The sequence below is a fragment of the Salvelinus fontinalis genome, chromosome 18, assembly GCF_029448725.1.
Source record: "Salvelinus fontinalis isolate EN_2023a chromosome 18, ASM2944872v1, whole genome shotgun sequence".
Classification (NCBI taxonomy): domain Eukaryota; kingdom Metazoa; phylum Chordata; class Actinopteri; order Salmoniformes; family Salmonidae; genus Salvelinus; species Salvelinus fontinalis.
The window spans coordinates 816,517-877,464 of record NC_074682.1 but is presented as its reverse complement, the minus strand read 5'-3'; the positions used below and the strand labels follow the sequence as shown (position 1 = coordinate 877,464).

Sequence of the window (60,948 nt, the reverse complement as noted above, 5' to 3'; positions counted from 1 at the left end):
GGGGGTGTAAACTCTGTGGATTTGGAAATTAAAAGTGCTCTTGAGTAGAATGGACCCTCCCTTTTACAACGGCACAAGGTATAGGTCATTTTGTACAGTGCAATATGTATGTCCAATATGAAGATTTTATTTTATTTAAGTTGATGGGCCACTCTATAAGGGCCGCTAAATGAGCAGCGACACTCCTCTGGGTGTAAACTCTACGGATTTGAAAACCTCAAGTGTTCCTGAGTAGAATGGACCCCCTTTTACTGTGACACAACGTACAGATAATCTTGTACAGTGCAATACGTATGTCCAATATGAAAAAAAACATTGGATTTAAGTTGATGGCCCACTCTATAAGGGCTGCCAAATGAGCAGAGATGCTCCTCTGGGTGTAAACTCTGTGGATTTGGACACTAGAAGTGCTCCTGAGTAGAATGGACCACCCTTTTACTGCAACACAACATACAGATAATTTTGTATGGTGCAATAAGTGATAGAAGTACACACACACAAACATTGTTGACCATTTAGGCTTGGAAAAAATATAAATTAAAAAATAAATTACATAACATAATAGGGAAATATTCTTAATTATTATTTGTATGATAATTAGTATAAATTCTATATATGTCGATAGTTGTGCACATTTTCATTATTAATTTACAAAGTATACAGGACGGAACTTTTACTCTGAATGATTCCACAAATCCGTGACCCGGAAGTACTTATTTGTTCTTGCCTTTTTCGATCACAGCGGTCTTGCCAATAACCGAAGTTAACGTGATTCTGAAAACCCACTGATCGCTGCTCGTGATTAGCTAGTAAGCGAGACACGTATTACACCTCTATAGCTAACTTGTTTAAGATCTTGGCTTTACTAGCTAACATTATTGTCTAGAAGATTTGCGGACGAGTACAGTAGATTATAGCTAGTTACACAACCGGCTTGCCCGGATATCAATATTCATTCAGTCACTGGTAAATTGAGACCTAGCTGGATACACTAATACTATGCTAGTTAGCTACTGTATTTTTAAGGAATTAGCTAAAATTATGCTGGCCAGATTATTCAAGGGAAGTATGTAGAAGCTAACGTTAGTTAGCTGGCTAAATTTAGTAGCTATGAACAATAACTTTTGTTTGCTGTAAAAGTTAGCTTGCTTGCTAGCCAAACGTAAAGCTAACGTTAGCCAACTAACGATATCTTGCAACTGTTTTTGTCATGTGTTACAGCAAAACAAAGATGTCACAGAAGCGTCGTTCCCAGTCTTGGACAGAGTTGAAACAAGCAGGCAACGAGTTCTTTAAAACTGGACAGTATGGGGAGGCTGCTTCTATTTACAGCCAGGCTATCAAAGAAGTGGAGAAGTCAGGTAGGCAGCTAGCTAACAAGTCAGTCACAACTACATTCAACGTTGGTTCTGGTGTTATACTTTGTATTCCATGTTATAGAGAAGCTTCTCAGGAACACATAGCACTATTTCATGAGGATAGGATTTACCATTGCTGAAATCTTATTTTCAAGTTACCGGAGAAGGTCAAGAAGGCACTTTGTATTCCATGTTATAGAGAAGCTTCTCAGGAACACATAGCACTATTTCATGAGGATAGGATTTACCATTGCTGAAATCTTATTTTCAAGTTACCGGAAAAGGTCAAGAAGGCAGTGAACAGGTCAAAGTTAATCCCTAGTCAATAATGGCACCAAAATACCGGGATTCTTAAATTCAACAGATTTTGTCCAATCTTTCAAGATAGGTTGGTCATATTGTTATGCCATTTTATGGGCTGATTTAGAACACAGAGGATTCAGATTAAAGTGAAATGTATTAAATTGAAATGTTATATTATGCAAATGAGGCACTTAATATACAAATCCCTAAGGATCTATCATGGTCCACACACACAATGGTCATGAAGAGGATAGAACCGGCTCCTCCCCATCAGGAGGATGAAAAGATTTGGTATGGGCCCTCAGATCCTCAAAAAGTTATCCAGCTGGGCCATTGAGAGCTTTTTTTTTAACAATGCAAAACATACAAATGACAACGACCTCACCTTCCCAGACCCACCTGCTCTCACCCCCATCTCAAGATTTCACATCACTCAATCAATCAATCAATCAATCAATTTTATTTTATATAGCCCTTCGTACATCAGATAATATCTCGAAGTGCTGTACAGAAACCCAGCCTAAAACCCCAAACAGCTAGAATGCAGGTGTAGAAGCACGGTGGCTAGGAAAAACTCCCTAGAAAGGCCAAAACCTAGGAAGAAACCTAGAGAGGAACCAGGCTATGAGGGGTGGCCAGTCCTCTTCTGGCTGTGCCGGGTGGAGATTATAACAGAACTATGCCAAGATGTTCAAAAATGTTCATAAGTGACAAGCATGGTCAAATAATAATCATGAATAATTTTCAGTTGGCTTTTCATAGCTGATCATTAAGAGTTGAAAAACAACAGGTCTGGGACAGGTGGCGGTTCCATAACCGCAGGCAGAACAGCTGAAACTGGAATAGCAGCAAGGCCAGGCGGACTGGGGACAGCAAGGAGTCACCACGGGTGGCAGTCCCGACGCATGGTCCTAGGGCCCAGGTCCTCCGAGAGAAAGAAAGAGAGAAGGAGAAAATTAGAGAGAGCCAAGATTTTCAAAATGTTCATAAATGACAAGCATGGTCAAATAATAATCAGGAATAAATCTCAGTTGGCTTTTCATAGCCGATCATTAAGAGTTGAAAACAGCAGGTCTGGGACAGGTAGGGGTTCCATAACCGCAGGCAGAAGAGTTGAAACTGGAATAGCAGCAAGGCCAGGCGGACTGAGGGCAGCAAGGAGTCACCACGGCCGGTAGTCCCGACGTATGGTCCTAGGGCTCAGGTCCTCCGAGAGAAAGAAAGAGAGAAGGAGAAAATTAGAGAGAGCCAAGATTTTCAAAATGTTCATAAATGACAAGCATGGTCAAATAATAATCAGGAATAAATCTCAGTTGGCTTTTCATAGCCGATCATTAAGAGTTGAAAACAGCAGGTCTGGGACAGGTGGGGGTTTCGTAACCGCAGGCAGAAACAGTTGAAACTGGAATAGCAGCAAGGCCGGGCGGACTGGGGACAGCAAGGTGTCAGCATGCCCGGTAGTCCTGACGTATGGTCCTAGGGCTCAGGTTCTCAGAGAGAAAGAGAGAACGAGAGAATTAGAGAGAGCATACTTAAATTCACACAGGACACTGGATAAGACAGGAGAAGTACTCCAGGTATAACCAACTGACCCTAGCCCCCCGACACATAAACTACTGCAGCATAAATACTGGAGGCTGAGACAGGAGCGGTCAGGAGACACTGTGGCCCCATCCGAAGAAACCCCCGGACAGGGCCAAACAGGAAGGATATAACCCCACCCACTCTGCCAAAGCACAGCCCCCACACCACTAGAAGGATATCCTCAACCACCAACTTACAATCCTGAGACAAGGCCGAGTATAGCCCACAAAGGTCTCCACCACAGCACAACCAAGGGGGGGCGCCAACCCAGACAGGAAGTTCACGTCAGTAACTCAACCCACTCAAGTGACGCACCCCTCCTAGGGACGGCATGAAAGAGCACCAGCAAGCCAGTGACTCAGCCCCAGTAACAGGGTTAGAGGCAGAGAATCCCAGTGGAGAGAGGGGAAAACTCTCTCCTTCACATCACTCTCCTTCACATGCACCATTTTGTTTCTCAGTCACTGATGCGAGTTCATACAATTCCAAGTCTGGAAGGTAAAAAAAACACCCTCAGACGTGATGTAAAACTTTCCTTTTTATTCCGTTTTATTTGCCCATATAAAGTCTTATGACCAGAGTATACTTTCAGTATACTTTTTAAAAGAATATCTTGGTATTACTGAAAATTAATATAAAAACTTTGGGAGCCATGCCATTCTGAAGAGGTTTATTCTACCTGTAAGATTTATGGGAAGATTGTTCCATTTAATTAGATCTGCTTTCATATTTTTGAGGAATGGGATAAAGTTATCTTTATACACTGTGTACAAAACCTTGGAAACACCTTACTAATATTGAGTTGCACCCCCTTTTGCCCTCAGAACAGCCTCAATTCGTCAGGGCATGTGCTCTACAAGTTGTCAAAAGCTTTACATAGGGATGCTGGCCCATGTTCACTCCCAATGCTTCCCACAGTTGTGTCAAGTTGGCTGGATGTCCTTTGCATAGCGGGTCATTCTTGATACACATGGGAAACTGTTGAGCGTGAAAAATCCAGCAGCGTTGCAGTTCTTGATGCGCTCAAACCGGTGTGCCTGGAACCTACTACCATACCTTGTCAAAAGTACTTAAATCTTTTGTCCTGCCCATTCATCCTCTGAATGGCACACACACAATCCATGTCTCAAGGTTTAAAAATACTTCTTTAAACTGTCTCCTCCCCTTCATCTACACTGATTTGAAGTGGATTTAACAAGTGACATCAATAAGGGATCATAGCTTTCACCCGATTCACCTGGTCAGTCTGTCATGGAAAGAGCACTTGTTTAATGTTTTTTACACTCAGCGTATATTTGTTGTTTGTGGTCACTAATAAGCATCCTAAGTATTTGATATTGTTTGTGGTTAACTTAATAGATTGCTGTAGATCATTAGTCTTCCTATTGACATTATTTTGTTTTTCCTCCCGGTGAATTTTATTAGTATTTTGAAAATAATTTTAGCAAGGGGGGCATTGTTTTTCAATATTGGTTACGTATAGCAGGACATAATCTGCAAATGCGTTTAGTTTATATTAATGTTTGCCAATACTGATACTTGTTACGCTTGGGTCCTGTTCTTTCTTTCAATTCTTTCAGCAAGAGATTCAGTTGCCAGTGCAAACAGGAGGGAGAGAGAGAAGACATGCCTTTCTTTTGCCCCTTTCTTAAGCAATTTAATCAGATAATGTGTTATTTGTGTGTATTTTTGCATCAGCACATTTATTATTTCAGCTGGAATAGCCATTCCAAAAATAGCAATTTTTGATGAATCTATACTCTATATACAGTGCATTTGGAAAGATTTCCAGACATTTTGTTAAGTTACAGGCTTATTCTAAAATTGATTAAATAGTTTCCCCCGCTCATCAATCTACACACAAGACCTCATAATGACAAAGCAAAAACAGGTTTTTAGAAATGTTTGCAAATTTATTAAAAATAAACTGATATCACATTTACCTAAGTATTCACACCCTATACTCAGTACTTTGTTGAAGCACGTTTGTCAGTGATTACAGCCTTGAGTCTTCTTGGGTATGATGCTACAAGCTTGGCACAACTGTATTTGGGGAGTTTATCCCATTCTTCTCTGCAGATCCTCTCAAGCTCTGTGAGGTTGGATGGGGAGTGTCGCGGCACAGCTATTTTTAGGTCTCTCCAGAGATGTTCGATCAGGTTCAAGTCCAGGCTCTGGCTGTGCCACTCAAGGACATTCAGAGACTTGTCCCGAAGCCACTCCTGCATTGTCTTGGCTGTGTGTTTAGGGTCCTTGTCCTGTTGTAAGGGGAACCTTCACCCCAGTCTGAGGTCCTGAGCACTCTGGAGCAGGTTTTCATCAAGGATCTCTCTGTACTTTGCTCCATTCATCTTTCCCTCGATCCTGACTAGTCTCTTAGTCCCTGTCGCTGGAAAACATCCCCACAGCATGATGCTACCACCACCATGCCTCAAAGTATAAATGGTGCCAGGTTTCCTCCAGACGTGACGCTTGGCATTGAGGCCAAAGAGTTCAATATTGGTTTCATCAGACCCGAGAATCTTGTTTCTCATGGTCGGAGAGTCCTTTAGGTGCTTTTTGGTGAACCAAGCGGGCTGTCGTGCCTTTTACTGAAGAGTGGCTTCTGTCTGGCCACTCTACCATAATGGTATGATTGGTAGAGTGCTGCAGAGATGGTTGTCCTTCTGGAATGTTCTTCCATCTCCACAGAGGAACTCTGGAGCTCTGTCAGAGGGACCGTTGCGTTCTTGGTCACCTCCCTGACCAAGGCCTCCCCTGATTGCTCAGTTTGACCGGGCGGCCAGCTCTAGGAAGAGTCTTGGTGGTTACCCTTCTCCAGATCTGTGCCTCGTCACAATCCTGACTCGGAGCTCTACTGACAATTCCTTTGACCTCATGGCTTGGTTTTTGCTCTGACATGCGCTGTGGGACCTTATATAGAGACGTGTGTGCCTTTCCAAATCATGTCCAATCAATTGAGTGTACCAGAGTGGCACCTGAGCTCAATTTCGAGTCTTAGCAAAGGCTCTTAATACTTATGTAAATAAGGTATTTCTGTTTTTTATTTGTAATAAATTTGCTAACATTTCTAACAACCTGTTTTTCGCTTTGTCATTATGGAGTAGTGTGTGTAGATTGAGTTTTTTTATATATTTTTATCCATTTTAGAATAAGACTAACGTAACAAAATGTAGAAAAAGTCTGTCTGAACACTTTCCCAATGTACTGTATACAAAGTATGTGGACACCCCTTCAAATTAGTGGATTTGGCTAGTTCAGCCACACCCCTTGCTGACAGGTGTATAAAATCGAGCACACCGCCATGCAAGCTCACAGAACGGGATTGCTGAAGTGTGTCGCGTTTTTTTTAAAGTCTGTCTTTGGGAAGCAACGTCAGCACAAGAACTGTTCGTCGGGAGCTTCATGAAATGGATTTCCATGGCTGATCAGCCGCACACAAGCCTAAGATCACCATGCGCAATCGGCTGGAGTGGTGTAAAGCTCGCCGCCATTGGACTCTGGAGTAGTGGAAACGCATTCTTCGCTTCACAAATCTGGGTTTGGCAGATGCCAGGAGAACGCTACCTGCCTTGAATGCATAGTGCCAACTGTGTTGGAAGAGCAATAATGGTCTGGGGCTGTTTTTCATGGTTTGAGCTAGGCCCCTTAGTTCCAGTGAAGGGGAATCTTAAACAGTGACATTCTGTACGATTCTGTGCTTCCAACTTTGTGGCATGCCCTTTCCTGTTTCAGAATGACAATGCCCTCGTGCACAAAGCAAGGTCCAGACAGAAATGGTTTGTTGAGATCGGTGTGGAATAACTTGACTGGCATGCAAAGCCCTGACCTCAACCTATTGAACACCTTTGGGATAAATTGGAACGCTGACTGCGAGCCAGGCCTAATCGCCCAATATCAGTGCCCAGCCTCACTAATGCTCTTGTGGCTGAATGGAAGCAAGTCCATGCAGCAATATTCTAACATCTAGTTGGAACCAACGGGGAACCAACTCCATATTAATGCCCATGATTTTGGAATGCGGTGTTCGATGAGCAGGCGATTAGGCTATTGTGGATTGTGGCTTGTGGAATCCCAGTCCACAATCCCAGTGTGAAGTTGCTGGATATTAGCGGGAACTGGAACACTGTCGATCCAGAGCATCCCAAACCTGCTCAATGGGTGACATATCTGATGAGTATGCAGGCCATGGAAGAACTGGGACATTTTCAGCTTCCGGGAATTGTATACCGATCCTTGCCACATGGGGCCATGCATTATCACGCTGAAACAGGAAGTGATGGCGGCGGATGAATGGCACGACAATGGCCATCATGATCTCGTCACGGTGTTTCAGCATTCAAATTGCCATCGATAAAATGCTACAGTGTTCGTTGTCCGTAGTTTATGCCTCCCAATACCATAACCCCACCGCCACCATGGAGCACTCTGTTTGCAACGTTGATATCGGCGAACCACTCACCCATCTGCCCAGTACAGTTGAAACCGGGATTCACCCATGAAAAGCACACTTCTCCAGCGTGCCATTGGCCATCGAAGGTGAGCATTTTCCCACTGAAGTCGGTTACTGCAGTAAGGTTAAGACCCTGGTGAGGACGAGGAGCACGCAGATGAGCTTCCCGGAGACGGTTTCTGACAGTTTGTGCAGAAAATCTTCGGTTTTGCAAACCCACAGCTGCCCGTGTGGCTGGTCTCAGATGATATCACATGTGATGAAGTCGGATGTGGAGGTCCTGGGCTGGAGTGGTTTTACGTGGTCTGCGGTTGTGAGGCCGGTTGGGACGTACTACCATGGTAGAAATTAACATTCAATTATTTGGCAACAGCTCTGGTGGACATTCCTGCAGTCAGCATGCCAATTTGCACACTCCCTCAACTTGAGACATCTGTGGCATTGTGTTGTGTGACACAACTGCACATTTTAGTGGACTTTTATTTTTTTACTTTTATTTTTATTATTACATTTTACTTTTTTATTATTTATCTGCATTGTTGGGAAGCATTTCACTATTAGTCTACACCTGTAGTTTACTAAGCATGTGACAAATAACATTTGATTTGAAATTAAGCATTACTGAATACATAATTTAAGCCCAATAATTGAAGGTAACCTAGTCATATTATTAACAAGACTTTATGCAAAGCTGAGAGTTGAACAATTTATGAAATTAGAATAAAACTTTATGTACTATCTTATGCAAATTAGATATTTAATATGCTAATGAATCTGTAAGAAAAGAAAAGAGAACAAATAAAGCCCATTCGTCATTGTATCTTTCAGTGCATCTAGCCAGTGTATGGATTGGGGGTAGAAACTGTTCAGTGTCCTGTTGGTTCCAGACTTGGTACATCGGTACCGCTTGCTGTGCAGTTGCAGAGAGAACAGTCTATGACTTGGGTGGCAGGAGCTAGCCAGCTGCACAGAAAGATAGATGGGACACATGTTCAATTAACTGCTATTTAGCAATGTTTATATCGATTGTAGGGCTGTAGCCACTGATTTCTGGTAGTTTTGACTTGAAATAATAAAACCATCAATCACAAAATTCGCAGCTGGCAAAATACAGTCAATGCCTCGCAGTGCTGCCGCTCGCCCAGCTCGTTGCCTCAGCAAACAGGCACTACCACGAACTGCGTCAGACACTCGCACTCCCACAAAACACGTTCCATATCCCACAGCTAACAAGCTAGCGCTCATCATTGAAATGGGAATGGCGACACGTGAATTCGGACCAATCCCCGACGACCTATACATAAACATAGCAACGAAACTCTACTTTGTAACATGATGTTTTTTTCGTGTCTCTGAAAACATAAATGACAGAAGCGAAGGAAAAACATTTCACTATATATTTCAGACAAAAGACGTCTGATGACAGTGAAACACCCCCTACTTTCCCCTATTGATCTTGCTCTGATGTGTTGAGGAATAGCCATCGCAAATATACATACACAGAATTCGTGGGTTTCACAAAAAGGTTCTTAGCACGGGACTTTACATTTGTGCTCATATCGCGTAAATATAATATCGCACAGTATTGGGATTTTTAGACGTGGGTAACAACTGCCACATGAACGTTTTCAAGTTATTTATTTTGTATTTTGACGACCACATTATTGAACAGATGTGTTTATTGCGTTCCTTTTGGTACAAGTCTCGCATAGCGTCCATTGTTTGTCGCGTCACCTAACACCATATACATGTGTTTTATATTGTGCGTAATTGAAGTCTTCTAAAACCAGAACAAGCGCTCCATGTTCTGATACATTGTTACCACTGTCAATTCATTTGCAGGAAAGAAGAATCCAGAGGATCTTAGTATCCTGTATTCTAACCGTGCAGCCAGTTATCTGAAGGGTGGAAATTGTTGGGAGTGTGTGAAGGACTGTACAGTGTAAGTAGCCTACATTATGGACATATGTTTTGTGGTAGGCCATGAAGGCCTATTTCTTCGGCTCTACAGTTGGTTCATACTGCTGCAGTAACACTCCTACCTAAAACATATTGGAATGAAACTGGGCGCGCTTATAAACCCAGGGTCGTTACAATATCAACATAATCTTTTCCCAATATACTGTAGCTCATTACTTTGTCCGGTGTTGCTTAGATTGTCTTTCTTTGTCCATACTACTGCAATAACACTCCTACCCTAAAACTTATCAACATAACATTTTCCCAATTTACTGTAACTCATTACTTTGAAACTCATTACTTTGTCCAGTGTTGCTTAGGTTCTGTTCTGTCATTCCTTGTCCATACTACTGCAGAAACACTCATACCTAAAACATATCACGATAATCTTTTTCCAATATACTCGAGTAGCACATTACTTCGTCTGTTGTATAGGTTCTCCGGTTTTCTTTGTCCATACTACTGCAACAACACTGCTACCTAAAAATGTTTTATTTTATAGATCTCTTGACCTAGTTCCGTTTGGCATCAAGCCTCTCCTTCGCCGGGCTGCAGCGTATGAAGCATTGGAGAGATACAGATTAGCCTATGTGGACTACAAGACGGCCTTACAGATCGACTGTAACATACCTGCAGCCCATGATGGTACCAGCAGGTATAACATGTTGCACAAATCCATTTTCACTTACAAAAACCCTTTAAAGTCCTTTAACTTCTGAGAACTTCTGTCATATATAGGGGACGTAATCAAGATAGTGGAATGTACAACTTGTTCACCCTCTTTCCTTCTAGAATGACGAAGTGTCTGACAGAGGTGGATGGACTCTCATGGCGAGAGAAGCTCCCACTTATTCCCACTGTTCCGATGGCCGTCAAAGAAAAATTGTCTCTGGCAACAAGCCAACAAACAACGCAACACAATGGCACCAGAGAAAATAAGAAATCTGGTTGGTCTTTCATAGGATTCAGTCTCTCAAATATGAGTAGAAACACAAAATGCTGTTAATAATTTGGCTATTACTATTGGATTCTCATCTTTGTACAACCTGGAACAGATGTACAGTCAATAATAAGATGTATCATTTATTTTTTTCAGTCCCAGGAGAGGTTTCCATTAAAAAAGCCCTAACCCTGAAAGAGGAAGGCAATGCGCAGGTGAAAAAAGGAGAGTACAAGAAAGCCATAGAGAAATACACTCAGAGCCTCAAACACAATTCCTCAGAAATCACAACTTACACAAATAGGTGAGACTAATAATGTCTATCTGGTGTGTAGACAAATGCCAACAAACCCTTGGGCGTGGTATTCCCAACTCTGCATTGTTATATAGTTCTGTGAAATGTTATTGCCCAGCTCCTGTTGTACAAGGGATGTGCATAATTCCTATATGGGACTAATTTGTGCCTTTTGTACTAAATAGGGCACTTTGCTACCTCTCTGTGAAGATGTACAAGGAGGCACTGCAAGATTGTGAAGAGGCCCTGCGACTCGACTCCGCTAATATCAAGGCACTGTACAGACGAGCACAGGCACACAAGGAGCTGAAAGTGAGAGCCTTGCTGATGAACAAAAAATTGTTAGTACATTGTATGGAGTTTTTGCATTTTGTTTGATGTGTTCATTTTGCCTTTCAGGACTACAAAGCTTGCATTGAAGATCTAAACAGCTTGCTGAAAGTTGAGCCAAAGAACACAGCCGGACAGAATTTACTGCTGGAAGTGCAAAAGAAGAAATGAGCTTGTGATTCGGATGGTTGCCTGTGGATGTGAAGGAGCCTACGCTGACCTGGTGTACATGCCTGAAGTGCCTGTATTCACTCACAGAAGCAGGTTTTCCAATCTATTTCCTGGCCTGTTTAACTTAAATCCACTCAAGATGGAGTATTGCTTTGACTACTACAGAGGAAGCACAGTCAATGCAGTGCATATTTAGCCTTCATATACATCATGCAATCACTGCATGAAACTGAAAATATAGCATTCAACCATTGTTTCACAAGGACTATGCATTTGTATGTATTTCCACTAGCATAAGAGATTTTCACGATCAAATACTGTTGTAGTTGGGTGTAATTCACCCAAATTACAAAATTACATTGGTTTACTTACAGACTTACTCTGTAAGCATTCTATGGACGAGGTAGGACAGCAATTCATGCATTGTTTTTTGTTTAGCTGGTCACTATTTCAAATGCTAACTTTTTAGCATTTATGGCACAAATCCAATGCAAGTCAATCGTACCTATATTAGCATTCTCGCACTTAATGTCCAAATCATTTTAAGTAACTTATTTGAGTTACACAATCAATATTTAGATACTTTAGGATGATTTGGACATAAAGCATGAAAATTCTAATATAAGCACCTATTTATATTATCTTTAATACATCTATAGGTAAACTATCCCTTTAAGATCGTAGTTATCTTGGGCTTCCGAGTGGCACAGAGGTCTAAGGCACTGCATCTAAGGCACTGCGTGATTGGGAGTCCCATAGGGCGGCGCACAATTGGCCCAGCGTCGTCCGGGTTTGGCCGGTGTAGGCCGTCATTGTAAGTAAGAATTTGTTCTTAACTGACTTGCCTAGTTTAAATAAAGGTTAAATAAAAAAAAAAATCTTAACATTTTATGGGTATTTTCATTGAGTCGAGGAAAGTAACACTATACCAGAGAAAGAGATAGTTACCGTATTATTGTGATTTTAAGACCATATTGAAACATCATTACCACCTGTATCACCGAACATGCTGACAATTCTATCAGTAATGCATAATCTTTAGATGTCATTTTTTTCGCTGATTAGGATTCAGGAAACAAACGGAACAAATCAAACTCTCATCCTCCCTGATGGGGGCTGAATTGGATGATACCAGTTGTGAAACTAGTTGTTTTCCATTGTCTAGTTGTTGCTTCAATTACCTAATGTTTGAACATCTTTTTCCAAATGCAAGTATCCTACATGGTCAAAGTATGTGGACACCTGCTCGTCTAACATCTCTTTCCAAAATCATAAGCATTAATATGAATTTGGTCCCCCCTTTGCTTCTATAACAGCCATTCATCTTCTGGGAAGGCTTTCCACTAGATGTTGGAACATTGCTGCAGGGACTTGCTTCCATTCATCCACACAAGCATTAGTGAGGTCGGGTAGTGATGTTGGGCGATTAGGCCTGTCTCACTGTTGGTGTTGCAATCCATTCCAAAGGTGTTCGATGGGGTTGACATCAGTGCTCTGTGTAGGCCAGTCAAGTTCTTCCACACTGATCTTGACAAACCATTTCTGTGTGGACATCGCATTATACTCAGGGGCATTGTCATACTGAAACAGGAAAGAGCCTTCCCCAAACTGTCACAAAGTTGGAAGCACAGAATTGTCTTGAATGTCATTGTATGCTGTAGCGTTAAGATTCCCCTTCACTGGAATTAAGGGGGCTAGCCCGAACCATGAAAAACAGCCCCAGACCATTATTCCTCCTCCACCAAACTTTGCAGTTGGCACTATGCATTCGGGCAGGTAGTGTTCTCCTGGCATCCACCAAACCCAGATTCTTTCATCCGACTACCAGATGGTGAAGCGTGATTAATCATTCCATAGAACGCGTTTCCACTTCTCCAGAGTCCAATGGTGGCGAGCTTTACACCACTCCAGCCGACGCTTGACATTGCGCAGGGTGATCATAGGCTTGTGTGCGGCTGCTCGGCCATGGAAACCCATTTCATGAAGCTCCCGGTGAACAGTTCTTGTTCTTCTTGACGTTGCTTCCAGAGGCAGTTTGGAACTCTGTAGTGAGTGTTGCAACCGAGAACATATGATTTTTACGTGCTTTAGCATTCGGCTGTCCTGTTCTGTGAGTTTGTGAGGCCTACCACTTCGCGGCTGTGCCATTGTTGCACCTAAATGTTTCCACTTTACAATAACAGCACTTACAGTTGACCAGGGCAGCTCTAGCAGGGTAGAAATTTGAGGAACTGACTTGTTTGAAAGGTGGCATCCTATGGCGGTGCCACGTTGGTCACAGAGTTCTTCAATACAGGCCATTCTACTACCAATGTGTCTTAATTTTTTTAATTTCACCTTTATTTAACCAGGTAGGCCAGTTGAGAACAAGTTCTCATTTACAACTGCGAACTGGCCAAGATAAAGCAAAGCAGTGCGACACAAACAACACAGCTACACATGGAATAAACAAACGTACAGTCAATAACACAATAGAAAAGTCTATATACAGTGTGTGCAAATGAAGTAAGATTAGGGAGGTAAGGCAATAAATAGGCCATAGTGGTGAAATAATTACAATTTAGCAATTAAACATGGGAGTGATAGATGAGCAGAAGATGAATGTGCAAGTAGAGATACTGGGGTGCAAAGGCGCAACAACAAAAATAATAACAATATGGGGATGAGGTAGTTGGGTGGGCTATTTACAAATGGGCTATGTACAGGTGCAATGGTCTGTAAGCTGCTCTGACAGCTGATGCTTAAAGTTAGTGAGGGAGATATGAGTCTCCAGCTTCAGTGATTTTTGCAATTCGTTCCAGTCATTGGCAGCAGAGAACTGGAAGGAAAGGCTTTGGGAGTTGGTTTTGGGGGTGACCAGTGAAATAAACCTGCTGGAGCGTGTGCTACGGGTGGGTGCTGCTATGGTGACCAGTGAGCTGAGATAAGACAGGGCTTTACCTAGCAATATGAGTCTCCAGCTTCAGTGATTTTTGCAATTTGTTCCAGTCATTGGCAGCAGAGAACTGGAAGGAAAGGCTTTGGGAGTTGGTTTTGGGGGTGACCAGTGAAATAAACCTGCTGGAGCGCGTGCTACGGGTGGGTGCTGCTATGGTGACCAGTGAGCTGAGATAAGACAGGGCTTTACCTAGCAAAGACTTATAGATGACCTGGAGTCAGGGGGTTTGGCGACGAATATGAAGCGAGGGCCAGCCAACGAGAGCATACAGGTCGCAGTGGTGGGTAGTATATGGGGCTTTGGTGACAAAATGGATGGCACTTTGATAGACTGCATCCAATTTGCTGAGTAGAGTGTTGGAGGCTATTTTGTAAATGACATCGCCGAAGTCAAGGATCGGAGGGATAGTCAGTTTTACGAGGGTATGCTTGGCAGCATCAAATCAAATTTATTTATATAGCCCTTCTTACATCAGCTGATATCTCAAAGTGCTGTACAGAAACCCAGCCTAAAACCCCAAACAGCAAGCAATGCAGGTGTAGAAGCACGGTGGCTAGGAAACATTCCCTAGAAAGGCCAAAACCTAGGAAGAAACCTAGAGAGGAACCAGGCTATGAGGGCTGGCCAGCCCTCTTCTGGCTGTGCCGGGTGGAGATTATAACAACATGGCCAAGATGTTCAAATGTTCATAAATGACCAGCATGGTCAAATAATAATAATCACAGTAGTTGTCGAGGGTGCAGCAAGTCAGCACCTCAGGAGTAAATGTCAGTTGGCTTTTCATAGCCGATCATTAAGAGTATCTCTACCGCTCCTGCTGTCTCTAGAGAGTTGAAAACAGCAGGTCTGGGACAGGTAGCACGTCCGGTGAACAGGTCAGGGTTCCATAGCCGCAGGCAGAACAGTTGAAACTGGAGCAGCAGCATGAGTGAAGGATGCTTTGTTGCGACATTGGAAGCCGATTCTAGATTTAATTTTGGATTGGAGATGCTTGATGTGAGTCTGGAAGGAGAGTTTGCAGTCTAACCAGACACCTAGGTGTTTGTAATTGTCCACATATTCTAAGTCAGAACCGTCCAGAGTAGTGATGCTACTCGGGTGGGAGGATGCGGGAAGCAGTCGGTTGAAAAGCATGCACTTAGTTTTACTTGCATTTAAGAGCAGTTGGAGGCCACGGAAGTAGAGTTGTATGGCATTGAAGCTTGTCTGGAGATTTGTTAACACAGTGTCCAAAGAAGGGCCAGAAGTATACAGAATGGTGTCGTCTGCGTAGAGGTGGATCAGAGAATCACCAGCAGCAAGAGCGACATCATTGATGTATACAGAGAAAAAAGTGGTCCCGAAAATTGAACCCTGGGGCACCCCCATAGAGACTGCCAGAGGTCCGGACAACAGGCCCTCCGATTTGACACACTGAACTCTCTGAACCAGGCGAGGCAGTCATTTGAGAAACCAAGGCTGTTGAGGCTGCCGATAAGAATGCGGTGATTGACAGAGTCGAAAGCCTTGGCCAGGTCGATGAAGACGGCTGCACAGTATTGTCTTTTGTCGATGGTGGTTATGATATTGTTTAGTACCTTGAGCTTGGTGGCCTTCCTAAGCCAGGATTCAGACACGGCTAGGACATCAGGGTTGGCGGACTTTGCTAAAGCAGTGAATAGAACAAACTTAGGGAGGAGGCTTCTGATGTTAACATGCAAGAAACCAAGGCTTTTACGGTTACAGAAGTCAACAAATGATAGCGCCTGGGGAGTAGGTGTAGTACTAGGGGCTACAGGGCCTGGGTTTACCTCTACATCACCAGAGGAACAGAGGAGTCGGATAAGGGTATGGCTAAAGGCTATAATAACTGCTTGTCTAGTGCATTCGGAACAGAGAATTAAATGAGCAGATTTCTGGGCATGGTAGAATAGATTCAAGGCATAATGTACTGTACAGGGGTATGGTAGGATGTGAGTACAGTGGAGGTAAACCTATGCGTTGGGTGACGATAAGAGAGGTTGTCTCTGGAGGCGTCAGTTAACCTAGGTGAGGTTTCCGCATGAGTGTGGGGTGGGACAAAAGAGCCATCTAAGGCATTTTTAGCGGGACTGAGGGCTCTACAGTGAAATAAAACAATGAAGATTGCATGGCTGTCTATGGAGATTGCATGGCTGTGTGCTCGATTTTATACACCTGTCAGCAACGGGTGTGGCTGAAATAGCTGAATCCACTAATTTGAAGGGGTGTCCACATACTTTTGTATATAGCTGAATCCACCAATTTGAAGGGGTGTCCACATACTTCTGTATATAGGGTGTATGTATATGCTGGAGATAACTAATATAAATGCTGAAAAGTTGTGGAGTTGCACTTTAAGGTTTAATCATAGGCTGGCTATTTCACCCAATTCCAGGTCACTAAGGGTATACGCCATAACATTTCTACATGCATGCTAATGTGAATAATGTTTGAGATGTATCAAATAGGCTATGTAGTAGTAGGAATTAAATTGAGAGAAAATACATTATTTATTTGAAGCTATCCATTTGAAGTTGCTCGATAGTGTAACTGTCAAGAGTGGTCAGCCAAGCCACTTTATGCTGATTGGTTCTTGTTCTCAGAAGTTGAACATCTATATAATAATACTGTAAGCCACTTAACTGCGGGGAAACTATGCAGATTTTCCTAATTTTCGGTTCGCTGACTAAATTGTTTTCAGCTGTGTTTTGTATTTTTGTTTATTTTATCTTCAACTGCATATCTCATGACCCACTGCCCTGTTTTCCACAACTAACCCCTCAAACCTTTAAAAAAAAAAATGCTGTCAAATAATGCAAGGTACATACTATACTGGGTTCATGGTTGGCCTATCACAACATTTAATTTTAAAGAGAAAGCAAGTGCCATGATGATCCCATAGGAAATAAGCAGTGTTGGGGAGTTGAACGGTAAAACTCCCTAAATAGGAAAAATCCATGAGAGTAACCAGACTTCAAAGAGGGAGCCCCACAGAAATGACTCAATCTCAAGGGGAAGCCCATCCTCAGAACTGCTGGTCCATTCCTGGGGCTATTCAATCAATTTTGATATTTGGCAATCTTTTGTTGGTATAGCAAAATAACAATTTCCCCCATATATCTTCATTGTGGTCAATGACTGCACTTCAGGATGTATCTAGTGCCCTGATGCTTCATTTCAATTTCTAGGTTGTGTGCAATACTACGTAGCCTAATTCAAGAGCCCATTATAGAAAGGACCAAATGAAAATAGAACGCCTGAGGAATAGATTAAGTGCCCTATTCAATCAGATCCGCTTTCAGACATCAGCATAGCGGTTGTTTTGTCAGTGTCAAAGGTGAGCTGCGCTAGAGCTGTCAAATCCAAAAGCAGCTCCTGGCATTATACCTAAAGTGGACATTGCCATTGGCTGCACGGAGTCGCATTAAGAGCAATCCCATGCAGCCTTGTTCACAAGTTCCAACAGTGAAATGCTACTTGTAGGCCTAATCTACTCCTCAATTAGGTTGATAGAAATCCTCGTTCATCATTTCAAATTTAAGCGTCATTTCTACACTGCTCAAAAAAATAAAGGGAACACTTAAACAAAACAATGTAACTCCACGTCAATCACACTTCTGTGAAATCGAACTGTCCACTTAGAAGCAACACTGATTGACAATAAATTTCACGTGCTGTTGTGCAAATGGAATAGACAAAAGGTGGAAATTATAGGCAATTAGCAAGACACCCCCAATAAAGGAGTGGTTTGCAGGTAGTGACCACAGACCACTTCTCAGTTCCTATGCTTCCTGGCTGATGTTTTGGTCACTTTTGAATGCTGGCGGTGCTTTCACTCTAGTGGTAGCATGAGACGGAGTCTACAACCCACACAAGTGGCTCAGATAGTGCAGCTCATCCAGGATGGCACATCAATGTGAGCTGTGGCAAGAAGGTTTGCTGTGTCTGTCAGCGTAGTGTCCAGAGCATGGAGGCGCTACCAGGAGACAGGCCAGTACATCAGGAGACGTGGATGAGGCCGTAGGAGGACAACAACCCAGCAGCAGGACCGCTACCTCCGCCTTTGTGCAAGGAGCACTGCCAGAGCCCTGCAAAATGACCTCCAGCAGGCCACAAATGTGCATCGCCGCCGCCATGCTACCACTAGAGTGAAAGCACCGCCAGCATTCAAAAGTGACCAAAACATCAGCCAGGAAGCATAGGAACTGAGAAGTGGTCTGTGGTCACCACCTGCAGAACCACTCCTTTATTGGGGGTGTCTTGCTAATTGCTATTTGTAAGTCGCTCTGGATAAGAGCGTCTGCTAAATGACTTAAATGTAAATGTAAATGCCTATAATTTCCACCTGTTGTCTATTCCATTTGCACAACAGCATGTGAAATTTATTGTCAATCGGTGTTGCTTCCTAAGTGGACAGTTTGATTTCACAGAAGTGTGATTGACTTGGAGTTACATTGTGTTGTTTAAGTGTTCCCTTTATTTTTTTGAGCAGTGTATATAGCCTAAACTTTCTCATTATGAACATCTAATGCGAGCAGGAAGGTGTGGCTTAATGACAAGGATCAAGAGCAGCTTCTCACCAATTTGACAGCTCCAATGCAGTTACACATTCGACACTGCCAAAACATCAGCTATGTGGGTGTTGGCTATCCGGTTAATGCTTGATCTGATTGAATCTTCTTTGGCTGCATTTACACAGGCAGCCCATTTGACATTTTTTCCACTAATTGTTCTTTTGACCAATCAGTGAAAATAATATCAGAATTGAGCTGTAAGTGCCAGTGAAAATGCAGCCTTTGAGGTGTCGTGCAATTTCTGTCAACTAAATAAGCAGCCTGTTTTAATTGAACATTAAATAATGCTTATCAGACTAAGTAAAAATGTAAAAATGTATGCGGGAGTGTTTAACTCTGTCAGACAAACCACTCGTTACAAAAACAAAACAGGACAATTTGGAACTGATAAAACTTTTATTTCACTTTAAATTGTCTTTTACACTTTCCTGATAACATGTAGGGTGAAACTAGAACTGTTTTAAAAGACATACAAATATAGTATTACGTCAATAACCAGGGGTTGTTTTTTTGTGTATTTTTGTTTTAATGCTATTCTAAATTTTCACAACCACGTGCGCGCTAAGCAATATAAACCATCACAGAAGCAAACTTTAGGCAGAATACTGGTCAGTAAAAACAAAGCAATTGGAGATACCAGATATACAGACAGGCTCGGTTCCACATTCACTACTGCATTTTTTAAATTAAGCGTAGAATAACTGCCATTTATTCAGCTAACGGGGAGATTTTTCTTCAGTGCATGAAACATTGTCTTCAGCAAGACTGAACCAGATGAATTCAACACCTAAGTGGAATGTTATGGTGATGACAAAGTATTGTGACACTGAGTGAATTCAGCTACTTCTTCAAGTTCCTTGCACTACTCCAGAATCTAACCCATCCACTGACCGCATTCCACTACAATATGGTCTCCTCTGATAGACTCCAGACTTAAGTCTGGAGATACACGAAACTAAAGCATCAATGCCATCTCCGACTGACACAACTTACATAAGGGGACTTGCTTACACACTCTTTGTGGGCAAGAGCATGAATTCTCTTAGATATCGTTTCCTTTATGAAATGATATCTAACTTTTGACTGGTCAGTTGGGACTGTCAGCATAAGGCCTTCAAGATAGGCTTTAATAACCAATATATAAAAGTTCAACGTAAAACAGCTTTAAGGTGTTTCTTTGCAAGCAGGTTAACACAATTTAAGAGATTTAAATGTACTTTAAAAGGGTTTACAATTTACAGTTTTGAACCAATGTGCGAGTCACTATTACGCAAAGCAAAAAAGTAACATTTAAGAACAAAAGTATCATTATACCAATGTCAAACAGCACCTTTATGTCAAATGTTCTAGTACATAACATTAGGAGAATGCTCCGGTTTGTTCAACAAAAATGTATAACATCTTGAAGGTAGACTCAGCGAAATGACATCGATGCAGAAAGTTAACAGCATAGTGGGTCTATTTCTGCAACTAAGAGCGCTGAAGTGGGAGCTCAACTTTCACTCTGTTTTGGTCTCGTACCTACCACACTAACAATGTGAAGCAAACCTGTGCGCATGCACAGATACTGTGTGACCGTGTAAGACCAAAGTCTTGCTCATCTCAATATCCGCAGTGCTGCGTGTGGCAACGTTATTTCGCTGAGTCTACCTTTAATGTTAGGTTCTAATGGAATGTTTTTTTCCTTTTCAGCTGGACATACATTGAATGGCAAAACCTAGAGTCCCTTGTATTCATTTTAGTTCCAGATCCAAAATAGAATTTACAATACACAGCAATATGCATGTTAGTCAGTGTCACAATACAACCTCTTCTACCATTCTCTATGAGGCCACAGCAGAATTGCACTGCTACATACAGTACTGAATTTTAGCGACCAGAATTTGTGATTATGTGGAGAAAAACTAAGCATCACAGTGTTTGTTGAAAATAAACGGACAGTTTAATGACCCTTTTGAATAAAAACCAGCAATCGCCAGTACACTAGCAAAGCAAAAAAGGATACTATCAATGCATATCTTGCTAGGTGAAAGAACATATCTTTATGAGATGTTAGGAGAGAATCAAAGGGGGGGGGGGGGGGCGCGAATGGCCTTGCCACTCAACCAGGTAAATGTATTTTTCTTTTATCCTCACAAAACAATACTCTGCTTGTTAACAACTGAGCATATCTGAGAAAGGGCACAACTGGTAGGTCAGGTACAATTCATGCTGCTTGTCATACAGAAAGGGAGGGGGCTGGATGGAGCAGGGATGTATGGGCTGTATATGTGTAAAATAAAGAAAGAAGAGTGTGGGTGGATTAACAGTGATGTGCAACGCCTTTAGTTCTCCCCTTCGCCGCCATCCCCCTCGTCACCCTGGTTTTCTGATGTCCACAGCTGCAGAGGGAAAAAAACATTAGATTCATACACTCGAGGCATTCAGTTCCAAGTCTATCGAACGATAATGCATTTGAATGGCATGACATTGGCAAGGCGCATATTGGCTGTAAGTACTTACAGTGAGATTGTCCCTTAGTAGCTGCATGATCAAGGTGCTGTCTTTGTAAGAGTCCTCGTTCAAGGTGTCAAGCTCGGCGATCGCTTCGTCGAAAGCCTATAGGGAAAACAGGTATATGGAAGGGGGTAAAAAAAAACATGTTTTATAAGGCCCAGAATACCACAAAATAAAATGCCTCCAAAACACTACCAATTGACAAAGCTTGGTACTCCAGATGACACAGCACCATCACAATAGTCTATTTTTTCATTTAAATATTTGGCAAACGCCAACAGCACAAGCACCGGTGTTAAAGAGCAGGTTTGTGTAAAAAATCTGAGCAGGAGGGGCGTGTCTGTATCACGCAGGCACTGCAGTGTGATGGTGGAACGTGTGTGAGAGTATAACGGTGCCCCACCGCCTTCGCCAAACTGCAGGCCTGCTCGGGGGAGTTGAGGATCTCATAATAGAAGACGGAAAAGTTGAGAGCGAGGCCCAGCCTGATGGGGTGTGTCGGCTGCATGTCCTTCTTGCTGATGTCAAATGCCTCCTGGTAGGCCTGCTGGGAGTTCTCCACTGTGGCTGTGATGGTGAGAGAAGAGGCCCAATGAATTAACACCATTCACTCATCATGCTTTTGTTGAAGAGAATTAATGTTTCATTTCACAGAGCATCTCCTGTATAATGGATACTGATTGAACATTGTCTAGATATTATGTACTGTGGACATCAAATCAGGCCAGTGATGATACCACTTAAGCCTTAAAAAGCACTGCAAGCAGCAGATTACAAAAATATAGGTTTTGCTTATTTCCATGATAATCAGAGGCTGAGGAAAAGTGGCCAATTAACGATCATGGGTTCTTGGCAACAGTGTGACTCGGAAGCTTCCTCAGAACAGAGATCTACTTACTCTTCTTTGAGTCTCCAGATGCCACCTCAGACAGATATCTGTAGTAGTCACCTTTCATTTTAAGGTAGAACACCTTGCTTTCTGCCTGAGTCGCATTGGCAATGAGGTAATTGTCGAGGAGTGCCTAAAACCAAGAAAAGGGGTTGATTGGGTGTCAGTCAACTCCACTCTTTCAACACACAGGACCAAACAAAAGATTAACCAAAAGTAGATGCTCTGCAACCTTGCTTTGGTGTCCAATTCATTCCAGCTCACATTCACGCTAAATGAAAAATGCTTGTTGTGTAAATAGGGCATTTTCCCTGTACAATTTCCACTTCCAACCACATTCCCAAATTCCCTGGACTCTAAATGAATCTAACTCTAGCCCCAGTGTCACATTATATCACCCCGTCCCCATAGCATCAAGGGACTCCTTTAAAAGCGATGGCCAAACGAGCAAGCTCTCGCTCTCTCACCAGCACATCCTTGCAGATGTCCTGCAGCTCGGCCTCAATCTTCTCGCGGTATTCACGGGCCATCTGCTGCTTCTTCTCGTTGCCCTCGGTCTTCTGCTCGATGCTGGAGATGACGCGCCAGGAGGAGCGACGCGCCCCCACCACATTCTTGTAGGCCACCGACAGCAGGTTGCGCTCCTCGTTGGAGAGCTCGCCGCCCTGCTCCGTCACCGCTTTCATCGCCGCCGCCATGTCGTCATAGCGTTCGGCCTGCTCGGCCAGCTTAGCCTTCTGTACCAGGTCGTTCTTGTCCATGTCGAGGCTGTGAAATGGCACAGAGTTATTGTGGTCATAGTCACACCAAGCAACAGTTATTAGTAGTGTTAGAAAGTATGAGGTTACCCATTCTACAATCATAGTACTGTGGACCCAAGGGGATGAACATTTTTGATCTAGTCATATACTAACAGACCCGATTAGATGCATCTGGTGTGCTTGTGCTGGGCTAGAACATTAATGTGCACCTCTGTGGGTCCTGAAAAGTTTTTTAATGTTCTGATTTTATTAATCCGTTTTATCATGTAGCCTATTGAATACTCAGTAATTAGGCGTAATAAAATGTCTAACAAACCAATAGCTTATTAGCACAGATGTCTCTCTCAGCTAAGGGAGCGCCTCATTTCTGACTGATAATGATTAGGATTTTTAAATATGCATTAATATACGGATATAAAGAAAACCCGATAGCATGTCCAGAGATGTCTGTGTGTCCGGGTTGGGGTCAATTCCATTTCAATTCAGTTAATTCTGGAAGTAAACTGAAAAGCAAGCAAGACTGAATTTAAATGGAACTGACCCAAAACCTGCAAGTGTTCTTCAAATGGAAAATCACTGAGTATTCAATAGGCTACATGATCAAATTGATTAATAAGCATCATAAAACTTTTCAGATACCAGTCAGGAACTATTCCCTTACATGCAAACCACAGCGGCCACATTCCGTGCACGGGCGTTGCAAAATAAATGTACCAGTCAAAAGTTTGGACTGCTCAAACGGTCAGAAACAGACTCCATGAGGGTGGTATGAGGGCCCGACGTCCACAGGTGGGGGTTGTACTTACAGCCCAATACCGTGCAGGACGTTTGGCATTTGCCAGAGAACACCAAGATTGGCAAATTCGCCACTGGCGACCTGTGCTCTTCACAGGTGAAAGCAGGTTTACACTGAGCACATGTGACAGACGTGACAGAGTCTGGAGACGCCGTGGAGAACTTTCTGCTGCCTGCAACATCCTCCAGCATGACCGGTTTGGCGGTGGGTCAGTCATGGTGTGGGGTGGCATTTCTTTGTGGGGCCGCACAGCCCTCCATGTGCTCGCCAGAGGTAGCCTGACTGCCATTAGGTACCGAGATGAGATCCTCAGAGCCCTTGTGAGACCATATGCTGAGACATGCACATTTGTGGCCTTCTGGAGGTCATTTTGCAGGGCTCTGGCAGTGTTCCTCCTTGCACAAAGGCGGAGGTAGCGGTCCTGCTGCTGGGTTGTTGCCCTCCTACAGTCTCCTCCACATCTCCTGATGTACTGGCCTGTCTCCTGGTAGCGCCTCCATGCTCTGGACACTACGCTGACAGACACAGCAAACCTTCTTGCCACAGCCCGCATTGATGTGCCATCCTGGATGAGCTGCACTACCTGAGCCACTTGTGTGGGTTGTAGACTCCGTCTTATGCTACCACTAGAATGAGAGCACCGCCAGCATTCAAAAGTGACCAAAACATCAGCCAGGAAGCATAGGAACTGAGAAGTGGTCTGTGGTCACCACCTGCAGAATCACTCCTTTATTGGGGGTGTCTTGCTAATTGCCTATAATTTCCACCTTTTGTCTATTCCATTTGCACAACAGCATGTGAAATTTATTGTCAATCAGTGTTGCTTCCTAAGTGGACAGTTTGATTTCACAGAAGTGTGATTGACTTGGAGTTACATTGTGTTGTTTAAGTGTTCCCTTTATTTTTTTGAGCAGTGGATATTAACTACAACCTAAAACCTCTTTTACCTTGGAATATTGAAGTCTCATGTTAAAAGGAACCACCAGCTTTCATATGTTCTCATGTTCTGAACAAGGAACTTAACGGTTAGCTTTTTTACATGGCACATATTGCACTTTTACTTTCTTCTCCAACACTTTGTTTTTGCATTATTTAAACCAAATTGAACATGTTTCATTATGTATTTGAGGCTAAATTGATTTTTATTGATGTATTATATTAAGTTAAAATAAGTGTTCATTCAGTATTGTCATTCAGTCCCCGCTGTTCCATAAGGTGTTTTTTTTTTTTAAATCAAATTTTACTGCTTGCGTCAGTTGCTTGATGTGGAAAAGAGTTCCATGTAGTACTGTGTGCCTCCTATAGTCTGTTCTGGACTTGGGGACTGTGAAGAGACTCAAAGTCTCGTGTGGCTCAGTTGGTAGAGCATGGCGCTTGCAACGCCAGGGTTGTGGGTTCATTTCCCACGGGGGGACCAGGGTTCAATTCCCATGGGGGGACCAGGATGAATATGTATGAACTTTCCAATTTGTAAGTCGCTCTGGATAAGAGCGTCTGCTAAATGACTTAAATGTAAAAGTCGACCGATTATTGGAGGACCAATTTTAACTTAATATAATCGTTTTAATCCTGTGTTGAACACATATCATCCCGTCTTCAATTGTATCGATTATTAACGTTAAAAAATACCCAAAGTTGTATTACAAAAGTAGTTTGACATTTTTTGGCAACGTTTACAGGTAACCTTTAAGATATTTTGTCGTCACGTTTGAGCAAGTTGGAACCGGTGTTTTTCTGGATCAAACGCGCCAGATAAATGAACATTTTGGATATATGTCGACGGAATTAATCGAACAAAAAGGACCATTTGTGATGTTTATGGGACATATTGGAGTGCCAAGAGAAGCTCGTCAAAGGTAAGGCATGAATTATAATTTTATTTCTGCTGTGTCGCGCCTGCTGGGTTGAAATGTTCTCTCTTGTTTACTATAATTGCTATGCTCAGATAATAGCATCGTATGCTTTCGCTGAAAAGCCTATTTGAATTCTGACATGTTGGCTGGATTCACAACCAGTGTAGCTTTAATTTGGTATCTTTCAAGTGTGATTTTATAGTAATTTTCATAATTAATTTTAATTTGGCGCTCTGCATTTTCTCAGACTTTTTGCCAAGTGATACAGTAGCGCCTTGCCTAAACTCAGATTTCTGGATATAAATATGAACTTTACCGAACAAAAAATACATATATTGTGTAACATTAAGTCCTATGAGTGTCATCTGATGAAGATTATCAAAGGTTAGTGATACATTTTATCTCCATTTTGTTACTGCGCTCTTTAGCTGGGAAAATGGTTGTCTTTTTCTGTGACTTGGCTCATACCTAACATAATCGTTTGGTGTGCCTTTGTCGTAAAACCTTTTTGAAATCGGACAATTTGGCTGGATTTACAACAAGTGTATCTTTAAAATGGTGTAAAATACTTGTATGCTTGAGGAATTAAAATTATGGGATTTCTGTTGTTTTGAATTTGGCGCCCTGCAGTTTCACTGGCTGTTGACGAGGTGGGACGCTACCGTCCCACATACCCTAGAGAGGTTAAGGCAGAGCATCACTTTATTACAGACAGACTTCTCCCCATCTTAGCTACTACTGCATCAATATGTTTTGACCATGACAGTTTACAATATAGTGTTACTCCAAGCAGTTTAGTCACCTCAATTTGCTAAATTTCCACATTAATTATTACAAGATTTAGTTGAGGTTTAGTTAACGATTTGACACAAATACAATGCTTTTAGTTTTAGAAATACCCACTCAAACTAACTGCAGCTCTTTGTTGAGTGTTGCAGTCATTTCAGTCGCTGTAGTAACTGACATGTATCATGTTGAGTCATCCGCATACATAGAAACTCTGGCTTTACTTCAAGTCAGTGGCATGTCGTAAGTAAAAATTGAAAAAACAAGGGGCCTAAACAGCTACCCTGAGGAATTCCTATTATATTTGATAGGCTTCCAATAAAGAACACCCTCTGTGTTCTGTTAGACAAGTAACTCTTTATCCACATTATAGCAAGGGGTGTAAAGCCATAACACATACATTTTTCCAGCAGTAGACTATGATCAATAATGTCAAAATATGCACGGAGTCTAGCAAGACAGCCCCCACAATCTTATCAATTTATCAACAATTTTATCATAAATGTCTCTCAGCCAATTCAGTCATTTGTGTAAGTGCTGTGCTTGTTGAGTGTCCTTCCCTATAAGCATGCTGTGTCCTTCCCTAAATTCTGTTGTTAATTTGTTTACTGTAAAACAGCATTATATCTGGTCAACAAAAAATATCCCGAGGTTTACTAAGGGTTGGTAACTGGCTGATTGGTTGGTTATTTGAGCCAGTAAAGGGGGCTTTACTATTCTAGGGTAGCGGAATGACTTTAGCTTCCCCCCAGGCCTGAGGGCACACACTCCCTAGTAAGCTTAAAATGAAGATGTGGCAAATAGGAGTGGCAATATCGTCAGTAATTTTCCATCTAGATTGTCAGACCCTGGTGGCTTGTCATTGTTGATAGACAAAAAAGTCACCTCTTCCACTCTGACTTTACGGAATTCAAAAGTACAATTCTTGTCTTTCATAGTATGGTCCGATATACTTGGTTGTGTAGTGTCAGCGTTTTTTGCTGGCATGTCATTCCTAAGTTTGCTTATCTTGCCAATGAAAGTCATTAAAGTAGTTTGCAATATCATTGGGCTTCGTGATGAGTGAGCCATCTGTTTCAATAAATGGAGCCACGTTGGCTTTTCCCCCCAAAATTGAATTTAAGGTGATCCAAAGCTTTTTACTGTCATTTTTTATATAATTTATCTTTGTTTCATACTTAATTGCCATACCTTTTGCCTCATCCCTCTCAACCATACAAATGTTTAATTCCTCATCAATCCACAGGGATTTAACAGTTTTAACAGTCATTTCCTTAATGGGTGCGTGCTTATTAGTAACTGGAATAAGTAGTTTCATAAATGCGTCAAGTGCAGTGTCTGGTTTCTCATTACATGCCACAGACCAGCAAATATTCTTTACATCAACATATAAAACTACAAAAGTAATTGTATGACCTCTTATACACTATATTAGGCCCAGCCTTTGGAACTTTGGTTTCCCTAGATATGGCTACTATATTGTGATCACTACATCCTATAGATTTGGATACTGCTTTAAAGCAAATATCTGCAGTGTTAGTAAAAATGTGATCAACACATGTTGATGATTTAATTCCTGTGCTGTTTGTAACTACCCTGGTAGGTTGACTGACTGATGCAAGTTGCAGGCACCGGTTACAGTTTTAAGTTTTTTCCTGAGTGGTTAGCTTGATGAGAGCCAGTCAATATTTAAAATCACCCAGAAAATACATTTCTCTGTTCATATCACAAACTCAGCAAAAAACCAAACGTCCCTTTTTCAGGACCCTGTCTTTCAAAGATAATTCGCAAAAATCCAAATATCTTCACAGATCTTCACTGTAAAGGTTTTAAACACTGTGCTTGTTCAATGAACCATAAACAATTCATGAATATGCACCTGTGGAATGGTCGTTAACCTGTCTAGGACTGGGGTTCCGCTACCGGAACAGTAGGTCAGTAATCCAGAGCAGAGTCCGAAAAGTATAGAACGACAGGCAGGCAGAGGTCAGTAATCCAGGGTGGTGTGACAAGGCACAGAATGGTGTGGGGGTGCTTTGCTGGTGACACTGTCAGTGATTTATTTAGAATTCAAGGAACACTTAACCCCGTTCCCAGACAGGTTTCGCTAGAACGGGGACCAGTTGGATCGGAGGGTGAGGGCTAGGGCGATTCCCCCCAGAAATGTCCGGGAACATGCAGGTGCCTTGGTGGAAGAGTGGGGTAACATCTCACAGCAAGAACTGGCCAATCTGGTGCAGTCCATGAGGAGGAGATGCACTGCAGTATATAATGCAGCTGGTGGCCACACCAGATACTGACTGTTACTTTTGACCCCCCCTTTGTTCAGGGACACATTATTTCATTTCTGTTAATCACATACCTGTGGAACTTGTTCTGTTTATGTCGCAGTTGTTGAATCTTATGTTCATACAAATATTTACATATGTTTAGTTTGCTGAAAATAAACAGTTGACAGTGAGGACATTTCTTTTTTTGCTGAGTTTACATTATCATGCATTTCACACATATTATCCAGATACTGACTGTTAGCACTTGGTGGTCTATAGCAGCTTCCCACAAGAATGGGCTTTAGGTGAGGCAGAGGAATTGTAGCCATATTACTTCAACAGTATTTAACATTAGATCCTCTAAGGTTTACAGGAATGTGGTTCTGAATATAGACAGCAACACCACCTCCGTTGGCATTTCTGTCTTTTCGGTAGATGTTATAACCATGCATTGCTACCACTGTATCATCAAATATATTATCTAAGTGAACAGAATATGACTGTCATCTATTACAGATGAATTCTAAATAAATCACCAACAGTGTCACCAGCAAAGCACCCCCGCACCACCTCCTCCATGCTTCACGGTGGTAACCACACATGCGGAGATCATCCGTTCACCCACTCTGCGTCTCACAAAGCCACAGCAGTTGGAACCAAAATTCTCACATTTGGACTCAGATCAGAACAAAAGGACAGATTTCCACCGGTGTAATGTCCGTTACTCGTGTTTCTTGGCCCAAGCAAGTCTCTTCTTCTTATTGGTTTCCTTTAGTAGTGGTTTCTTCAACCATTAAGGTCTGATTCACGCAGTCTCCTCTGAACAGTTGATGTTGAGATGTGTCTGTTACTTGAACCCTGAAGCATTTATTTGGGCTGCAATTTCTGAAGCTGGTAACTCCAATGAACTTATCCTCTGCAGCAGAAGTAACTCCGGGTCTTCTGTCGCTGTCCTCATGAAAGCCAGCTTAATCATATCGCTTGATGGTTCTTGCGATTGCACTTGAATAAACTTTCAAAGTTCTTGAAATGTTCTGTATTGACGACCTTCACGTCTTAAAGAAAGGAGAGAAAGAAGTGATCTCATCTTTGTGGTTGGGAGTGGCAAGGGGGAGGGCTTGGTGTATGTGTGTAAATGGGAAGGTGCACAGCACACAAGGAGCCAAGACACAAAACGACAACATGAGAACAAACGCTCATAAAAAAATACAAAAATAAAGTGATTCTTGTGATACAGGCATTGATTGAATTAATTTGATATATTGCCTAGCCCTAATTTTAAGATTCTAGGAATGCCATACAGGCCATCATTGTAAATAAGAATTTGTTCTTAACTGACTTGCCTAGCTAAATAAAGGTAATTAAAAATAAAACAAAAACACAGTATAAATATACCTTTAAACACTTTCAGCATTTTTCTATGGTGAGAGGCAAGGAACCCCTTTCTCTGGGACAGTAACACAAATTCAATGTTATAAAGAAAATCTTGTCCACATCTGAGCGGCTAAATAATGCTGACATAGGACAATATAAGATCAGCTTGGTAAATGTTAGGTATTATATTTGAGAAAATTGGCCATTATGATTGGCCACAACTAAACAAATTCCAATATTGTGGTTTTCTGATAATTTATCTTGAAAACACAACATTCTTAGAAATATCGATTTGTCCCCATTGGGGCTCGAGAAAGTTTAAGCCATAATTAGAAGACTTTCTTATTCTAAACAACCATTATAGGAAATTAACCATATAGCTTTTACGTGAAACCAGCTCTAGACGCAAGGCATGTTTTCAAAGGACATACATCCCTAAAAAATAACGTGAAGTAGTGACAACGCAGCAGGTGATCTTAGCTTTATTGTTTAACCAATGTATTATTATTATGGCCATGTATAGTTATACGGCTCGTGGCCATGTTATCTCAAGTCAATTTCGACTATGATAAAGTCAGATTTGCTCACAATGGCTGTGTCACTTGCGCCAGTTGAGATCAGTTTATTTTAAAAACATGGTATACTATGACAGTATGGTATCCTACATTACCAAGGCTATGTCTTAATTGTCATTGTGTTTTACTATCGATACAATTTCCTCCAACATAACCATCTTTCAACCGTTAGCAAATACTCGCCAACTAGTTATGATCACGAATGTCAAATTTAACGTCCATGGCGGAAATACTGCAGCATTGCGCTATAAAATCGGTAGCCAACCTAATCGCTAAAGCGTTAGCTTGCTAGATTCCAGTCCGGCATTGAAGATGGAGCTGGAGAGCTAGTAACGCCCTCTCTGTCGCATTCCCTTGCGGAATTTTAATATGAAAGCTGCCGTTAGCAAACCAGCTAACGTTATCTAGCAACAGTTATAGTAATTGAATGCTAGTTGGATACGAAAATATCATTTAATTCATAGCTATTAAACACCAGTGTCATCGCAAAAACCTGTGCGTTGCAGTCCATTCACTTGTAAAATTAGCTGGAGATAGCGTCATGTTAGCATTAGCTTGCTAGCGCTGGTAAGGTAGCTACTGTAAGTCTTGATTTCACGACGACCAGGCAAGGAACATTAGCCTTGCAAAAAAATTATCATAGTCTAGTGTGGATATATACATCAGCATTACGGTACAATTTTGGATTTTGATTCATATTTCCTAGGGCAGATCTGAGATCTCCCCTACGTGGTTTACAATAACCTAATTCCTAGCTAGCTTGTGAGCTCTAGCTCGCTATTCAATCACACGTCTTGGCCTAAATCCTTGTACCCAGCCCCAAACCACCTTCCGCCACAGATAGCGATTGGAGACATTGTTGGGTTATTATGAACCCACAATTACCGCTCTTACCCAGGAGATAATAATATAATCAAACTTATGCAAGTGAACTCACATTTAGCTTGTATTTTGAATCCTGCTTTTTCTCTAAACGATGGGAGTACCAAGCTGTCCTCCGTTCGCTGCTCGGGATTTTCAGGGCAGTACCACTTCCGCCTGCGCTAACACTTCCGCTTCCTCTAAACTCCCCCCTCCCCCCGCCAGTATCTATGGTAACAGCACTCCGGGGTTTCCTAAGCATTTTGCAGGGTAGTTGACGTCATAAAGAGTATGCAAGCCACTATGCGATGACGTAGGTGGTCACCATAGTTACCGTCTCCAAGCAAATGCTTACAGTCCCATGTAAAGTGTAAATCATAGACCACAAATGTTGAGACAGGATAGTCTGGCTGTACCGTTTATATAAAGTTGCAGGAGCGTCACAATACTTTTGAGCTAATATTATATAAGAGGAACAAGCAGTAGAACATTTACCAGTAATCAGCTCCTGTGAGCTCCTGTCCAAGTCAAGCACTGATCATGTCTTATGAAATGACTGCTTCCATGAATATGATTGCATGCATATGATTAAAAAAAAATATTGCTACCATAATACTAACAACACTGCTCTTAAAAAAAGTTACTCCAGCAGAAGAACCCATTATGGGACTTGGTAGAATAACTCTTTCACCCACAAAAGAGTTCCATGTATACTGAACAAAAACATAAAGGCAATGTCTAAAGTGTTGGTCCCATGTTCCATGAGCTGAAATAAAAGATCCCAGAAATGTTCCACATGTACAAAAAGCCTATTTCTCTAAAATGTGTGCACAAATTTGTTTACATCCCTGTTAGTGAGCATTTCTCATTTTCCAAGTTAATCTTTCGACTTGACAGGTGTGGCATATCAAGAAGCTGATTAAACAGCATGATCATTACACAGGTGTAAGTTGTGCTGGGGACAATAAAAGGCCACTCTAAAATGTGCAGTTTTGTCACACAACACAATGGCACAGGTGTCTCATGTTTTGAGGGAGCGTGCAAATGGCATGCTGACTGCAGGAATGTCCACCATATCTGTTGCCAGAGAATTTAATGTTAATTTCTCTACCATAAGCTGCCTCCAACATCGTTTTATAGAATTTGGCAGTACGTCCAACCGGCCTTACAACCACAGACCATGTGTAACCACGCCAGCCCAGGACTTCCTCATCCGGCTTCTTCACCTGCGGGATCCGGCTTCTTCACCTGCGGGATTGTCTGAGACCAGCCAGCCGGACAGCTGATGAAACTGAGGAGTATTCTGTCTGCAATAAAACCCTTATAAGGGGAAAAATTCCTAGCTCCCCAGTTTCGTTTTAGGTTACATACCAGCATAAAGCATACTCTTTCACTACTGCCTCTAGAAATTGTGTTTGACCAAGGCGTTATTACTGCTGAACTTTGGTCACTAACTGAAGAGTGCGTCTGCACTGCAGCTCAAGGCAGTACCACAAACGCCCAAAGAAAATCTCAGAAACAAGCTGAACCCCATCTTGAACTTTAACTAAGCACCCCTGAAGTGGTGTCACCAGATTGCATCATATTCAGGTTTGTTATTTAAGCAAGAAGACCAAATCAATTACTGTTGGTATTATCGAATTATGGAAAAATGTATGCATTTATGTAAAAAAGAAAATAAGAAAAATAAGAGAGAGACGGAGAAATAAAACAAAAGTAAATCTAGGCCTCTCTTAATCATTCACAGGAGTCAAGAATAGTACGTCTCAAGTCATGGGTACAAAATATTTAACACCAGTGTTTGCAATGTACTCGTATCCATGACCTATGAGGGGTTCCCACTACATGGCCAAGCTGCGAAGTCAAAATTGTCTACAGTGGCTTGCGAAAGTATTCACCCACCTTGGCATTTTTCCTATTTTGTTGCTTTACAAACTGGATTTTGTTGGGGGGGGGGGGTTTGTATCATTTGATTTACACAACATGCCTATCACTTTGAAGATGCAAAATATGTTTTATTGTGAAACAAGAAATGACACAAAAAAACTGAAAACGTGCGTAAATATTCACCCCCCCAAAGTCAATAGTTTGTAGAGCCACCTTTTGCAGCAAATACAGCTGCACGTCTCTTTGGGTATGTCTCTATAAGCTTGGCACATCTAGCCACTGGGATTTTTGCCCATTCTTCAAGGTGAAAATGCTCCAGTTCCTTAAAGTTGGATGGGTTCCGCTGGTGTACAGCAATCTTTAACTCTTACCACAGATTCTCAATTGGATTGAGGCCTGGGCTTTGACTAGCAAATTCCAAGACATTTAAATGTTTCCTCTTAAACCACTCGAGTGTTACTTTAGCAGTAGGCTTTGGGTCATTGTCCTGCTGGAAGGTGAATCTCCATCCCAATCTCAAATTTCTGGAAGAGTGAAAGGTTTCCCTCAAGAATTTCCCTGTATTTAGCGCCATCCATCATTCCTTCAATTTTGACCAGTTTCCCAGTCCCTGTCGATGAAAAACATCCCCACATCATGATGCTGCCACCACCATGCTTCACTGTGGGGATGGTGTTCTCGGGTGATGAAAGGTGTTGGATTTGCGCCAGACATAACGTTTTCTTTGATGGCCAAAAATATCAGTTTTAGTCTCATCTGACCAGAGTACCTTTTTCTATATGTTTGGGGAGTCTCCCACATGCCTTTTGGCGAACACCAAACGTGTTTGCTTATTTCTGTCTTTTAAACCTCTCTCCCGCCTGTCCAACATCACTACTCTGGACGGCTCTGACTTAGAATATGTGGACAACTACAAATACCTAGGTGTCTGGTTAGACTGTAAACTCTCCTTCCAGACTCACATCAAACATCTCCAATCCAAAGTTAAATCTAGAATTGGCTTCCTATTCCGCAACAAAGCATCCTTCACTCATGCTGCCAAACATACCCTTGTAAAACTGACCATCCTACCAATCCTCGACTTCGGTGATGTCATTTACAAAATAGCCTCCAAAACCCTACTCAATAAATTGGATGCAGTCTATCACAGTGCCATCCGTTTTGTCACCAAAGCCCCATATACTACCCACCACTGCGACCTGTACACTCTCGTTGGCTGGCCCTCGCTTCATACTCGTCGCCAAACCCACTGGCTCCAGGTCATCTACAAGACCCTGCTAGGTAAAGTTCCCCCTTATCTCAGCTCGCTGGTCACCATAGCAGCACCTACCTGTAGCACGCGCTCCAGCAGGTATATCTCTCTGGTCACCCCCAAAACCAATTCTTCCTTTGGCCGCCTCTCCTTCCAGTTCTCTGCTGCCAATGACTGGAACGAACTACAAAAATCTCTGAAACTGGAAACACTTATCTCCCCCACTAGCTTTAAGCACCAGCTGTCAGAGCAGCTCATAGATTACTGCACCTGTACATAGCCCATCTATAATTTAGCTCAAACAACTACCTCTTTACCTACTGTATTTATTTATTTTGTTCCTTTGCACCCCATTATTTCTATCTCTACTTTGCACCTTCTTCCACTGCAAACCAACCATTCCAGTGTTTTTTTATTTTTTACTTGCTATATTGTATTTACTTTGCCACCATGGCCTTTTTATATATTTTTATTTATATATATATTTTATTTGCCTTCACCTCCCATCTCACCTCACTTGCTCACATTGTATATAGACTTATTTTTCACTGTATTATTGACTGTATGTTTGTTTTACTCCATGTGTAACTATGTGTTGTTGTATGTGTCGAACTGCTTTGCTTTATCTTGGCCAGGTCGCAATTGTAAATGAGAACGTGTTCTCAATTTGCCTACCTGGTTAAATAAAGGTGAAATAAATAAATAAAATAAATAAATAAAAGGATAGGGTCTAGTTTCCTGAATTTCCGCCTGACTGACGTGCCTAAAGTAAACTGCTTGTTACTCAGGCCCAGAAGCCAGGATATGCATATAATTGGGTAACATTGGATAGAAAACACTTTGAAGTTTCTAAAACTGTTAAAATTACGTCTGAGACTATAACAGAATTGATATGGCAGGCAAAAATCCAAAGAAAATCCAACCAGAATGTTTTTGTTTTTTTAGCTCCCAGGCTCTTATTATGGAAACTTATTGTTTCTATGTAAATCCGTCTCCCAGATTGCAATTCTTATGGCTTCCGCTAGATCTCAACAGTCTTTATTCAAGGTTTCAGGCTTCTTTTTTGAAAAACATACAATTATTTGGAGTTTTTGTTAGGAGACCACCTGAAGAAAATCAGTCTTTCGGCTCCCGAGGGAGAGGTCGCGCACTTACGAATTTTCCTTTCCTATTGAACATACTACTTTCCATATGAAATATTATAGTTTATTTACATTTTCGAGTACCTGAGTATTAAATAGAAACGTTGTTTGACTTGTTTGGACAAAGTTTAGCGGTAGCTTTTTGGACTCCTTTGTCTGCATGGTGAATGAGTGGAGTACTAAAATCGATGGCGCCAACTAAACTGACTTTTTGGGATAAAAATAAGGATTTTATCAAACAAAACGACCAATCATGTTGTAGCTGGGACCCTTGGGATTGCTAACAGAGGTAGATCTTCAAAAGTAAGTGATTTATTTAATCACGATTTGTGATTTTGTGAAGCCTGTGCTGGTTGAAAAATAGGTGTGGGGCGCCATCCTCAGACAATCGTATGGTATACTTTCACCATAGAGCCTTTTTGAAATCGGACAATGCAGTTAGATTAACAAGAAGTTAAGCTTTTAAATGATATAAGACACTTGTTTGTTCATGAATGTTAAATATTAGGAATATTTATTTGAATTAGGCGCCCTCCAATTTCATCGGATGTTGTCGGCTTGTGTCCTCACCTATCCCCAATTAAGCAATAACTTTTTATGACCACTCTTCCGTAAAGCCCAACTCTGTGTAGTGTTCGGATAAAAGTGGTCCAATGGACAGATACTCCAATCTCCGCTGTGGAGCTTTGCAGCTCCTTCAGGGTTATCTTTGGTCTCATTGTTGCCTCTCTAATTAATGCCCTCCTTGCTGGTCCGTGAGTTTTGGTGGGCGGCCCTCTCTTGGCAGGTTTGTTGTGGTGCCATATTATTTCCATTCTTTTATAATGGATTTAATGTTGCTCCGTGGAATGTTCAAAGATTCCTTCTTTTTTTTTTATACAACCCAACCCTGATCTGTACTTCTCCACAACTTTGTCCTTGACCTGTTTGGAGAGCTCCTTGGTCTTCATGGTGCCGCTTGCTTGGTGATGTTGCAGAATCTGGGGCCGTTCGGAACAGGTGTGTATATACTGAGATCATGTGACACTTAGATTGCACACAGGTGGACTTTATTTAACTCATTATGTGACTTCTGAAGGTAATTGGTCGCACCAGAACTTATTTAGGGGCTTCATAGCAAAGGGGATGAATACATATGCACGTACCACTTTTCCGTTGTATTTTTTAAACAAGTTATTTTTTTCATTTCACTTCACCAATTTGGCCTATTTTGTGTATGTCCATTAAATGAAATCCAAATAAAAATCTATTTAAATTACAGGTTGTAATGCAACATAATAGGAAAAAGCCAAGGGGGATGAATACTTTTGCATGGCACTGTATATCGTAAAAAAAAAAAAAAAGCTTTTTCCTCTTCATTTAAGGTTAGGGTTAGACACAAGGTTAGCAGTGTGGTTAATGTTAGGGTTAAGATGACCCCTATAAGGCTAGTCCTCAGAGGTATTTTATAAGGGTGCACCTGACTGTGGTGAAGTGATGCTTTGAAGCAGCCAGCAGGGTGTAGTGGAGACTATGCTATTGGATGGATAGTCCTACATATGTTTTTTTTTCATGATTAACTTTGGCCTGCCTTACAAAATGCTGCTAATAAGATCATTTTTCAAGACGATAACTTTCACATTTTGATATTGTTCAAAAAATAAAAACCAACCTTATAATGAGGATATCAGTATCACTGATATAGAATTGGGGGCATTATGAGCACAATGTCAACTGTTATTATATGCTAAATGAAGAGTTATAAATCAAATACCATATTGATCTGTTCTATGGTTTGCATTTAATCGACATCTTCAATAATCGATTGAAAGAGTGATTAGTCTTTACCATTCTTTCAATAAGTAATCAGTACATAATGTAATAACTCAGTCTTTACAGTCGCCTAACATTTTTACTATTGACAATCAATTAAGTGTCCTTCACAATATTGTAATTTGGCAGAGCGGTTTGACAGACATAGGTTTGACTGGGGTCAGCCCTAACTAATGCCAGTCAAGACAGGACAGTCTAAACAAAAAACACAACAAATTGTCTCTATAGACCTATCTATTGAGTTTTATGTTTTTTAATATTTAATTATCTTCAACTTTTTTCTTCAGTCATCTGCTTCTGTTACTGAGGAGAAGCAGTTGCCAGCATGGAGGCATTCAAAGACTCTTGGCCTTGGCCATGGACAGCAGGCTGTTGCAGGGGGGATTATGGCACGGCAGTCATATGATATGGTGTGTTGTGTGCACTGCCTGTGTACTTGCACTGCAAGGCTGAGGAGAAGATATTCACCATTTTTTTTATTTCACCTTTATTAAAAATGTGATTACAGCCCATCATCACTAACGCATTTTTCCAACTACAGTTTAAGGTAAATGTTATGGGATCATTAATGTTTTGGGGGCTGCATCATCAGATATACCCACTCATCCGTTGAGACAAAGACTAAGTCCTTGCTGCGGCCGACCTCTGTCATCATCATTATTGCACTCGTGATTGTTCCAAAACAGGAAAACTCCTTGCGAAGATGGTCATCTTCCCAGTGATCATCCAGATTTTTCACATGTAGATCGACGCCCTGGTATATGGTCATGCTGTCCTGCTTCGTCTGCTCCAACTTGTGTATCGGCTCCGTCTGGCGCTCTCCTTCTGGGCTAGGCCCAAATTACATTCAGATCCTTCCCATTCATTTCATCCACAGCCTGAGGAGGTCAGATACACTCCATTGAAACACTGGACTCATATACACTGAACTCTATTCCATATCTAGACAGTGAGAATACTATAGGGCATCACTCACCTTCTATGACTCTGTAAAGTCATTGGATCATCTGATTAATTTTGCATCGATGCAATTTCATCTTTATTGACTCATAGTGGAGTAACCACCACAGAAGCTTCATTTAAGTTACCCCCTCCCACTGCATAGCAAAAATGTATCTCTGCTAAGATTGGTGCTTCAACCCTGGAGACAGGGCAAATAAGCTACCACTTGTGCCACAGATGTCCAGACTTCTTGGCAGGGGGTTTCATCTTACACTATGTTCAAAGAATGTTGCATTGATCCTATCCTGCAATTGGAACAGTGTTCTAGTTCTTCCTCTGTTTGGCAACACATATACATTTTTCAAGCATGACAAAATAGGGATTATTATATTTCCGCTTTATTTTGGATGCTACTTTTAGGACTTGGTGTAATGTAGCAGTGCACGTATGTCACGTTCTGACCTTTATTTCCTTTGTTTTGTCTTTATTTAGTATGGTCAGGGTGTGAGTTGGGGTGGGCAGTCTATGTTTGTATTTCTATGTTTTCCTATTTCTGTGTTTGGCCTGATATGGTTCTCAATCAGAGGCAGGTGTTTTGTGTTGTCTCTGATTGGGAACCATATTTAGGTAGCCTGTTTTGTGTTGGGTTTTGTGGGTGGTTGTCTTCAGTCTTTGTGTGTCTGCACCAGATAGAACTGTTTCGGTTTTCACGTTTGTTGTTTTGTATTTTGGAAGTGTTCAGTTTATTGTCTTTTATTAAACATGATGAACACTAATCACGCTGCGCTTTGGTCCTCTCCTTCTTCCACAGAAGAAAACTGTTACAACGTAGCAGTGTTGCTAAGGTGATTATCGCTCTTCTGTGATACACTGTTATGCATGACTCAATGCACAATGGGTTTAGGTCATTTTGACACATCAAGACATCCGAAAGAAGGTGGATGTCGATGTGCTCCGGAAAGGAGAGGAATATAATAATCCTAAAGAAGGAGTATGGAAAGAAGACAAATTTACAAATGCAAGAGACAGCCATATAAAAGCTGAAGTGCTGGTCATACATCAACAATGCTTTATCACTGAAAAGGTATGCATGAGCATTTTGATTCCATATTCTGTATCAAGGCAGCACAAAAAATTATTGATACTGCATTGACACTAACCTGTAAGCTGATTTCAGATTTCAGTTGTTGCAGTCTTCATTTAACAAAGTCATTTGCTTCTTGGTCTTACTGATCTACAGAAGAGGCTTGTTAACATAGAAGTTAATTAAGGCTCTTTAGCTTTATTGAAAGCACCGTTAGATTTCATGGAAGCACTGTCAAGAGTGTGGGAATGACAACAGTTCTAAACTGTCATCTATCAGCAGAAAACAATTCCCTCATCCTATTGAGCAACATTTCGAGAAAGGATGTTGAACTACAATCGCTCTATTTTGTTTGTCTCTTTTGATATTGTATACTTTATTGATTAAAAAGTTATTAATCTTGCACTCGAGACACACAGGAGTCATTATCCCCTGGGAAGGGTTAGTAATCACTGTACAATCAATGGGCCGCCTGGGAAATTTATGGGGACATGGTTTGACAAAGTGTTAAAACCTTTTCTCAATAGGGGGTGCTGTTTTCACTTTGTAAAAATTTCGTACCCAAATTAAACTGCCTCGTACTCAATTCTTGCTCGTACAATATGCATATTATTATTACTATTGGATAGAAAACACTCTCTAGTTTCTAAAACCGTTTGAATTATATCTGTGAGTAAAACAGAACTTAAGTTGGAGCAATTTTCCTGTGAGGAAGTGAGAAATCTGAAATCAGACAGGCTGTTCTGAGGTCAGTTTACTAATTTGCATGTCTTCTATTGGTCGAGATGCACTGCATACGCCTTCCCCTAGATGTCAGCAAATAGTGAGAATTTAAATAGAGTTGCTAGGCAGATCTGAGGGCATGTAAAGGGTCTGGGAACGTGGGGTCCAGTCTTTTCATCTTTCGCCATGACGCAAGACAGACCTCAGGATTGCGTTCTGGAAAGCTGGCGTTATAGGCCTTATATATCCGGCTCTGATTTTATTCGATATAGGTGTTAAAGACATCATAATGTTGTTATTTTAAACCGAGTTATATCAGTTTATGTCAGTATATTGCGATTTTCGGGATTTTCTTTGCTCCTCGTTATGCTGAGTTGGGCACGTCTTCGCCACATGGCTAATGTTTACTGCTAATTCCAAAGTTGAAGGCGACAATCTACAACGAGCAACGATTCCTCTGGACAAAGGACAACTTGCCCAAGATTCTGATGGGAGCTCATCAAAAAGTAACAAGTCTGTATGATGTTAATTCGTTGTTCTGTTGGAAAATGTAAATCTACTATTCCGCCATTAATTTCTGTGCGGTCTCGCTTTAACCTCTACCGAGCACCTACCCCGGGTCCGGGAGCAGCCCCCACACCCCCACACTGATTAGCATCGCTAGCATAGCATCACAATTAAATAGTAGCATCTAAATATCATTAAATCACAAGTCCAAGACACCTAATGAAAGATACAGATCCTGTGAATAAAGCCACCATTTCATATTTTTATAATGTTTTACAGGGAAGACACAATATGTAAATCTATTAGCTAAACACGTTAGCAAAAGACACAATTTTTTTACTCCAACAGTTTTTTCCTGCGTCAGTAGCTATCACTAAAACGACTAAATAAAAATATATATAGCCACTAACCAAGAAACAACTAAATAAGATGACAGTCTGTGTCACGCCCTGGCCTTAGTATTATTTGTTTTATTTATTATTTTAGTTAGGTCAGGGTGTGACATGGGGTATGTGTGTATTTTGGGGTATTATATGGTAGAGGGGGTGTTTGGTGTAGTTTATGGTTTGGTGTTGAGTGTATGTGTCTAGCTGTGTCTATGTTGGGTGTAGTTCTAGGAAAGTCTATGGTGGCCGGAATGGGTTCTCAATTAGAGACAGCTGATTTCGGTTGTCTCTAATTGGGAGCCATATTTAAGGCTGCCATGGGCTTTAGCTGTTTGTGGGTCATTGTTTGTGTATATGTATAGTTCGACGTAAGTAGTTTGTGTGTGCACTTACGTTTGAAGTTTTCACGATCGTTTGTTGTTTTCGTTAGTGTTGTATAAGTGTGTAGTGTTCATCTTCGTCGTTGCTATTAAAAAAGAAGATGTATTCAAATCATGTTGCGCCTTGGTCCGTCAATCCACCAAACGATCGAGACAGAATGACCCACCTGTATACGACCAAGCAACATGACCAGCGGCAACAGGAGCAATGCAAGGATTCATGGACATGGGAGGAAATTTTAGACCGGGAGGTACCAGGAGGATATAACCGCCCCAAAGCTGAGCTGGAGGCAGCGAAAGCAGAGAGGCGGCGATATGAGGAACTAGCTAGGAGGCAGGAAAAGGAACCTACAAAGGATCTGGGCTACACTACGTGGGAGGAGATCGACAGGTGGGCGATCAACCCAGGGAGAGTGCCGGAGCCCGCCTGGGATTCTCTGGCGCAGTGCGAGGAGGGATACCGGCGAATGGAGGCAGCACGACGAAGCGGTAGGAAGCCTGTGGGAAAACCCCAAAAATTTCTTGGGAAGGGGCTTAAAGGGAGAGTGGCGAAGTCAGGTAGGAAACCTGCGCCTACTCCCTGTAATTACCGTGGAGAGCGAGAGTACGGGCAGACACCGTGTTACGCAGTAGAGCGCACGGTGTCTCCTGTACGTGTGCATAGCCCGGTGCGGGTTATTCCACCTCCCCGCACTGGCAGGGCTAGATTGAGTATTGAGCCGGATGTCATGAAGCCGGTCCTACATATCTGGCCACCAGTGCGTCTCCTCGGGCCGGTTTACATGGCACCAGCCTTACGCATGGTGTCCCCGGTTCGCCTACATAGCCCGGTGCGGGTTATTCCACCTCCCCGCACTGGTCGGGCAACGGGGAGCATTCAACCAGGTAAGGTTGGTCAGGCTCAATGCTCAAGGGAGCCAATACGCCTGCACGGTCCGGTATTTCCGGCGCCACCTCCCCGCCCCAGTTCAGTTCCACCAGTGCCTACACCACGTAACAGGCTTCCAGTGTGTCTCCAGAGCCCTGTTCCTCCTCCACGCACTCGTCCTATGGTGCGTGTCTCCAGCCCGGTACCACCAATTCCGGCACCACGCACTAAGCCTCTTGTGCGTTTCCAGAGTCCTGTGCATCCTGTTGCTGCTCCCAGCATTAGCCCTGAGATGCGTGTCCCCAGTCCGGTACCACCAGTTCCGGCCCCACGCACTAGGCCTAATGTGCGTCCCCAGGGTCCAGTATGCCCTGTTCCTTCTCCCCGCACTAGCCTGAAAGCGCGTGCCTTTAGCCCGGTGCCACCAGTCCCGGCACCACGCACCAGGCCTACAGTGCGCCTCAGCCGGCAGGAGTCTGCCGTCTGCACAGCGATGCCTGAACTGCCCGTCTGCCAAGCGTCATCTGAGCCATCCTTCTCCCCAGCGCCATCTGAGCCATCCGTCTCCCCAGCGCCATCTGAGCCATCCGTCTCCCCAGCGCCATCTGAGCCATCCGTCTGCAATGAGCCTGCAAAGCCGCCCGTCTGCCATGAGCCTGCAAAGCCGCCCGTCTGCCATGAGCCTACTGAGCCGTCCGCCAGACAGGAGCCGCTAGAGCCGCCAGCCAGACAGGAGCCGCTAGAGCCGTACGTCAGACAGGATCTGCCAGAGCCGCCAACCAGACAGGATCTGCCAGAGCCGCCAACCAGACAGGATCTGCCAGAGCCGCCAACCAGACAGGATCTGCCAGAGCCGCCAATCAGACAGGATCTGCCAGAGCCGCCAATCAGACAGGATCTGCCAGATCCGTCAGCCAGCCATGAGCAGCCAGATCCGTCAGCTAGCCATGAGCAGCCAGATCCGTCAGCTAGCCATGAGCAGCCAGATCCGTCAGCTAGCCTTGAGCAGCCAGATCCGTCAGCTAGCCATGAGCAGCCAGATCCGTCAGCCAGCCATGAGCAGCCAGATCCGTCAGCCAGCCATGAGCAGCCAGATCCGTCAGCTAGCCATGAGCAGCCAGATCCGTCAGCCAGCCATGAGCAGCCAGATCCGTCAGCCAGCCATGAGCAGCCAGGCCCGTCAGCCAGCCATGAGCAGCCAGATCCGTCAGCCAGCCATGAGCAGCCAGATCCGTCAGCCAGCCATGAGCAGCCAGATCTGTCAGCCAGCCATGAGCCGTCCAGCCAGGATCTGCCCATTATCCTGGTGTTGCCCCTTATCCTGGTGCTGCCCCTTATCCTGGTGCTGCCCCTTATCCTGGTGCTGCCCCTTATCCTGGTGCTGCCCCTTATCCCAGTGCTACCCCTTATCCCGGTGCTGGCCCTTATCCCGGTGCTGCCCTTTATCCCGGTGCTGCCCCTTATGACTATGGTGGGGTGGGGACCACGACCAGTGCCGGAGCCGCCGCCGTGGAAGGAAGCCCACCCAGACCCTCCCCTAGACTATGTGTTGGTGCGTCCTGAGTTCGCGCCTTAAGGGGGGGGTTATGTCACGCCCTGGCCTTAGTATTATTTGTTTTATTTATTATTTTAGTTAGGTCAGGGTGTGACATGGGGTATGTGTGTATTTTGGGGTATTATATGGTAGAGGGGGTGTTTGGTGTAGTTTATGGTTTGGTGTTGAGTGTATGTGTCTAGCTGTGTCTATGTTGGGTGTAGTTCTAGGAAAGTCTATGGTGGCCGGAATGGGTTCTCAATTAGAGACAGCTGATTTCGGTTGTCTCTAATTGGGAGCCATATTTAAGGCTGCCATGGGCTTTAGCTGTTTGTGGGTCATTGTTTGTGTATATGTATAGTTCGACGTAAGTAGTTTGTGTGTGCACTTACGTTTGAAGTTTTCACGATCGTTTGTTGTTTTCGTTAGTGTTGTATAAGTGTGTAGTGTTCATCTTTGTCGTTGCTATTAAAAAAGAAGATGTATTCAAATCATGTTGCGCCTTGGTCCGTCAATCCACCAAACGATCGTGACAGTCTGATAACATATTTATTGTATAGCATAGTTTTTTTTTGAAAAATTTGCATTTTTCAGGTATAAATCACAGTTCTACATTGCAGCTGCAATCTGAAATAGTGCCGACGCAGCCAGAACAATTACAGAGACCAACGTCATATAACTAATTACTTGTCTTAAAACATTTCAGAAAAAATACACAGCGTACAGATATTGAAAGCCCAACATCTGGTGAATCCAAACAATATTTCAGATTTATTAAATGTTTTATAGCGAAAACAAAATGTAGCACTAAATTAGCATAGCCACGCCAGCCAGAACCAGCTGGGCGCACCCGACCAGTTCACATGCACGACAGATATATGAAATAACATCGTAAATTGGGTCTTACTATTGCTGATCTTTCATCAGAATGTTGATCAAGGTGTCCTTAGTCCTGATGAGTTGTTCAATCCATTCATAATGGCAACTTTCCCTCTTCATTTAGCATAGGTACTGGTCGACTGGCCAAAGTAAAAAAACTCACAGAACGGAACACGGCAAAACTCCCGAAAAAATTCTAATAATCTGATTAAACTATATTGAAAAAACATACATTAAGATGATATGGTCACATGTATCAAACAAACTTCGTGACGGAGATAGTTTTCATCCGTAACGGCAGCATAACAAAAGACAATCGCACCTCTAAAACGCGCGATTCAGAGAACCGGAAGTTGTCGGTCACGCTAAAGAAATAGGTCTTATTTCACGTCAGTACAAGATAAACAAAAAAATTCTCCTCTGACGTCCTCTTGACACCCAGAGGAAGACGAATGAAGTGTGTTTCGGGTCATAGGTGGCGTGACCATATATAGGCAGAGCGTTGAAGCGAGCATACACATCTTGCATTCTTCTTCTTGGTCAGGGAAAGTGCTGTCAAATGACTTATGTTTCACTCAGAGACAAAATTGAAACGGTTTTAGAAACTATAGATTGTTTTCTATCCAATGGTATTAATTATATGCATATGGTAAGAGCAATAATTGAATAAGAGGCAGTTTAATCTGTAGAGGAAATTATGCTAATGCGAAAACAGCACCCCCTGTATTCTCAAGAAGTTAACGCACGCTGTATGTCGTACTAACAATAATTTTAAAAATCTAACACAGCGGTTGCATTATGAACTAATGTATCTTTCATTTGCTGTCCAACCTGTATTTTTTAGTCAAGTTTATGATTAGTTACTGATTAGATTAGGCCTCTCCCAAGATTTCTCCCAACATTTGTTTGCATTTTGGCTACTATTCATATTGTATAACCACAATTTGTGCCGCTAAATATGCACATTTTCGAACAAACTCTATATGTATTGTGTAATATGATGTTATAGGACTGTCATCTGAAGAAGTTTGAGAAGGTTAGTGAAAAAATTAATATCTTTTGCTGGTTTATTCGTTATCGCTATTGTTGGCTTGAATCAATGCTGTTGTGTGGTTGGTTGTAGTAAGCTAATATAATGCTATATTGTGTTTTCGCTGTAAAACACTTAAACAATCTGAAATATTGGCTGGATTCACAAGATCTTTGTCTTTCATTTGCTGTACTCTGTGTATTTTTAAGAAATGTTTTATGATGAGTATTTAGGTAATTCACGTTGGTCTCTGTAGTTATTCTAGTTGCTTTGGTGAGAGTTGTGATGGTGGCTGCAATGTAAAACTATGATTTATACCTGAAATATGCACATTTTTCTAACAAAACATATGCTATACAATAAATATGTTATCAGACTGTCATCTGATGAAGTTGTTTCTTGGTTAGTGACTATTTATATCTTTATTTGGTCGAAATTGTGACAGCTACCTATGCAGGAAAAAAATTGTGGGAAAAAAAAGTTGTGTCTTTTGGTATGGTGGTTAGCTAATAGAAATACATATTGTGTCTTTCCTGTAAAACATTTTAAAAATCAGAAATGATGGCTGGATTCACAAGATGTTTATCTTTCATCTGGTGTCTTGGACTTGTGATTTAATGATATTTAGATGCTAGTATTTACTTGTGACGCTATGCTAGGCTATGCTAGTCAGCTTTTTTACTGATGGGGGTGCTCCCGGATCCGGGATTGTGACCAAGTAGAAGTTTTAAGGCACTATTTTGTTTACTCAGCATTAAAGGAGAGTGTCTTTGCGGGAACTAAGCATTGCTTAGTTTCACCATTTCTTTCTTTCTCGTCCTGACAAAAGAAGAAAAACTGTTGGGGTAGGTTCTCTTCAGCATTATTGAGCTAATCCAGTAATTGTGGAGGAGGAGTTAAGATGGAGTGTCGCCTTGTTAATGTCGAAAAGAGGAAGTCGTGTCACAGACTCTTTTTCCATTTCTCCTGAAAACCGGATGCATCCAGTTCCTTTCAACCCCACTGAGGGTTTTAAAACGGCAACATAATCTACAGATGGCACAACAATTCACAATTAAAAAGGCAAGAAACGTAATATCTATGTTACCTGCAGTTATGGCAAATGTCTCCATTTGCTTAGGAGGTTGTATAAATGCATTTTAAGAATTCATTTTATTTGGCATTGCAGAGTGCATTAGTCTTTGTCAATTTCAGGGGAGTGGGAAAAAAAGTCCTCAAACTAATGCAAAACAAATGGAGGGTATAGGAATGTAGGAATATCAAGACAAGAATCAGGGTCAAAACTTTAGTGTAAAGTTAATTATATGGCTAATTAGGTGTCGGCATGTAAAATGACCATGTGTATCACTGTACCTAAACTAAAGTTCCTCCAAACTGAAATTTGCAGGTGTGTTTTTGAGAGGAAAATGTTGCTTTCAGCGTTAGTATTTGGTCACCTTAACAACGTAAGGAAGCCCTCTAACAAACCCACCACAGATTACTGTGGACTGAAGATAGCGGTGCAGAATGCCTTGTGAAAGAACATAAAAATAAATGTCCTTAAAACTAACCAAATAATAGTACTTTTACGCTGATCTGCTCACTCGTGGGCAACAACATTGGATAATAACTCAAAACAACTTGTAAGGCTAGATAATTTTATAGACAAACACTAGCAACACGTTCAAAACAAAAACATAGCAGAGAGTAAACACGGAAAGAATGGAGAACCACACTCTAAAACAAAAGTAAGATACTCTTCGACTGACACGGATGAACTATTTTCACCTCCCTGTACGGTAAGCGTGGAAACCGAACTGCTAACATCTATAAATGATACATTAGGCATGCTTGAGATGAAGGCGAGCCTTGAAATGAATTTTGAGAAAGCTGCAACACTGGAAAAATAAACTAAAAAGCTGAAGGGTACAGTCAATGTTATTGAATCTGACGTTAAATGAACTTAAAAGAGAGAAGAAGTTGTTAAGAGAATCCCTACTTGATATACAGACGAGATAAAATATTGGTTAAAATCCTGGGCAAAAGACTTGTATGCTTTAAAATAGGCATGAACGATCAGTTCCCAAAGGAAATTGCAGAACAATACAAAGTACTGTATCCACTCTTCAAAGACCATAGACTAAAAAGTAGACGTGTAGCTCTCGTAGTCGACAAGCTATATATTGATCACCAACTGTTCCGAGACACCAAGACCACTCCATAGCTATTCTAAATAGAATGGAACATCCAACACTATTAATGGTAGGCATTGTGATAATAATAAAAAATAAATAATAAAATACATCAATTAATAAAGAAACTTTAAATAGTTAGGGAATGTTGTAAAATAATTTGTATTCTATTTTCTATGTATAGTATATATAAATAGATAAAATAATGAAATAATACATTCCCAAATACTAGGGGGGAAAAAGAAAAAAAATTAGGCCCGAAATTAGGTAGGAATCAACAAGGTAGAAATAAAAACACGGCAAACAGACGACATAAAAGACAGTATGTGTTTATGTACAGGTGTATATCTGAGGGGAGTGCGGGTGTGTAGGAAGATGGTGTGCCTGTGTGTTTTGTGTGATTGGAAAAGTGTGATGAGTTAAGTGAGGAAAAAAGTTGCAAATGCCAGAGCCCATGTGTGTCTGCGAGCAGGAGTTGTGACAGAGTGAGAGTCTCAATTTTTGCACATATATGGGATATACATTATAAAATTACAATAATGGTGCCAACCCTATATCATAGACACCCACTTGAGCAACCCACCCACTACGGAGAAGTCCTTTCCGTTTTATAGGTCTACTGCAGGTAGCCTACGCAGCCATGACAGAAAGGTGAATGTGGTCAGAGACCCACTAAAGCAGCACCGCCCCCTCAAGAGTCTGAACCTGTAGGTCCAAAAGCCAAAGCCTAAATACACAAGAATTTTCTCAAAGCTGCTAATGAGAACCTTGACGACCTCATACCAAGCATGTTGGAATTCCGGTGGAGTACCCCACCCAGGTAGTGGCAGTGTTGGCAACACTGGCTGTAGTAACCCACGGGGAGGGAGTCTCACTCGGACAATCAGAGGGAGGGTATATTATTGTGGCCCTGGCGGCACAGAATAATCAAACAGTCTGACTCCAGTCTCCTCCAGGTGCTTCGGAAGATGGGTCAAAATGGAGGACCAGCGTGTATGGGTGTTAAAGAGCCAAACTGTATATGCATACACACATCAAGTGTTCTCTTGAGTTGGGTTAAGGGATGGAACAATTGTTGAACATTTGATTTTGTGGTTGTGTGTGGTTGTGTGTGTGAGGGGGTGTTATATGTAACAATCCTTTGTAGAATGCTTATATTATTCTGCATATTATTTCTCAATTGTGGGAATAAATTAAGATATGAAAGATTTTGTTATATACACAGTATATATATATTTTTTTATATAAACTAGATGCAGTACGACTGAGGTGAAGGCGTTCAAAATTATGTTGGCTGCGGATCTGGTTCTGTACTGTAGGTGGAATGGCCCCTATCTCTTAGGCCTTAGGATCTATGTGTACAGGGATGGTCAGCCAGTCACTGGGAAGACAACACAACTTGGGACGGGGGGAGGTTCTAGCGGGTGGAATATTGGAAGAGAAGGAATATATAGGTATATACAGTGGGGCAAGAAAGTATTTAGTCAGCCACCAATTGTGCAAGTTCTCCCACTTAAAAAGACGAGAGAGGCCTGTAATTTTCATCATAGGTACACTTCAACTATGACAGACAAAATGAGAAAAGAAAATCCAGAAAATCACATTGTAGGATTTTTTATGAATTTATTTGCAAATTATGGTGGAAAATAAGTATTTGGTCAATAACAAAAGTTTATCTCAATACTTTGTTATATACCCTTTGTTGGCAATGACAGAGGTCAAACGTTTTCTGTAAGTCTTCACAAGGTTTTCACACACTGTTGCTGGTATTTTGGCCCATTCCTCCATGCAGATCTCCTCTAGAGCAGGGATGTTTTGGGGCTGTTGCTGGGCAACACGGACTTTCAACTCCCTCCAAAGATTTTCTATGGGGTTGAGATCTGGAGACTGGCTAGGCCACTCCAGGACCTTGAAATGCTTCTTACGAAGCCACTCCTTCGTTACCCGGGCGGTGTGTTTGGGATCATTGTCATGCTGAAAGACCCAGCCACGTTTCATCTTCAATGCCCTTGCTCATGGAAGGAGGTTTTCACTCAAAATCTCACGATACATGGCCCCATTCATTCTTTCCTTTACACGGATCAGTCGTCCTGGTCCGTTTGCAGAAAAACAGCCCCAAAGCATGATGTTTCCACCCCCATGCTTCACAGTAGGTATGGTGTTCTTTGGATGCAACTCAGCATTCTTTGTCCTCCAAACATGACGAGTTGAGTTTTTACCAAAAGGTTATATTCTGGTTTCATCTGACCATATGACATTCTCCCAATCTTCTTCTGGATCATCCAAATGCTCTCTAGCAAACTTCAGACGGGCCTGGACATATACTGGCTTAAGCAGGGGGACACGTCTGGCACTGCAGGATTTGAGTCCCTGGCAGCGTAGTGTGTTACTGACGGTAGGCTTTGTTACTTTGGTCCCAGCTCTCTGCAGGTCATTCACTAGGTCCCCCCGTGTGGTTCTGGGATTTTTGCTCACCGTTCTTGTGATCATTTTGACCCCACGGGGTGAGATCTTGCGTGGAGCCCCAGATCGAGGGAGATTATCAGTGGTCTTGTATGTCTTCCATTTCCTAATAATTCCTCCCACAGTTGATTTCTTCAAACCAAGCTGCTTACCTATTGCACATTCAGTCTTCCCAGCCTGGTGCAGGTCTACAATTTTGTTTCTGGTGTCCTTTGACAGCTCTTTGGTCTTGGCCATAGTGGAGTTTGGAGTGTGACTGTTTGAGGTTGTGGACAGGTGTCTTTTATACTGATAACAAGTTCAAACAGGTGCCATTAATACAGGTAACGAGTGGAGGACAGAGGAGCCTCTTAAAGAAGAAGTTACAGGTCTGTGAGAGCCAGAAATCTTGCTTGTTTGTAGGTGACCAAATACTTATTTTCCACCATAATTTGCAAATAAATAAATTAAAAATCCTACAATGTGATATTCTGGAATTTTTTTTCTCATTTTGTCTGTCATAGTTGAAGTGTACCTATGATGAAAATTACAGGCATCTCTCATCTTTTCAAGTGGGAGAACTTGCACAATTGGTGGCTGACTAAATACTTTTTTGCCCCACTGCATGTATAATGTTAGAATCAGTAAAGGCCGCTTCACCACTCTTGGGTAGCGAACTAACTTTGGCTTCCATCCAGGCCTGAGTACAAAGACTTTCCTCTAGGCTCAGATGAAAGATATTACATATATGATTGACTATAGAGTCAGCTACCATCCTCAGTAGCTTTCCATCTAAATATTCAATGCCAGGAGGTTTGTCATTATTGATCAATAACAATCATTTGTCCAACTCTCCCACACTTACTTTACAAAATTCAAACTTGCAATGCTTTTCTTTCATTATTTGTTATTTTATGCATGAATACGATGGCTCACTGTTCTAATGAAGGAGTTATGTCACACATGCAGCTAACAAAAATATATGGAAATGTCTGCTCTATCCAAAATTACAAGCAACTAATTACAGCATTACCACAAACATGGAAGAGGCAAGTGGAAGGGGTAGAAAGTAAGGAACTTGTCTTTCGGCCTTGCATTAAAGACCAAAATTGGTTAATGAAAATTGTGTTAAATAAAAAACTTTACAAGTTGACAGCCAAAAAATTGTCAGCTGTGCCATATAGATTATAAAATAGTTGGGAAGAGATTTTCGATGTACCGATTCCATGGCACATGGTTTATGAACTGATACAGAAAACGACACTTGTATTCACAACTTGAGTTTTTCAATTTAAATTATTATACACAATTTCTGCAACCAATAGAATGTTATATATATGGGGTATACAACCATCCCAGCTCTGCAGATTCTGCTGCGAATCGACAGAATTATTAGATAATTTTTGTATTCACAACTTGAGTTTTTCAATTTAAATTATTATACACAATTTCTGCAACCAATAGAATGTTATATATATGGGGGATACAACCATCCCAGCTCTGCAGATTCTGCTGCGAAGAGACAGAATTATTAGATCATTTGTTCTGGTATTGTCCATATGTAGCTTGTTTTTGGTTGCAGGTTAAGGAATGGATGAAGAATTGCAACATTTACCTGGACTAAAAACAAACACAATGTAACTATTGTAAAATATACTGTGTCCTTAAAATGAAACCTAAGTGTTGTTGTCAATTCGTTTTCTCCAATCAGGGGTGGTAGTAAGGTGAAAATATATTTATAAATAACATATGGGGTATAGGAAATGATACAGACAATTACGTTGATGGAAGCCACAATGTGTCTGCAATATTAAACCCTATCTAAATAGAAACATTTTATAAAAATTCAGACCCCTTGACTTTTTCAAACATTTTGTTACATTACAGCCTTATTAAAAAAAAAGGTTCTCATCAATCTACACAAAATAACCCATAATGACAAAGCGAAAACAGGTTTGTAATCGCTGCCAAAGGTGTTTCAACAAAGTACTGAGTAAAGTGTCTGAACACTTATGTAAATGTAATATTTTAGTTTCTTTATATATGAGCAAAAATAAATAAAAATCTGTTTTTTCTTTGTTATTATGGGGTATTGTGTGTAGACTGATGAGGGAAAAAAAATGTTTAATACATGTTTGAATAAGGCTGTAATGTCGGAAAATGTGGAGAAAGTCAAGGGGGCTGAATATATATACAGTCAGGTCCATTAGTATTTGGACAGTGACACAATTGGCATCATTTTGGCTCTGTAAGCCACCACAATGGATTTGAAAGGAAACAATCAAGATGTGCTTTAAGTGTAGACTTTCATCTTTAAGTTAACGGTTTTGTCAAAATTATTGTATGAACCGTGTAGGCATTACAACCATTTTTATACATAGCCCCCCAATTTTAGTGGCTCAAATGTTTAAAAAAAAACTTGGTTGCAATAACCTTTGCAAATGCTTGTGTTTGAAGGTACCGAACCTCCTGTTCAAGCAGTTGGCACACAGTTCGGACACTCATCTGTACAACATAAGACATGCAACCAGAGGTCTCTTCACAGTTCCCAGGTCCAGAACAGAGCCTGGGAAAGGCATAGTATAAAATAGGGTCATGACTATATGGAATTCTGCCACCCCAGGTATCTCAAGCTAGCAATAAAACCAGTTTAAAAAAAAACAGATAACACCTTACTGCACAAATGGGACTGTGAAGAGACAGCCATTTTATACTGTATATATTGTATTGTAATTTGCACTGCACTATGTAATAGACCTAGACATTGTGTGTATGTACTGATATGTAGGCTATGTGTGATGTTTTAAATGTATGTATTTCAGTCCTTGACTAATAATGCTCTGTACTATCTATTATGTCATGTTTCATGTGGACCTCAGGAAGTGTAGCTGATGCTTTTGCAGCGGCTAATGGGGATCCTAATAAATACCAAATATGTCGCTGCAATAGTGTCACTGCTTACCTATATAAAATGTCAGGCCCCCCCCCCCCTCTTTACAATATGTTGTGAAAGGTCTAAGGCAATTGCCTGCCCCTGCCTCTGAACCACATTATGGCAAGTGTGCTGGAGCATGCAATTCCCTGGCAAATGTGATTCTCTCTCTCCAGGTACTCAGCCTAGGGAGGGAAAAACAGCTGTCTGCAAAATTTCTCCATGAGCCTTACCCAGATCCCTGCAGTAAATTGAACAGTCAGTGGACATCTGTGTCCTTGGATTCGCAATATGACATTATAGGAGAACAGAGGCAGAGCAAGTTAAATAGTATCATGAACGAGAGACCGGATACAGCGATCAACTATTAAGTGTTCTGTCTGTGTCAAGTCCCATTGTCCCCTATTGTCAAGGGTTTAGAGCAATGTTTGTTTTGCGATATCTTAACATTTTCAGATCACTCACTCCAGGTGTTGAAACAAATTACATTTCACAACAACATTTTTGTAAATGACTGTGTCCCCGCAAGGAAAGGTTGCAGGGATTTTCAGCACAATTTGTCTCTGTCACATCATGGGCAATGTCAAACTGTCTGGTGAAAATGTTGAATTGATGGTGCTGATTATATTCCCTTGCACTATTAATGCAAACTCTCCTCATGTCTGGTTGGTTATTATTATAATACACAAAGAAATAATCAGCCCTGTTCACACAGAGTATATAGTCAATTCAGCATAGGACATAAATCATACAGTATGTGAAATCAAATACATATTGTTTATCAGTAGTGGGTGTGACAGGCCTGTAGAGATTCACTCTGTCAAAGAAAAGCTTGCACACGCAGACCGTCATGAAATTGATGTACATATTACATGTATCTGAGTTTGAATGCTGGGAGCACCAAGCACCAAGATACATATTTTCCCAAGCTCTTGTCGATGCAGCAAGAAACTCGTCCCTTGTTTCTAGGTCAGGCTGATACAGTGCATGTTTCAGATGAGAAACAGAGAGTGGGGGAGAGAGAGAGAAAGATAGAGAGAGGGAGAGAGCGAGCATGGTGCTAATTACTCTACATCAGGCAACCTGGAATCAGGGGTAGATGTAACATAGTAAATGTAAATCAATCTCCCTCTCAGTGTTGTGTTCGAAACCATCTAAAGCGGGACTGATTCAAGACCAAGACCGGAGGAAACTGAGTCCGAGTCAAGACCAAGACCGGGGGGGGGGGCGAGACCAAGTCAAGACCGAGACCAGAAAAATCACCACCATTATAAGAGTTCAAAATGTCCAGTATTTCTGTGTTCATATTTCAGAAAAACATATGGATTTTTAGACATTCAGAATATTGAAAAAAAATGCATGCTGAAGGAAAATAGAGCCACTCTACAAATTATTAGTAAAACAAACACAGTGGGGAATAATGGGCCTTCTAGGCTTTCAGAGAAAGACTAAGTATATATAAAATAATGATTATAATACAATGGAATAACAGACAGAATGAGATGGAGAGACAATTGATGATAATTATATTATTATTTTCAATGATGTTCTGATTTAATCTCTTCAGTTTTTATTGAAAAGGAAAGGAATAACACTGAAGAGAAAAAAAAGATGCAAGCAGGATTTCTTTTTTGGTGGTCTCTGGGGTGATAAATCTAGCTAGCTAAGTCAGCCATTGGCTACTGTAGGCCATCAGAAGCTAGATAAAGGCATCTGCCATTCAACTGTATTAGGGCAACATTTTGGAGTGACAGTGAAATCAACCAATCACATTTTGACTTAATGAGTAGGACCGTTTTTACAAAAATGTACGGAAACTTCTGCCTTTGTTGTCGGCTAGTTTGCAACGGCTGCAGCAAATGTTATCAAAGAGGATGTTGTTGCTAATTTCTTAGCTTCTCCCTTTTCCTTTCAAGAATAACTTTCAACAAGAAGTTAAGTTTCAAATTATCATCATCTGGTGAGTGAAACTGTGTTTTTTATTACATTGCGCTTGCTGTTGTTAGCCTTCTCTTTGAAAATAACTTACAGTATGTGTATGAAACATTGTTGCATTTAAAGTGGAACTGACAGCATTTTAGCAACATGAAATCTGTTCATATACACCCCCAGAAAGAATATGAAACAATTCTGACAAGCGACCACTTACAGTAGATATGGTAATTTTCATAAATTCTTAGAATGTTTTGGAAGTACGTATACTAACACATTTGTGAACAATCTATAGCAATATAGAGTGGGAAAGTGACTGTGTGTTTGGAAAATTAATAGACACTGCAGGAAATAAAACCAAATAAAAACATATGTCTTGTCCAGGACCTGAGTCTACACAGACAAGTGCGCTACAGCCAATCATAGCTACAGTAGACCCTTATACAAACAAGCCATTTGACATTCGTGCCTGCCATCTTTCACTTGGAACTGGACTGTGTGTTTACAGGCAGTAACAACAGCGACTTTAGATCATTAGAACGCATTCGCCAAAAGCCACAAAATACACCTGAATGGATTTCTGCAAATATGTAAACACAAACACCACTTTCATTTGGGAACGTTACAGTCCTATTGATCAAACAACCACGAAAAGGCTTATTTCATTTATTTTTTATTTAACCTTTATTTAACCAGGTAGGCAAGTTCAGAACAAGTTCTCATTTACAATTGCGACCTGGCCAAGATAAAGCAAAGCAGTTCGACACATACAACAACACAGGGTTACACATGGAGTAAAACAAAACATACAGTCAATAATACAGTAGAAAAATAAGTCTATATACAATGTGAGCAAGTGAGGTGAGATAAGGGAGGTGAAGGCAAAAAAAAGGCCATGGTGGCAAAGTAAATACAATATAGCAAGTAAAACACTGGAATGGTAGATTTGCAGTGGAAGAATGTGCAAAGTAGAGATAGAAATAATGGGGTGTAAAGGAGCAAAATAAATAAATAAATAAATACAGTAGGGAAAGAGGTAGTTGTTTGGGCTAAATTATAGATGGGCTATGTACAGGTGCAGTAATGTGTGAGCTGCTCTGACAGCTGGTGCTTAAAGCTAGTGAGGGAGATAAGTGATTCCAGTTTCAGAGATTTTTGTAGTTCGTTCCAGTCATTGGCAGCAGAGAACTGGAACGAGAGGCGGCCAAAGGAAGAATTGGTTTTGGGGTTGACCAGAGAGATATACCTGCTGGAGCGTGTGCTACAGGTGGGTGCTGCTATGGTGACCAGCGAGCTGAGATAAGGGGGGACTTTACCTAGCAGGGTAGATGACCTGGAGCCAGTGGGTTTGGCGACGAGTATGAAGCGAGGGCCAGCCAACGAGAGCGTACAGGTCGCAGTGGTGGGTAGTATATGGGGCTTTGGTGACAAAACGGATGGCACTGTGATAGACTGCATCCAATTTATTGAGTAGGGTATTGGAGGCTATTTTGTAAATGACATCGCCGAAGTCGAGGATTGGTAGGAGGGTCAGTTTTACAAGGGTATGTTTGGCAGCATGAGTGAAGGATGCTTTGTTGCGGAATAGGAAGCCAATTCTAGATTTAACTTTGGATTGGAGATGTTTGATGTGAGTCTGGAAGGAGAGTTTACAGTCTAACCAGACACCTAGGTATTTGTAGTTGTCCACATATTCTAAGTCAGAGCCGTCCAGAGTAGTGATGTTGGACGGGCGGGCAGGTGCAGGCAGCGATCGGTTGAAGTGCATGCATTTAGTTTTACTTGTATTTAAGAGCATTTGGAGGCCACGGAAGGAGAGTTGTATGGCATTGAAGCCCGCCTGGAGGGTTGTTAACACAGTGTCCAAAGAAGGGCCAGAAGTATACAGAATGGTGTCGTCTGCGTAGAGGTGGATCAGAGACTCACCAGCAGCAAGAGCGACATCATTGATGTATACAGAGAAGAGAGTCGGTCCAAGAATTGAACGCTGTGGCACCCCCATAGAGACTGCCAGAGGCCCGGACAACAGACCCTCCGATTTGACACACTGAACTCTATCAGAGAAGTAGTTGGTGAACCAGGCGAGGCAATCATTTGAGAAACCAAGGCTGTCGAGTCTGCCGATGAGGATGTGGTGATTGACAGAGTCGAAAGCCTTGGCCAGGTCAATGAATACGGCTGCAAAGTATTGTTTCTTATCGATGGCAGTTAAGATGTCGTTTATGACCTTGAGCGTGGCTGAGGTGCACCCATGACCAGCTCTGAAACCAGATAAGGTAGCCTCTCTGTCACATATACTGCCTCTCCGGGCTCTAGGTCGTCAGGCTGCTGATTATCCCGCAAACCTGCAACCATCGTCTTGCACACCTGCACCTCATGACACTCACCGATCGCTGCAGCTGTACATAGCCCATCTGTAAGTAGCCCATCCAATCTACCTACCTCGTCCCCATATTGTTTTTATTTACTTTTCTGCTCTTTTGCACACCAGTATTTCTACTTGCACATCATCATCTGCACATTTATCATTCAAGTGTTAATTTGCTAAATTGTAATTACTACTATGGCCTATTTATTGCCTTACCTCCTCACGCCATTTGCATACACTGTATATAGACTTTCTTTTTTTCTATTTTTCTATTGACGTGCGCTTGTTTATTCCATGTGTAACTCTGTGTTGTTGTTTGTGTGCTTTGCTTTATCTTGGCCAGGTCGCAGTTGTAAATGAGAACTTGTTCTCAACTAGCCTACCTGGTTAAATAAAGGTGAAATAAAAAAATAAAAACTCACCCTCCTTGATTATCTTCCCCATATCTGTCACTCCCCTTGGTTCTTTCCTCAGGTGTTATTGACTCTGTTTTCATGTCGGTGCATTGTTTGTGTTTCGTGTTCATTGTTTATTTTATTTATTAAAACACTCAATCCCTGAACTTGCTTCTCGACTCTCAGCGCACTCGTTACACTCTATCCCTCAGTTATACACATCAACAACAACAAGATCAACAACTTATGCTAGCCAGAGCAATATTAGCTCAAATCTAACAAGGGAACATTAGATAAACCCTCTCAACCTTTTCAGCTTGTTGGCCGTCAAAATTGCATTGATAAAAGATGGTTAATTGTAGCCTCCTCGTCCTTCTGCAGCTTGCCTGCCAAGGCATGCTTGTCCCAACCAAGCATCCAAGCTAACTGGCTGCAGTCCCGGTAACGGGACCGATATGACAACAGCCAGTCCAAGTGCAGGGCGCCAAATTCAAAAACCAGAAATCTCATAATTAAAATTCCTCAGACATTCATGTGTTTTATATCATTTTAAAGGTAATCTTGTTGTTAATCCCACCAAAGTGTCCGTTTTCAAATAAAAAGCACTACAAACGATTATGTTAGGTCACCACAAAACTACAATAATCACAGCCATTTTTCCCAGCTAAAGATAGCTTCACAAAAACCAGAATAGAGTTAAAATGAATCACTAACCTTCGATTATTTTCATCAGATGACACTCATAGGACTTCATGTTACACAATACATGCATGTTTTGTTTGATTAAATTCATATTTATATAAAAAAATCTGAGTTTACATTGAGGCTACAAGATTCACTAAATGCAAAAACATCAAGTGACTTTGCATAGCCCATCGTTTCAACAGAAATACTCATCATAAATATAGATGATAATACAAGTTATACACATTGAATTATAGATATACCTCTCCTTAATGCAACCGCTATGTCAGATTTCAAAAAAACTTTACGGAAAAAGAATTGCACGCTATAATCTGAGACGGCGCTCAAAAACAGCATACCACAGCTGCAAAGATGGCGTCACTATAAACAATGAACTACATGATGAATATTCCATTATCTTTGATGATCTAGTTCAGAAAGCACACCAGGAATCCCAGGTCCACAATAAATGTTTGTTTTATTCGTTTTGTTCCGTTATTTATGTCCAAATACCTTCTTTTGTTAGCGCGTCTGGTTTACATATCCAAACGCTAATTCTGGTCAGCGTTATATCGGACAAAAACTTCAAAATGTGATATTACCGGTTGAAGAAACATTTCAAACTAAGTACTGAATCAATCATTAGGATTTTTTAACATATAGCTTCAATAAAGTTCCAACCAGAGTATTCGTTCTTGTCTGCGTGAGCAATGGAACATCAGTGTCTTGCATGAAGAAAAGGCATGATCAGGAAATGGCTGCTTGATGGACACCTGACTGATTCTGCACTCATTCTCTCCCACAACATCATAGAAGTCTCATTGGAATTTATATTGATGGTTGACATCTAGTGGAACCCCTAGGCAGTGCAACATCATTCATAACTCAATTGGATTTCTTAAGGGACTCTGGTGAATACAGACAAGCTCAGATTTCTGACTTCCTGTTTTGATTTCAACTCAGGATTTTGCCTGCCAATATGAGTTCTGTTAATCTCACAGACATAATTCAAACAGTTTTAGAAACTTTAGAGTGTTTTCTATCCAATACTAATAATAATATGCAAATATTAGCATCTATGACTGAGGAGCAGGCCGTTTGATATGGGCACCTTTCATCCAAGCTACTCAATACTGCCCCTTCAGCCATAAGAAGCTAGCTACTTCCAGACACAAATGAGAGAACACCTCACTCCAACTATTTGACTTGCCGTAGCAGAGCTGGTTAGGGTGTTTACATGTTATCTAGAGCGTTTTTTTTTTTGCCTACGTTTCTGACACCGATCAGCAGGTGTTGTGCATTCGTAAATTCATCAGTTGTTCTGCGCTCTTGCACACTCAGACGAGAGTGCTCTGAAATCGGAGTAGATAATCAGAATGAATTTGTGAACGCAATAGAAATGCTAATGTATTGCAATCATTCAAGTTTTTGCTAGCTAACCAAATGACACCAGCATCTCTAGCTGTGTATAGCCACCGAAAAACAATATGAGGGGAAAAAGTCACTCACCCACTCCTCCAATGGCATGACATAACATCCTCCTAGCAGTTTCTAGCTAATGTTAGGCTCTGTGTTTTTAGCTTGTTACATAAATAGATACGCTTCCCTATTAGCCACATTATGACTGACTTGCGATCATTGCCCTTGCTAGTTTGATTGTATTGACATTCCCAGGCTTAGTTACATTCGTCCATTTTTGTCCAAAATGTTGAGTCATTGAAACCAAAACAGTGCATCCCGAATGGCAGCAAACAATGTACCAGGCCAGCTGTGATTTACAACCTGATTGCAATATCTACCAAGAAATGTATTGGTGAATTATAATAATCATGCATTGAACTTTATCCATCTATTCTGCCAACAATGCTTAAGTGTACGTCCTAGAACGTTGAGACATATAGAACCTATTTTTAAAACCTCTTCTGAAGTTGGTTTTGTAGCTTAAACTGGGGATTTGAATTTTGATGATATTTATGATTGTCTGTTTGTTTGATATCTGCACCTAAACTTTAGGTCACCTGTCACGTTCCTG

At 41.6% G+C, this 60,948-nt stretch overlaps 2 protein-coding genes across 3 annotated transcripts; one reads left to right on the top strand and one right to left on the bottom strand.

Moving 5' to 3' along the window:
• Positions 1 to 710: 710 nt before the first annotated feature.
• LOC129814783 (mitochondrial import receptor subunit TOM34-like) lies at positions 711 to 12,281 on the top strand. Of its 2 annotated transcripts, none has more exons than XM_055867808.1 (8): positions 711 to 809; positions 1,222 to 1,361; positions 9,541 to 9,640; positions 10,160 to 10,312; positions 10,450 to 10,604; positions 10,754 to 10,901; positions 11,078 to 11,204; positions 11,292 to 12,281. In XM_055867808.1, exons 2-8 carry the CDS (start codon positions 1,232 to 1,234, stop codon positions 11,391 to 11,393), a joined length of 915 nt encoding a protein of 304 aa, XP_055723783.1. In that variant the 5' UTR covers positions 711 to 809; positions 1,222 to 1,231; the 3' UTR covers positions 11,394 to 12,281. The 2 variants fall into 2 exon arrangements, with proteins under 2 accessions (XP_055723783.1, XP_055723784.1); XM_055867809.1 differs by lacking the exon at positions 711 to 809 and adding an exon at positions 827 to 966.
• A 7,001-nt stretch (positions 12,282 to 19,282) lies between these two features.
• LOC129814782 (14-3-3 protein beta/alpha-1-like) lies at positions 19,283 to 31,765 on the bottom strand. Its single transcript, XM_055867807.1, has 6 exons — positions 31,643 to 31,765; positions 22,758 to 23,058; positions 22,300 to 22,423; positions 21,805 to 21,968; positions 21,408 to 21,503; positions 19,283 to 21,286 (listed from the first exon to the last, which is right to left on the bottom strand). The coding sequence occupies exons 2-6, from the start codon at positions 23,049 to 23,051 to the stop codon at positions 21,230 to 21,232; spliced, it is 735 nt and encodes a 244-aa protein (XP_055723782.1). The 5' UTR covers positions 23,052 to 23,058; positions 31,643 to 31,765; the 3' UTR covers positions 19,283 to 21,229.
• Positions 31,766 to 60,948: the final 29,183 nt, after the last annotated feature.

Coding starts and splice junctions, on each gene's coding strand:
- LOC129814783 (XM_055867808.1), top strand. CDS start 1,232: ATGTCACAGAAGCGTCGTTCCCAGTCTTGGACAGAGTTGAAACAAGCA. Junction 9,641..10,159: donor TGTGTGAAGGACTGTACAGT/GTAAGTAGCCTA, acceptor TTTATTTTATAG/ATCTCTTGACCTAGTTCCGT. Junction 11,205..11,291: donor AGGCACACAAGGAGCTGAAA/GTGAGAGCCTTG, acceptor TTTGCCTTTCAG/GACTACAAAGCTTGCATTGA.
- LOC129814782 (XM_055867807.1), bottom strand. CDS start 23,051: ATGGACAAGAACGACCTGGTACAGAAGGCTAAGCTGGCCGAGCAGGCC. Junction 21,969..22,299: donor ATCTGGAGACTCAAAGAAGA/GTAAGTAGATCT, acceptor TCACCATCACAG/CCACAGTGGAGAACTCCCAG. Junction 21,287..21,407: donor TACTAAGGGACAATCTCACT/GTAAGTACTTAC, acceptor TTCCCTCTGCAG/CTGTGGACATCAGAAAACCA.